General features: G+C 38.1%; 1 protein-coding gene and 1 pseudogene across 1 annotated transcript; both read right to left on the reverse strand.

Moving 5' to 3' along the window:
• Window positions 1–22,158: 22,158 nt before the first annotated feature.
• On the reverse strand, window positions 22,159–22,608 carry LOC116114367 (uncharacterized mitochondrial protein AtMg00860-like). The gene has a single exon (XM_031400505.1). It carries the CDS (start codon window positions 22,606–22,608, stop codon window positions 22,159–22,161), a length of 450 nt encoding a protein of 149 aa, XP_031256365.1.
• A 13,858-nt stretch (window positions 22,609–36,466) lies between these two features.
• Window positions 36,467–46,496, reverse strand: LOC116114368 (annotated as a pseudogene).
• Window positions 46,497–72,089: the final 25,593 nt, after the last annotated feature.

Below are 72,089 nucleotides of genomic sequence, written 5' to 3' on the forward strand. Positions count from 1 at the left end.
AGGCTACAACCTCAGCAAATTTAATTGCACTGTGAGACTACCAAAATACCCTTTCGCCTAAAAAGACGAAAACGCCATTCTTATAAACTGGTTCTTAAATTATCTACTATGTGTGTGTCCCATAGGCTCTTTATCATACCCGTAGTGTGTAGTATCGCGATTAACACCAATTAATCATCTCACTACACACAAACCAAGATTGGCCCCTAGCAAGGCATCATGGCCACCCAATAGATTCAGATTCAGTGAAGCAGCTACCTGTCAATGATATGATTACCGTACTATCCAATCATTTCATCATCCCTTATCTCAACGAGACTAAGGCATAGAAATAGTGTCAACCTCAGTTACTCTCGATATGTATGTATTCAGTTACTAGACCAATGACTTGAATTATAAACTGGATCGAGCAACAACTTAATCCCACTGTGGCCCTAGTTTTAGTGTCATTGCCATTTACTAAATTGCGCCGTGAGATAACTTCTCATGTACTCAAGAGTGATGAATCCTTTATCGATCCACCACAGTCTTGATACACTGCTTGATGTAGCCAATCACTACCGTATTAACAGCTCTAAATAGAATTGCGTTGGGCTAGTGTTAAACTACACCAATCGATGCACAAAGCGCTCTAGTGATCTCAAGTCTAAGGATCACATGCACCACTATTCGTTAGAGGATTTGTTCCATAGACAATGGGGTTACAGACTTTGCTAGGGCGAAGAATAAGCTTTGTCGCGGCTATGCACTCTCTGTAATTTTTCGCCGAGGTGAAGAGTTGGCTGATTTTCTTGTGAAGTTTCTAGAGAAATTTTCCATAGGGGTAAATTAACCATTCTACCCCTAATTAGCAGGAAAAGTGGGGAGTGAAATGTAAGAAAATTTCATAGAGAATGCTTTGGAGATAGGGGTGTGATTGTAAAGAACTAAAGGACAAAGATAGAATTTCCATGAAAGTGTAAGGGCAAAATGGGAAAGAATGCATATTTATATGAGATATTAAGGGTTAAGTTAAACAAACCCTCCCATTCTCTACACCCCACATGCCACTTCCACTCTCCATTTCTCTCATCTCTTCACCAATTTGCTAAAGGAAATTGAGGGCTTTTGGTTGGACTTTTATAGGGATTTGATCCTAAGCATCAAAAGGTAAGGATTCTTGCTCTAGCTATGAGATTAATGTGTACAAGCATTGAATTCTTATAGAGTTTATGCTTAGGGTTTGAGAGAAAGAACAAGTCCAACAAAGATAAAGAGCTTCTTGTGAAACTACTCAAGCATAAGTTAAGTAAATCCAACCTAAGCAAAGATTTAAGAAATCAAATGATTTGATATGCATGTATATGCTTATGAGTTTGAGATTGATTGTTGAAAATTATGCTATTGTTGAGTGTATGGCTTTTGATGAGTAGATTTGAGCCATGAGAAGGGGAGTTGATGTTGTGGTGACCAAGTGAAGTTTGGTTGAGTTTTAGAAAGAATTTTAGTAGAATATTTGAAGTGTTTTTCCTGGCCAGGTTTAACCTTGATATAGAGGAGTTTTGCTCCAAGAATGGATGGTTTAAGAAAGAAGTAGAAGTTTACCAAAAGTAGAATTTAAGTATGCATGCTTAATGTTTGATGAAATGCCTAAGAGAAGCATATGCATGAGTAGAGAAAACTTATTTTGTGCAACATTGCGTATTTGCATTACATGTTTGCACTTAAGAAAGAATTATAAGCATGAGCCATCCACATGCATATATTTGCATATGCATAAGAATTTAAAGCAAGAATAAAGAATTTTAAGAATAAAGAGAAAGAAAGAAAAGTGCTAAAGAAGAGAAAAGAACAGGTTGTTGCGATGGGGAACCCATGAGTGACAAGAAGAAGAATTCCCACATACACGCCACCTTAAGTGAGCAGCCTAAGAAGAAGAAGAATTTTTACGGCCCGTAAGAGTGTATGTGGATGAGGGCTGTACTAAGAAGAATTTCCTACATGCACGCCACCTTAATTGAGTGGCCTAAGAAGAAGAAAGAATTTGTGCAGTCCGCAAGAGTGCATGTAGATGAGGACTATACTCACTCACACAGCTAAGGTCCTGAATCCATGCATCAACTGAGTCTGATCGACAAAGAAAAAGAAAGAATAAGAATAAGAATAAGAATAAGAATAAGAATAAGAAAGAATAAGAAAGAATGAGAAAGCTTAAGCAAGCAAGAAAAGAAAAGAAAAGAAAAGAAAGAAAAAAAGGGAAGAAAATAAAAGAAAAAGAAAGAAAGTAAGAATAGAAAGATTAGAAAGAAAGAAAAGAGATAGAAAGAAAGAAATATAGAAAAAGAGAAAGAAACAGAATAAGAAATAGAAAGAATAAAAGAAAATGCATTTTCTATGCATTATTGCATATGTATTTCGTTCATGCATGTTACCATGACTTCCATCATGGTTAGTGAGAATAAGAAAGAAAGAAAGAACAGAGAGAATCAGAAAGAAAGAAAAAAACAGTGAGAAGTAGAAACAGTGAAAGAAAAGGGAAAGAACAAAGAAAGAATGAAGAAGAAAAGAATAAAGTAAAGAAAGAACTCAAGAATAAAGTAAGGAAAGAACCAAAGAGGAAGTTGCGGGGATAGAAGAGTAAAGGATTTACTTACTGAGCACTTTGTGCTCACCCCGTTGTTTTTCCATGTTTTACAGGAAATAGGTGAGAAGCGGTCGGATGGACATCGAGAAGCGGAGAGAAATGTCATTACTATCCACCATTATTGTGTTATAGTATATACTATTTTGTATTATGTAAAGAATTATATGTTAAGTAAAGAAAATTTTGGGCCATTACTTTTCATATTATATATATATATATGTATGCTTTTCATAGTATAATTTCCAAGTATACTAGTTAAGAAAGAAGCTATTACAATAGCCTTACCGTATTATCTATGCCCTTACTTCAGAATAATACTAGGGTTACGGACATTTCTAGAATGGCCACCATATGTGCTCATAAGGTTCTCACTATCAAGATTTGAAGCACTTGATACCCTCGTCACGGTTCTACCATTCTAAGGACATATATCAATACATACAATGATGATTTATGCAATATAGAATAAAATGTCTTTTTATTGATCAATGAACATTATTACAAAGAGTCAATTCTGCAATAATTGATTGGCTCTAGAGCACCCACTTTAACAACGATATGGGTATTTGTATTTAATGAAATACAAATATGAATCCTTTGAAAAATTCAAAGAATTCAAGAATGAAGTAGAAAATCAAACTGGAAAGAGTATTAAAATACTATGATCAGATCGTGGGGGTGAATACTTGAGTACAGAGTTTCAAGAGTTCTTAAAAGAAAATAGGATCATCTCACAATTGACTCCTCCCTATACACCCCAACTTAATGGAGTGTTTAAAAGGAGAAATCGTACCCTATTTGATATGGTACGATCGATGGTAAGTTTTACAAACTTGCCAATGTCTCTATGGGGTTATGCTCTCCAAACCATTGTGCACATCCTTAATAGGGTCTTGTCTAAAATTGTCCAGAAAACATTGTATGAGATACGGTATGGAAAACATCTAAGTCTGAATTATATGAATATTTGGGGCTGTCCAGCTTATATTAAATTAGTTAAATCTGATAAGTTGGATGTTAAATCCGAGAAGGGTCAGTTAATTGGATATCCTAAAGATAGTTTAGGATATTACTTTTACTTGCCAAGTGATCAAAGAGTTTGGATCAGTAGAAATGTGCGCTTCCTCGAAGACGAGTTCTTGGAGGAAGGTGGTGTTAGAAGAAATATTGAACTCAAGGAAGAGTTCAAAGAGCCAAGAACCGAGATTGCTGAAGCTGGAATGTCCATTCAGCGAAATCCAGTATCAGATACTATGGTTCTAGTGTGAAAGTATTCTAGAATATCAAAACCTCCAAAAAGATACAGGTTCCTACATAAGCAAGATTTTGAATCTTAGTGGGAGTAGATGATCATGGTGATGATCCTAAAAGCTATGAAGAAGCAATACTAGATAGAGATTTAGGAAAATGACTAGAAGCGATGGATTTTGAGATAGAATCAATGCATGTCAATCAAGTATGGTCACTTCTGGATCCACCTGAGGGAATAGTTCCTATAGGTTGCAAATGGGTCTACAAGAGAAAAGTTGGCAAGGATGGGGAGGTTGAGACCTTCAAAGCTCGACTAGTGGCAAAAGGTTATACTCAGAATCAAGGATTGGATTATGAGGAAACCTTCCCGCCTGTAGCTATGATTAAATCCATCCGTATAATGCTAGCCATCGCAGCATACCATGATTATGAAATTTGGCAGATGGATGTCAAAACAGCTTTCCTTAATGGGTTCATTGAGGAAAACATCCATATGGAACAACCAATAGGTTTTGTATCCTCTACTGAAAAACATAAGGTATGCAAATTGCATCGATTCATTTATGGATTGAAGCAAGCTTCAAGAAGCTGAACATTCGATTTGACAACATAATCAAATCATTTGTTTTTGTCAAGAATCCAGATGAGCCCTATGTATACAAATGGGTTAAAGATCATGCCATCACGTTTCTCATATTATATGTAGATGACATACTTTTGATGGGAAATGACATAGGCATGATGACAGAGGTTAAAGTTTGGTTATCCAAAACCTTCTCGATGAAAGACTTAGGAGAAGTGACCTATGTCTTTGGCATTCATGTCTATAGAGATAGAATGAAAAGGGTAATTGAATTATCCCAGAAATTGTACATAGAGAAAATGCTGAAAAGATTTAGCATGGAGAACTCTAAGAGATGTCTCTTGCCCTTCACTCACGGTCTTCATCTTTCCAAAGAGATGGGTTCAAAGACTAATGAAGAACAATAACGGATGCATAATGTGCCTTATGCATTTGTCGTAGGCAGCTTAATGTATGCAATACTATGTACAAGACTTGATATAGCTTATGCTTTAAGTGTTACGAGTAGATATTAGTCAAATCAAGGGGAGAAACATTGGTTGGTTGTAAAGTCAATCCTTAAGTACTTAAAAACTAAGGATCTAATTCTGAGTTATGGATGTTCAAAGTTAAACATTCAAGGATACTCAGATTCTGATTTCCAATCAGACATTGATGATAGAAAGTCTACGTCAGGGTACATTTTTATATGTAATGGACATGCAGTTAGTTGGAAAAGTTCCAAACAGATAACCACAGTAGACTCCACTACAGAAGCTAAATGCACTGCTGCTTCAAAAGCAGCAAAGGAGGCTGTTTGGATGCAAAAGTTTGTAATTGAACTTGGTGTGGTTCCAAACATGGCTTACCTGATAAGCATGTTCTGTGACAATACTAGAGTTATTGCACAGGCAAAGGAACCAAGGCACACCAAAAATCCAAACACATTCAGCACAAGTATCACATTTTGAAAGAATTCGTTGGAGTTGGGGAGATTATAATTCTGAAGACACCTTCAGTAGAAAATGTAGCTGATCCACTGACTAAGGCAATGACACTGAAGCAATTGGACCATCATCTTAAGAAGATGGGTATGAGATACAACATCAAATGGCTTTAATGCAAGTGGAAGTTTGTTAGTGTATGTTAATGTATGCCCTAGAAACCATTCGTGTTGTCGGTTTCAGAGCATTTTGTCTTGTATCAATATATCATAAATAATAGAGGAAAGAGTTCTTCAATTCATATATATAAATTGCTTCCTTTATTCAGTCATGCATTTAAAATAGAGTATGCATATGAATTATCCAGATGATTCATTTAATCGGTAAATGAATTTATCAAGAGGTTCCCTACGGAAGCAATATAATTTGGGTAACTATATTGCATAGTAAGCATACTAGATACTTCCAAAAGATATCATGAGTTGATATAAGTACGGATGACGATGATAGTCATGTCACTAGGGCATTAGTATAGATTAGCAGTTGGTGAACTGTTTTTCGAATGTGATCAAATAACGACAAATCACTTGGAAAAGCATGTAGTAAATGATTTATCGTTTGGTTATATCAGTGTACGATGTAGTCCTTAGACCTGAGACATTGTGGTCGGATCTGATAGAGATGCGTATGGTTCATACAGTGTATAAGTACGAGACTAGTCATATTTCATATGATAAAGCTTATTTAGTCATGCGTTGTTCATATGAGGAAATGAACGATGGTCAAGAAGGGATCCATTGACTCGGAAATATAGGATCAGAAGTACCGCTGACTCCATTCGGATTCAAGTTCCTGGACAAACATCGATAAATGTCAAAAATCAGAATCTCTGGCCAGAGTCTATTATTAGTCATACGAAAGCAAGTTCGTGATGACAAGTTTCGGACATATTGATCGACGATTCGGTAGAAGTCGGGTTTAGGATTTTGACATTCCATGAATCTGTACTCGATCAGGATATATCAATGGAGGAACTTTACTTGCATGGTACATGCGATTTGAAATAGGTTCGATGAAGTATTTCTTCATCGTGGTTTAGGGACTATGGCACATTACTAGATGTTTACCATAGTCGTTGGGCCTCCGAATTGGTTTTCAGATCCATCCAGAATTGGCTCACGACTAATCCATGGTGGACCTACATGGTCACACCAATAGCCTTGAGAAGTTAGAGAAGGATAAGAGAGAGAAATGATTATCCGAAGAGGGCTAGCACCATCTTTCTTAAGTGCAAACATGGAATGCAAACATGCGATGTTGCACAAAATAAGTTTTCTCTACTCATGCATAAAGGTGGAAAAATGGGCCGGGTTAGGCAGGTCAACCCTAACCCGGCCCGCAATGAAGTGGGTTGAACCTGGTAGCAACCCTCGGACGGGCCGAGTTGCAAAATGGTGACCCGCAGGTTGCTGTTTTGACCTTTCTAAAGAAATGACCGCCAACCCGCGGGTTGGCTATTGTCAACCCGGCGGGTTGGCTGAAAAAAAATAAAAAAATTGAAATTTTTTTTTCAAATTACCCCTTTGCCCTTGAAATATAGCCGTTTTATAGCCGTTGGTCTTTTTCGTCATTTTCTTTTCCCATTTTTTTCTATAAATTGGCCCTAAACTCTCACATTTTTCTCACAACACAAATTCTCTCATTCTCTCATATTCTCTAATCTCTAATCTCTCAATTATTCATTTACTCTCTTAATCTCTTTGTTATCAATTTACTCGTATTTTAATTTTTATTAGTTTTTGCAATTTTTAATTCATATTTCCAATTTTCCAAATTCCAATTTCCATATTCCAATTCTCTTTCTTTAATTTTTATTTCTTCTACATCAATTTTTTTTTTCAACTACAATGGATAGATATTTCTCTCCCATCAATTACAATGCTGAAGAAAACTACTATCCTAGTCCTAGTCTCGCTGATTTTACTAACATAAATGCAGGAGGAGATTCAAATAGTCCCGCTTTCCCATTCTCAGAATCTGATACACCTCAAAATATGCCCTTGATTCCAATAGCTCCCAGTGGTTCTAGAAGTCGTCCTCATAATCATCGTCCTCGTCCAACTTCATCTCAAGCTGAGGCAGGTTCATCAACTGTCGTCGAAACCGAAGACAGACACACATCAGACGTTTGGGCGTATTTCAACAAGTTTCACTAGACAGAAAATGGCACTCAAGTCAAGAAAGCGAGATGCAAATACTGTGGAAATATTTATAAAGCTGATTCAGGTAATGGTATTAGTATTTTGAAAAGGCATGCTAATAAACATATTAATCAACATGGAAATAGAGAAAGCAATCAAACTCAAATAACTAATATGGGTACTACTTGGTGTTATAATTTTGATATATATATGGAACAGTTAGCTTTATATATTATTGCAACTGATCAACCTATTAATATGGCTAAAGATAAATATTTTGAAAGATTTGTTCAAAATTCATTTTTTCCAGGATTTAAAAGTTATTCTAAAACTGAACTAGAAATGATTTAATAAAATTTTTTAGAAAAATGAAATTAGAATTAAAAAATAAAATACATAGTTGTCATGTTAGTGTGGCTCTAACTGCCGATATTTGGAGTGGTAGAGCTAAATAAGATTATATTTACGTGACTAGTCATTATTTTGATAATGAATTTAAATTAAATAAATCTTTATTAGGATTTAGATTAATGGAGGTGGATCATAGTGGTCAACAAATTTATAATAAAATTGTTGAAGTTTTAGAAGATTATGATGTTCTTGATAAAGTGATAAGTATAAGTTTAGATAATGCAAGTGCTAATACTACAGCTATAGATTTTTTTAAAAGTAATTATCATTTGTATAACAGTTTGAAGTTTTTTCATCAACGTTGTGCATGTCATATTATTAATTTAATTGTGAAAAGTGGTATGAAAACAATTAAAGAAAATATTGATAGAATTAGGGCTTTTTTAGCTTGGATTACTCGTAGTAATAAAAGAAATGCTGAATTTTAAGACGCTTGTATAAAATCAAATATGTCTCCTAAAACTTTTGCATTAGACATGCCTGTTAGATGGAATAGTACTTATTTAATGCTTGATTCATATTTACCTTATGCTAATATAATTAGTTATTTTGTAGCAAATAATAGAGATCCTCATTATTTGGTAGAAAATGATTGGCAAATAGCTAAAGTATTTCATTCTTTTCTTAAAATTTTTTACCAATCCACTTTACAACTTTCTGGTGTATATTATTCTATTAGTCCATTGGTAATGCATACAATTATAAAAATTTCCGAGTTATTTATAAAAAACAAAGACAATGAAATTTTAAAGGCACCAATAAAGGCAATGGAATTTTTTTTTTTTAAATATTGGGAACCCATTCCTTTTCTTTATTGTTTAGGTGCTATATTTGATCTTAGAATTAAATTAGTAGGTTTAGAAAATGGTTTTGACAATTTATGTGAAAATCTACAAACCGAAGTATATGCCAATCAAATAGGAGGGGTAAAAAATAGACTTTTCGAAGTATATTTCCAATATGAAAATAGGTATGGGAACCCGCAAAGAGGCGAAACATCCAGGGAAGCTGCATCAGAAGAAACAAATGAAGACTTCTATTCTTGGGGTGCATTGAATAGGCCGAAGAGGACTCGAATCCAAAGCAAAGCCTCCTCTTCAGAAGCTCCACCAACAACAACAACAACAACTAATGTACTATCTTCCATGAAGTTGGAGAGTAATGAGCTTCAACAATATTTAGTAACCCCTGAAATGTTACCAATAGATCCACAACAGAGAGCCAACATTGATCTCTTAGACTATTGGAGAGCCAGAAAATGTATTTTTTCGGTATTATCAAGACTTGCCTTGGATGTTTTCGCGATTCCTGTCTCAACCATCTCATTCGAACAAATATTTAGTGCAAGTGGAGGAATTTTAAATGAAAGGAGGACTAAACTTTCTCCAAAAATGATTGAAGTTCTCACATGTCTTCGTGATTGGGAACGGTCTTGCCATCAAGATCAATACGAGGTTGTCGACGATACTTTAATAGAATCATTTCAATTTTGTAATATAGATGATACGAATGAGGGAGGTCCTAGTGAACCACCCCCAAATTAGTTGTTTTGTAAAATGTAATTTGTAAATTAATTTTCAATTATTGCACTCTTTTTTCTTTACCAAGTTTTTCTCCCATTGGGTTTTCCTTGGTGAGGTTTTTAACGAGGCAATAATTATTGTAATTTCTTATTTTATTTTTTGATAAATGAATAAGTCTAATTTTTCTTATATTACAATTTTATTGTATTAAAATTGAATTAATATTTGAAATGTTAACCAAAAAAAAATTAATTGAATTGAATTATTGATATTTGAAAAGTTAACTAAAAACAATTACATTTATAATTGTTAATTATTAATTTGAAAAGCCAAATAAATAAAATAAAAGAAAATAAAAAATAAAAAAATAGGGCTAACCCGGCCCGACCTGCCGCCTTACCCGGTGGGTTAAGGTTGGCGAGCCGGGCTGGGCCAACCATTTTCTCCAAAATGGCGGGCCTAACCCAACCTGCCTTTGTTGGCGGGCGGGTTAGGACCGACCCGCCAAATTTTGTAACCCGCTGCGGGCCAAGCGGGTTACTTTTCCACCTCTACTCATGCATATGCTTTTCTTAGGCATTTCATCAAACATTAAGCATGCATACTTAAATTCTACTTTTGGTAAATTTCTACTTCTTTCTTAAACCATCCATTCTTGGAGCAAAACTCCTCTATATCAAGGTTAAACCTGGCCAAGAAAAACACTTCAAATATTCTACTCAAATTCTTTGTAAAACTCAACCAAACTCCACTTGGTCACCACAACATCAACTTCACTTCTCATGGCTTAGATCTACCCATCAAAAGCCATATACTCAACAATAGCATCATTCTCAACAACAAATCTCAAACTCATAAGCATATACATGCATCTCAAGTCATTTGATTACTTAAATCTTAACTTGGGTTGGATTTACTTACCTTTTGCTTGAGTAGTTCAACAAAAGCTCTCTATCTTTGTTGGACTTGTTCTTTCTCTCAAACCCTAAGCATAAACTCTATAAGAATTCAACACTTGCACACATTAATCTCATAGCTAGAGCAAGAATTCTTACCTTTTGATACTTAGGATCAAATCCCTATCAAAATCCAACCAAAAGCTCTCAATTTTCCTTAGCAAATTGAATGAAGAAATGAGAGAAATGGAGAGTGGAAGTGGCGTGTGGGTGTATTGAATGGGAGGGTTTGTAAGACTAAACCCTTATTAGCTCATATAACTAAACATCCTTTCCCATTTTGCCCTAACACTTTCTTGATAATTTCATCCTTGTCCTTTAATTCTTTACAAATACACCCCTATCACCAATGCATTCTCCATGAAATTTTCTTATATTTCACTCCCCACTTTCCTACTAATTAGGGATAGAATGATCACTTTACCCCTATGGAAAATTTCTCTAGAAATTTCTCAAGAAATTTAGCCGACTCTTCGCCTTAGCAAAAAATTACAAAGCGTACGTTGCCGCGGGGAGGCTTATTCTTCACCCCGACGAAGTCTGTAATGCTCTAATTCGCCAAGTCTTCACCAATTTCAGGGCAACCACACAACAATATCAATATACCAGTTTAACTTGAAGCCAACAAACAACATTTAAAGGCAAATAAACCTGAATAAACTATGTACCTCAAAGTGGGCGTTACAATTCCTCCCCCCCAAAAGAATTTCGTCCTCGAAATTCAGACAAACAACTCCGAGTAACGGTTTTGCATGTCTTGCTCCACCTCCCATGTTGCTTCTTCAACTTTGTGGTTTCTCCAAAGGACTTTCACTAAAAGGATACTCTTGTTTTGGAGCTCCTTAATCTTTTTGTCTAATATCTGAACTGGAGGCTCCTCATACATAAGATTTTCTTCTAAGTCCACGTCTTTTATGCTCAGTATATGGGAGGGATCACTTACATACTTCCGAAGCATCAAGATATGGAAAATATCGTGCACCTTGTCCATGTTTGGTGGTAGTGCCAACCTATAAGTTATCTTTCCCACTCACTATAATATTTCAAATAGACCAATGTATCTCGATGCTAACTTTCCTTTGCCACCGAATCGCATCACCCATTTGTAAGGGGAAACTCTCAGAAGTACTTTATCACCCACTTTGAGCTCAACATCTTTTCTCTTCAAGTCTGCATAACTTTTCTGCCTGTCTTGGGTTTGTTTCATTCTACTTATAATCAATTTGACATCTTCTATCATTTTCTAAGTCATTTTTGGCCCAAGAGCTGTATTCAACTTATCTTTTTTGCCTAGCTCATCCCAATATAGTGGAGATCTACATCGTCTACCATACAAGGCCTCGTAAGGGGCCATCTTAATTGTAGACTAATAGCTATTGTTATAAGCAAACTCCACCAAGGGTAACATCTCATGCCAAGATACTCTATAATCCATACAGCATGCCCTCAACATATCCTCAGGCACTTGATTTGTCTTCTATGTCTCGCCATCTGTCTAAGGATGATATGCTGTACTAAAAGCTAATCGGGTACCCAAGTTCCTGTATAAACTAGTCCAGAAAGCTGAAACATATCTACTATCTGATACTATCGTCTTAGGTACTCCATGCAATCTCACTATCTCTTTATGTATATCTGGGTCAATTAATCTAAAGTAATGCTCTCCTTTATTGGGAGAAAATTGGCTGACTTAGTCAATCTGTCTACTATCACCCATATAGCATTATACCCCTTCTGCACCCTTGGGAGACCTATAATAAAATCCATCGAAATACTCTCCCATTTTCATTCAAGAATACTAAGTGGCTGAAGCAACCCTGACGGCCTTTGGTGTTCCTCTTTCACTTGTTGACAAACTAGACATTTAGTTACAAAATCTCCAATATCTTTCTTCATACTTGGCCACCAATAACCTTTCTTTAAGTCATGATACATCTTGGTTGCTCCGGGATGAGCAATGTAGGGTGTGTCATGAGCCTCCATAAGAATTCTCTTCTTTAACTCATCATCTCGAGGAATGCACAACTGATTCCAAAAATGGAGAACATCATCCAATAGCTAGAACTCTGGTATCTTACCCTCAAGCACCTGCTGACTTATTTTCTAACAGCACTCATCAGCTACTTGTTTTTCTTTGATTTCTTCCAGTAAGGTAGACTGAACCTCTAATATGGCAATCCTTCCTGGTATGACCTCAATCTGTTCTTTGCACAACTCTTCTATTAATTCTTTCTGCTTTGTGAGTCGGGACAAATAAGCTTTTCTGCTCAAATCATCGGCTACTACATTAGCTTTCCCTGGCTAATACTTAATCTCACAATCATAATCTTTAACCAGCTCTAACTATCTTTTTTGTCTCATATTTAGCTCCCTCTGAGTAAAGAAATACTTCAAACTCTAATGGTCGGTATAGATGTTACTCTTTGCACCATAAAGGTAATGCCTCCAAATCTTCAATGCAAAGACCACAACTGCCAACTCTAAATCATGCGTAGGGTATCTTGTCTCGTACTCTTTTAACTGATGAGAAGCATAAGCTATTACCCTACCTAACTGCATCAATACAGCACCAAGTCCCTGCAATGAGGCATCTGTATAAATATTATAATCTACACCCTCTTGTGGTAACACCAAAATGGGAGCTATCGTTAACCTTTTCTTTAACTCTTGAAAACTCTCTTCATAAGCATCTGACCATATAAAAGGAGTTCTTTGTTTGGTAAGAACTGTCAATGGCTTAGCCAGCTGGGCAAACCCTTCTACAAAACACTGATAGTAACCTACTAGTCCCAAGAAACTTCTGACCTCTTTCACTGTCTTCAGCCTTTGCCATTCAAGAATTGCCTTTACTTTGCTAGGATCCACTGATATCCCTTCTTTAGAAACAGTATGGCCTAGAAATATCACTTGATCAACCCATAACTCACACTTAGAAAACTTAGCATATAGCTTCTTTTCTCTTAATCACTGCAGCACAAATCTTAAGTGTTCCTCATGCTCTTCTTTTGACTTAGAATAAACCAAGATGTCATCAATAAATACTACTATGAATTGTTCCAAACAATCATGAAACACCTGGTTCATTAAGTCCATAAAGACTGCTGGGGCATTGGTTAACCCAAAAGGCATCACCACAAATTCATAATGCTTATATCTTGTCCGGAGAGTAGTCTTAGCAATATCTTGTTCTGCTACTCTAACCTGATGATAACCCGACCTCAAATCAATCTTTGAGAACATTGCAACTCCTTTCAACTAATCAAATAAATCATCTATTCGAGGTAACGGGTACTTATTTTTCACTGTCACTTTATTAAGCTCTTTGTAGTCTATACACATCCATAATGATCCGTCTTTCTTCTTTACAAACAAAATTGGGGCACCCCAGGGAGAATGACTAGTTTGGATAAAACCTTTATCTAGGAGTTCTTGGAGTTACTTCTTCAATTCCTAAAGCTCGGTTGGGGCCATTCGGTAAGGGGCTTTAGAAATCGGTGCTGTCCTGGGTGCCAATTCAATACTGAACTCTACTTCTCTTTCCGGAGGTAAACCTGGTAAATCTTTCAAAAATACATCTAGAAATTCTCGGACTACTGGCACACTTTGCATCTCTGGTGGTGGGACATCACTATTTTCCACCACATGGGCTATATACCCAGGAGATGGTTCACTTGGTCCCGTTGGGGTGAGCTTGTTTACAAAAATTTTGTAGGAAGCGATCCATTTACGTAGCGAAAAACAAAAACTTTTAATAATACGGATCGTTCCATAGAACCAAGATCAGGGGACAAATCTACAGTTTATATCAAAATAAGAATCTGCAGAAAACTAATCTAGAGTTTAAGAAATCATACGCACGTTTGGAGGCTCCTCAAAGTTATCTCTAAATGTATTTTGCTACTGACCCAAGTGTAGGATCAAACCGATGTAGTCCACACGAAGATAATCGCAAGGGACTAAAAAAGGATTTGCTAGATCCTCTTTAGTCTTAAGAACAAAGAAGAAAAGAAATATATTTGATTTTTCAATCAAAAATAGAACTGGCGTGGGAGAGGGTTTTGGGGGCTGTGTGTTTTCTCTTTTAATGAATAGTGAATGAAATGAAAAACTCTTACCTTTTACAAATAACCTTTTTCTTTTATATAAAATTTGATTGCCCTATTCCCATATGGAATAGGCTTGGGCTCCAACCCAAATACCACTTGTTTCCAAACACTCCCAATTAGATATTTATTTTAATTCATCATTATCTCAATTAAAATCAATTAATATATATTTAATATATATATTAACATTTAACAATAATGATAATTTATTTAAATGTATGCTAACACATATTTAAATGTAATTTCACTTATTTAATTTTTCTAACAAATTAAATAAAATGCTACGACCTTAGCAAATTTAATTGCATTATGAAATTACCAAAATACCCTTTCACCTAAAAAGATGAAAATGCCCTTCTTACTTCCTGAGTCTTAAATTATCTTCTATGTGTGTGACCTATAGGCTCCTTATCATACCAGTAGCGTATAGTATCACGATTAACACCAATTAATTGTCTCACTAATACACAGACCAAGATTGGCCCCTAGCAAGGCATCATGGCCACCCGATAGATTCGGATTCAGCAAATTAGCTACATGTCAACGATATGGTTACCATACAATACGATCCTTTCATCATTCATTATCTCGACGAGACGAAGGCATAGAAATAGTGTCAACCTTCGGTTACTCTCGATATGTGTATTCAGTTACTAGACCAATGAGCTGTATTATAATCTGGATAGAGCAACAACTCAATCCCACTGTGGCCACAGTTTTAGTGTCATTGTCATATACTGAATTGCGCCGTGAGATAACTTCTCCTACACCCGAGAGTGATGAATCCTCTGTCTATCCACCATAGTCTTGATACACTCTTTGATGCAGCCAATCACCACTGCATTGATAGCTCTGAAAAGAACTGCGTTAGGCTAGTGTCAAACTACACCCATCGGTGCACAAGGCATTCTAGTGATCTCAAGTCTAAGGATCATATGTACCACCATTCGTTAGAGGATTTGTTCCATACACACTAGAGTTACCATCCATATGGAATCCTCTGGTGGGTCAGTCTAGTGAACTTGCTGCAGTGTATTCGCCTATAGCAAGCACCCATGTATTGCACCAGGTTGTCACCAAACAACCTTGACAAGCGAGATCAGTTGCTGCCTTTCGACAGGGTCATTCATCACTATGATAGCCTTACCATATTATCTGTACCCTTACTTCAGAATAATACTGGGGCTACGGACGTTTCTAAAATGGCCACCATATGTGCTCATAGGGTTCTCACTATCAAGATTTGAAACACTTGATACCCTCGTCACGGTTCTACCATTCTAAGGACATATATCAATACATATTGCAATAATAATGATTTACGCAATATAGAATAAAATTTCTTTTATTGATTAATGAACATTATTATAAAGAGTCAATTCTACAATAATTGATTGGCTCTAGGGCATCTACTCTAACAAATTTCTGCCCTTAAAGCCTGCTCTAAAGCTTCACTATAAGTTTGAGGGGGCTCTGCTCCTACCATTACATCTCGTGCTATCTCTAGCTTCAACCCATGACCAAACTTGTCTTTTCTCAACTTCAGGGTATTTACTATATTGGGGGAAACCGTGCAAGGGAATTAAATCTTACAGAATACTCTTTCACTAAGCTAAGTCCTTGCTTCAAACTGATAAACTCTTGGATCTTCTCATGAACCTGGTCCACAGTACTATACTCAGCGTCAAACAATCTTTGAACTCTCCCTAGGTCATTACAGATATATCATGGGTATCTTTCATCAATTCCCACCAGATTCAGGCATCACCCCGAAATAAGAAACTGGCATACCGAATCTTCTCCCCGTCTGCCATGGAAAACAATGTCGTCGTACGCTCTACGGACCTAAACCATTCTTTTGCCACTAAAGGGTCTGTTGTACCTTTAAACTCCAATGGCTGATACTGACTTCGGAGCCCATATATCAACTCAATCCGATTCTGTACTGTCAGAGGTACCAACCTTTCTCTTTCTTCTCTAGTGGTCGGTACTTGAACGGGGGTTTCAACTCTTTCTGGTTCAACTCTCCCCTGACTTTCTACTAAGACTTACTGTATAAGACCCCAAATTTTAGCTTCATCAAGGGTAGAGGGAGTAGGTTCTGGCGGGATAGAAGGTTCCCCCGCACTCATTATCTTCATACTACTTGCTCGAATTCTACGCCTCATCTACAAGACAACCACACTTAATCAACTCAAATAACACTTTAAGTACGGAAAGAATTAACTTACAATGGTTGGCTACGGAATGTGGTGGCGGCGAGAGTGGCACACTGTCAAATCCCAAAATCTTTGCTCTAATACAAAAAATGTAATAACTTCTTTCGACTAGTATACTTAGAAAATACACTATGAAAAACATACATATGTAAAATATAAAAAGTAGATGGGCCCAAAAATTTTCCCTTTACTTAACATATAATTCTTTGCAAATACAAAATAGCATATACAAAAACTTTAATAATGGTGGACAGTTATGCCATTTCTCTCCACTTCTCAATGTCCATCCAACCGTTTCTCATCTATTTCCTGTAAAACATGGGAAAACAACAGGGTGAGCACAAAATGCTCAGTAAGTAAATCCTCTACTTTTCTATCCCCGCAACTCCCTCTTTGGTTCTTTCCTTACTTTATTCTTGAGTTCTTTCTTTACTCTATTCTTTTCTTCTTCATTCTTTCTTTGTTCTTTCTCTTCTCTTTCACTGTTTCTACTTCTCACTACTCTTTTTTTTTCTTTCTAATTCTCTATGTTCTTTCTTTCTTTCTTATTCTCACTAACCATGATGGAAGTCATGGCAACATGCATGAATGAGATGCATATGCAGTAATGCACAAAAATGCATTTTCTTTTCTCTTCTTTTCTAGTTCTTATTCTGTTTCTTTTCTTTTATTTCTAATCTTTTCTTTCTTTTCTTTCTTTTCTTGCTTGCTCAAGCTTTCTCATTGTTTCTCATTCTTTCTTATTCTTATTCTTTCTTATTCTTTTCTTATACTTATTCTTATTCTTATTCTTGTTCTTTCTTATTCTTTGCTAATCAGACTCGGTTGATGCATGGATTCGGAATCCTGGCCATGTGAGTGAGTACAGTCCTCATCTACATGCACTCTTAAGGACTGTACAAATTCTTTCTTCTTCTTAGGCCACTCAATTAAGGTGGCGTGCATGTAGGAAATTCTTCTTGGTACAGCCCTCATCCACATACACTCTTATGGGCCGTACAAATTCTTATTCTTCTTAGGCCACTCAATTAAGGTGGCGTGTATGTGGGAATCCCTTCTTCTTGTCACCCATAGGTTCCTTATCACAACAACCTTTCTTTTCTCTTCTTTAGCATTTTTCTTCCTTTATTTCTTTAGTGCTTTCTTTCTTTCTTTGTATTCTTAAAATTCTTTATTCCTTCTTTAAAAAAATTCTTATGCATATGCAATTATATGCATATGGATGGCTCATGCTTATAATTCTTTCTTAAGTGCAAACATGGAATGCAAACATGCGATGTTGCACAAAATAAGTTTTCTCTACTCATGTATATGCTTCTCTTAGGCATTTCATCAAACATTAAGCATGCATACTTAAATTCTACTTTTGGTAAATTTCTACTTCTTTCTTAAACCATCCATTCTTGAAGCAAAACTCCTCTATATCAAGGTTAAACCTGGCCAATAAAAACACTTCAAATATTCGACTCAAATTCTTTGTAAAACTCAACCAAACTCCACTTGGTCACCACAATATCAACTTCACTTCTCATGGCTTAGATCTACCCATCAAAAGCCATATACTCAACAATAGCATCATTCTCAACAATAAATCTCAAACTTATAAGCACATACATGCATCTCAAATCATTTGATTACTTAAATCTTAACTTGGGTTGGATTTACTTACCCTTTGCTTAAGTAGTTCCACAAAAGCTCTCTATCTTTGTTGGACTTGTTCTTTCTCTCAAACCCTAAGCATAAACTCTATAAGAATTCAACAATTGCACTCATTAATCTCATAGCTAGAGCAAGAATTCTTACCTTTGATACTTAGGATCAAATCCCTATCAAAATCCAACTAAAAGCCCTCAATTTTCCTTAGCAAATTGAATGAAGAAATGAGAAAAATGGACAGCGGAAGTGGCGTGTGGGTGTATTGGATGGGAGGGTTTGTAAGACTAAAACCTTATTAGTTCATATAAATAAACATTCTTTCCATTTTGCCCTTACACTTTCTTGATAATTCCATCCTTATCCTTTAATTCTTTACAAATACACCCCCATCACCAATGCATTCTCCATGAAATTTTCTTACATTTCACTCCCCACTTTTCCTACCAATTAGGGGTAGAATGGTCACTTTACCCCTATGGAAAATTTCTCTAGAAACTTCTCAAGAAATTCAGCCAACTTTTCGCCTCCGCGAAGCTTTTTCTTCGCCTCAGTGAAAAATTACAGAGCGTACGTCGCCGTGGCAAGGCTTATTCTTCGCCCCAGTGAACTCTTTAATGCTCTAATTCGCCAAGTCTTCATCAATTTCAGGGCAACCACACAATAATATCAACATACCAGTTTAACTTAAAGCCAACAAACAACATTTAAAGGCAAATAAACATGAATAAGCTATGTACCTCAAAGTGGGCATTACACTCTCTCACTCTCTCAAGGTGATGTTAAAGTGTGGAGGATTCATACTTCTGAATCTTGGCTTCATCAAACCTAAGCACGAGGAGAAGGTATAATGTTTTTATGATTTATTTGCATTTTTTTAATCCTATTAATCCAACTCTTTATATGCATGTCTTGTTTACATGCTTCCAATCAATATTTTCTACCACCTCTTCATGGTTCTTTTCAACCTTGTGCTAGAATCTTACCTTTGGATGCTTTAGGATTAAAAATCTACAAAAATCCAAGCAAATCCTATGAATTCTCTTTGAGATTTGGTGAAGAAATTCGAGAGAAAAAGGGGTGAGGGTGGCGTGTACAAAGGCTGAAAATGGGTTAGGGTTTCTTCTAATGAAACCTTATATCTAATAATATACACATGTATCCCATTTTGCCCTTGCAGTTTCTATGAAATCCCATCTATATCCTTTAGTCAATTACCAAAATACCCTCATTTCTATTATCTTCTTCACATTATTTTGCCTCCTTTCAATCCACACTTTTTCATCTAGTTATGAGTGAAAAGACCATTTTACCCCTAGTGAAGTGTTAAGGAGTTTTCTTCACATTTGTCTAAGGTAACTTCAAAGAAATCCAACTAAGGGTATTAGGGCATAAATAAAATTACATACCTTGTGTTACAACTCCAAAAGCACACACAAACCTTATGTCAATCTTAGAGCAACACCTTTTATCCAATTCCAATCAACACACTCTCATCCCACTTGAAATACACAACACAAATTTGGAACATAACAAGACAAGCCAAACCCGAAAAATGAGATGAATGGTAACCAAATGTGAAACTTACAAGATAGATGGCCAAGGATTATCCAAGTTTAAAGGAACTCCACCAGCTTGAAAAATCATTCCACCACCAAGCTTGGTCGAACCTTGGGTAAAGGAATTCAAAGAGAAAAACAATTCTCTATGGAAAACACTATTCATGCAATATTCATTATCTAATTCATATTATGGAAGAGTGACCTTTATATAGGCTTTACAAGTCATGAGAATTGCCCTAACAAATATTATACAAAAATATTAAGGATTAATTCTCCACCATTCAATTACAAATTGCAAACCATGCCCATTTACTACAAAGGACAACCACTCCTTAAATTAAGGATCTATGTCCCTAATTATGTATTACTTAATTTTCCTTCACCAAATTGAATCAAATAACATCCATACATTGGGCTTGGGCCAATTAAGCTTCCCCCTACTTGATCTCCATGGTTTGGGCTACACAAAAGAGTTTGTGCCATGTCTTGGACCTTTAACACATCTTGGACAAGTTTGTGAGCTTTCTTGAGTGCTTGGGCCGAATGTTGTCCTCCTTTCAAGGCTTGGGCTTCTTGAATCTTCAATGAACAATCTTGCATGTGTAAAGAACACAAATGGTTTGGATTATCATCATCCTCATCAGGTTGAGAAGGATTTGTCCTCAAATCCGAAAGTTCCCCATCCTCCAAGTATGGAGACAAGTTCCAATTTTAAAAGTAGCCGAGACAGTACCAAATTCAGAGGGTAAATTGATCTTATATGCATTATCCCTAACTCTTCTAAGGACTTCAAAGAGACCATCGGCTCTAGGTGCTAACTTGCTTTTCTTCTTGGAAGGAAACCTCTCATTTCTCAAATGAACCCATACAAGGCACCCGGTTGGAAAATGGTGGGTTTTCCATGTTTGTTGACTCTTTTCCTGTAGGTTTCATTATTGGACTTGGCTATTTGGGCCCTAATTGATTCATGTAGTTTTTTCATGGACTTGGCCTTCTCTTTAGCATCAAGGTTCAATTGGATATCAAAGGGTAGGGCACTAAGTTCTATGGGAGTGATAGGATTAAGGCCATAAAGAACTTTAAATAGAGAATGGTTAGTGGTAGCACTAAGGGACCGATTATAGGCAAATTCGGCATGGGCTAATTTGTTGTCCCAATCTTTCAAACTCTTACTCACCAAGGTCCTAAGGATGGTTCCTAGGGTTCTATTGGTGACTTCGGTTTGACCATCAGTTTGGGGGTGATGGGAAGTACTAAACAAAAGTTTGGTACCCAATCTACTTCATAAAGATCTCCAAAAATGGCTAAGAATTTTAGTATCCCTATCTGACACTATACTACTTGGCACACCATGGAACCTCACAATTTCTTTGAAGAATAATTTAGCCATATGTGATGCATCATTGGTTTTATTACATGCAATAAAATGTGCCATCTTAGAGAATTTATCAACAATAATCATTATGGAATCTTCACCTCTTTTGGTTCTCAGCAATGTCACAATGCAGTCCATGCTCAAGTCTTCCCATGGTTGGCTAGGAATGGGCAATGGACTGTACATCCCCAACTTGAAATGACTTTTAGCTCTAAGATAAACCTCCCATCTTTCCACTATGGATTGGACATCCCCAATCATTTTTGGCCAAAAGAAATGATCCTTAAGAATCTCCAAGGTCTTGGTAACCAAAATGACCTGCAAGCCTTCCTCCATGCACCTCTCTCACAAGCAACTATCTAAAACTTCCTTGAGGCAACATAACTTGTTGCCCTTGAACAAAAATCCCTCTTGAACCACATAATCTTCAAAACTGCCCCTTGAACACTTAGCCATGATTTCGGCCATTTGTTCATCTTGTTTGTAATGCTCTTTCATCATGCTAAACCCAAGTACTCTTGCATCCAAAATGGAAAGGATGGAGTACCTTCTTGACAATGCATCCACCACTACATTAGTGCTCCCTTGTTTGTACTTGGACACAAATGAAAAGGATTGAAGGAATTCAACTCATTCGGCATGCCTTGAATTCAACTTATCTTGCCCATTAATAAACTTGAGAGCTTGGTGATCCGAATGTAGTACAAATTGCCTAGGCCTTAAATAATGACTCCAATGATCTAAGGGTCTAATAATTGCATAAAACTCCTTATCATATAGTGCTATATCTCTTCCTAGAATCATTGAGCTTCTCACTAAAATATGCTAACAGCCTTTTATCTTGAGTAAGGACCACCCCAATTCCAACTCTACTAGCATCACACTCCACTTCAAACACCTTAGAGAAATCGGGTATAGCTAGAATGGATGCTTCACAAAGCTTCTTTTTAATCACCTCAAAAGCATCTTTTGCCTCCTTTGTCCACTCAAGATTCCCTTTCTTTAAACATTCGGTGATGGGAGACATAAGCATACTAAAGTTGGATACAAATCTCCTATAAAATGAGGCTATACCATGAAAACTCCTTACTTCACTAATGGTTTTAGGTTCGGGCCAACTCCTAAGTGCATCTACCTTTGATTGATCAACCATTATACCCTCCCCCGAAACTACACAGCCTAGGAAGATTATCCTCTCCATGAAAAACTTACACTTCTCCATCTTAGTATACAATTTTTGTTTTCTTAACACTTCAAACACTTGCCTAAGATGGTTTCTATTTTATACTCACTATGGCTAGACACCAATATATCATCAAAATAAACAACAACAAATCTGTCCAAAAAAGGTTTAAGTACCTCGTTCATCAATCTCATGAAGGTACTTGGTGTGTTGGAAAGGCCAAAGGGCATAACCATCCACTCAAAAAGCCCTCATTTGTTTTTGGAGGTTGTCTTCCACTCATTCCCTTCTCTCATTCAGATTTGATGGTACCCACTCCGTAAATCAATCTTGGAGAAGATGCAAGAACCATGCAACTCATCAAGCATGTCATCAAGCCTAGGTATGGGGTACCTATACTTGATTGTGATGTTGTTGATGGCCTTACTATCCACACACATACGAAAACTCCCATCCTTTTTCGGCACCAATAAGGCTGGAACCGAACAAGGACTCATGCTCTCCCTCACATACTCTTGCCTAATTAGCTCATCCACTTGCCTTTGCAACTCCTTGGACTCCTTCGGATTACATCTATAGGCTAGTTTGTTTGGTAAGGGTGCCCCAGGTAGCAAATCAATGTGGTGCTCTATTCCCCTCAAAGGTGGTAGTTCGGGTGGTAACTCATTCAAAAAAACATCCTCAAACTCTTGGAGTAATGGTTGGACTAGGGATAGGGTGCACTCTCATCACTTTCTTTTGTCTCGGTAATAAGTAAGGCTAGGATGGGTTTGTGTTTAATGATGACCTTTTCTATTTGGTTGCCATTAAGGAATATGTTCTTTTGTGAGTTTTTAGTTTTGGGTGGTATAGATGTGGGAAGTGTTTGTTGGGGTGGTAAAGGGTTTAAGGTGATGGTTTTCTTGTTGAACCTAAAGGTGTAAGTGTTCTTCCTTCCATCATGGACAACCTCCCTATCATATTGCCAAGGCCTCCCTAGCAACAAATTACAAGCATCCATTGGTATCACATCACACACTACTTTATCCACATATCTCTTACCTATGGAAAAGGGCACTACAACTTGCTTGGTAACACTTACGGTGCTTCCATTGCTTAACCATTGTAGCTTGTATAAGTGGCAATGGTTTTGGGTGGGAAGCTTCAATTTCGCAACAAGGGTGGTGGAGGCTACATTGGTACAACTCCCACTAAACACAATAACCAAACATACCTTTCCTTTGATAGTGTAACGGGTTTGGAACAAGTTTCCCCTTTGTTCTTCGGTGGAATCAACTTGTGTATGCAAAACCCTTTTCAAAATTAATGCATCACCAACATCAGCTTCTTCAACAATCTCTTCACCACTCTCAAATTCTTCCCTTTCACTCTCTTTTTCTTAGATAGCCTCTTCAATCTCTTGTATCTCTTTGATTGACATTACTCTCTTGTTGGGACAATTGGCTTGGAACTGTCCATAGCCATGACATTTGAAGCATTTCTTTTCCTTCAAATCCCCTTAGGTGCCTCCTTGAGCCATAAACCATGGCTTCTCCTTGTCTACTTCATTCACTATATCTTTGCCTTTGTCTTTGTTAAAGTTGACATAGGGTTTGGAATAGGATGGAGACCCTTTGTAGGAATTGCTCCCCTTTAATTATGGCTTTGGGGCCAAAAGTTTCAAGCCTTGGAGTTGCTTCTCAACCTTGTTGGCTAGCTTGCACACATCTCCCAAGGAATGATAAAGTTGTAATTCCACCTTGCAAGCTATCTCTCTTTGTAAACCTCCTAAGAATCTAGTGATAGTTTGCTCCATTTCCTCCAGAATATCACTTCTCATCATAAAGCCCTCAAACTCCCTTATATACTCCTCTACTTTCCTATCTTCTTGCTTAAGATTGTACAAACTTAAGTAGAGATCTTACTTGTAATTATCGGGCAAGAATCTCTTTTTCAACATCCTTTTCAATTTATCCCATGACCTTACTCTAGTTTTCCCCTCTCTTTCTCTTTTCTTTCTAGTGTTTTCCCATTATAAGGAAGCATATCCCTTGAACTTAAGAATAGCTACCTTTCATTTCTTCTTATCTGAATACCCCTTGAACTCAAGTACTCTTTCAATATCATTCAACCAATCAAGAAAATCATTAGGGTCTAGACTACCTTCAAATTTGGGCATTCTATTTTGATACCCCTATCATTATCATCATCATCATCATCATCATCATCAAGTCTTCTCCTCTTGTTAGAGTAGATGCCCTAAAGCCAATCAATTATTGTAGAATTGACTCTTTGTAATAATGTTCATTGATCAATAAAAGGCATTTTATTCTATATCGCGTAAATCATCATTGTATGTATTTATATATGTGCTTAGAATGGTAGAACCATGACGAGGGTATCAAGTGTTTCAAATCTTGATAGTAAGAACCTATGAGCACATAAGGTGGCTATTCTAGAAACGTTCGTAGCCCTGGTATTATTCTGAAGTAAGGGCACAAACAATACGGTAAGGCTATCATAGTGTTAAACGACCTTGTCGAAAGGTAGTGACTGATCTTACTTGTCAAGGTTATTTGGTGACAACCTGGTGCAACACATGGGTGCTTGTTGTAGGCAAGTTCACTAGACTGACCCACCAGTCTCAAAAAATGAACATGAATGACTTGAAGAACCAAAAGAACCAGAACTGGACTGACTAAACAACTCATGTAGGTGTTCTAACTGCTCTTTGCTGAATGGTACAGGCCTTGGATGATCCTCAACTTTCAGAGATGTATTTCCTCCACACCAGCATGAAATCCTTTACCATTAGGTTTATTTGTCTTCCAATTTGATGGTTTGCCATGTAGTTTCCAGCAGGTAGCCTTAGTATGCTTTGGCCGATGAAAATATTCACACTAGATTTTCTCTCCTCTTCTCAGCAATTTTTTATCTCCATTAAGATTGGTATGTGTCTCCTAACCCTTGCAAACAAGTGCTGAGGATTCTGATTCTGGCTGTGTACCCAAACTGCTAGTTTATGCTGAATCTCCCATCATCACTTTCCTTATGCTTTCTTCTCTTCTTACTTCTACAAACACTTCACGAATAGAAAGTAAGGATTCTTTTCCCAAAACCCTACCTCTCACTTCATCTAGTTCCTTATTCAACCCTACAAGGAACTCAAACACTCTCTCCTTTTCCAACATCTTAGTATACTTTATATTGTCTTGAGAGCAACTCCAATTTGCCTCGTAGAATAAATCCAACTCTTGCCACAACTTAGCCAATACACTATAATATTGGGTTACAGACATGTTACCTTGTTTGGTCTCTCTCAACCTTGATTTGATTTCAAATATCTGTGTTGAATTCCTCATGTATGAATATGTTTCTTTTGCTATTTCCCAAATATCTTTTGTAGTGGGAAGAAACAAATAGAGCCGACCTATCTCCTCCTCCGTGGAATTGATCAACCAGACCATTATTGTACTGTTCTCAGCATCCCACTTCTCATATGCTGGATCATCTTCCTTTGGAGCTTTGACTGCTCCAGTCAAGTAACCCAATTTTCCTCTACCTCGAACCATCAACTTCATAGTTTGAGACCATGGGATATAATTTTTTCCATTCAATTTGTGAACACTAATTTGAATGAATTATTATCATTTAACTGAGGTTGGACTCTTGTTTGTCCAGATCTCAGATCTAAAGAAGGAATTTGTCGAACATGTGGTGGACTTAGGCTCCTACCCTCCCTGCCACCAGTCATGGCTGTTTTAACCATCAATTACTAAGGCCAGAGAACCTAGCTCTGATACCATGAAAATAGAGGAAAAACTTATTCACTTTTAAAAAAATACATATCATTCATCTCTAGTTATAGACTAACTCTAGATATCTTTATAACCCTAAGTTAGGATTATCCTAACTTTTAAATTTTTAAAACTAGATAATGCCTAGATAACTCCTAAGTTTTCACATTCTTATCTTAGGAATTCAACAAAAAGAAAATACATTTCTATTTATGAAGAATTCTGCTTTTGCTTTAGGCTTCTTTTTATGACAGAAATGAAATTTTAAAATAATTTCCCAGTGTAAATCTGATTTGATTTGGTCTGCGGCCACAAAGTTGGTTACAAATTCTGGCAAGAAATCATTCAGTTCAATCAAGCTTACAAAATAATTGGGTTGAGCAAAATTGAGGATGGTTCTTTGATCTGTAATATGCAAGTAAAGTTTATTTTGTCAACAGAAAAATGCTATTAAATAATTAATTTTTACAGATGTAAACAAGTTATATATACATTTGCTATTTTATACAAAATTTTGTCCATACTCTTTTCTTATAGGAAAAAATAGAAGAAGCTGAGAAGTTTTACCTTTTCAGGTACAAGTAGCAAAAAAATGATGCGGAGAGAGCATCATGATGTTGCTTCTGCATGCAAGAATCTGGTTGATCTACTATTCAGAGCATCATGGTTGTTTTCATATAAAATACAGTTTCCAAATGCTTCAGGTGTAAGTTGTTCTGTTATAGTCTTATTATTCTTATGCTTCGGGTGTAAATTGTTCCGAATGACAGGTGTAAATACCTTTTTATTCTTATTCTATTTCCTATCCCAATTCCCTTCTAGTTCCTCTTATTCCTATTATAGTTTATCCTATTCTCACCCCAGCCTATTCTATTCCTATCCCAATTATTGTTCCTATTCCAATTTCTGCTCCTATTCCTATCCCTATCCCTATCCCTATTCTAGTTTCTATTTCTATTCCTATTCCTGTTTTTGTTCTAGTTTCTATTTCTATTCCGGTTTGCATTCTCGTTCCAGTATCTATTCTCTTTCTGGGTTCCTATTCCTATTCCAATTATTGTTCTTATTCTAGTTCCTATGACTATTCCCATTCCCATTCCTATTATCATTGCCGCTGCCATTCCCGTTCCCATTCTCATCCCCTTGCCCATTCTTGTTCCCATTCCCTTTCCTTTCCCATTCCAACTCTTGTTCCCATTCCCCTTCCCATTCCCTTGCCCATTCCAACTCCGATTCCCGTTCCCATTCCCTTCCCTTTCCCTTGCCCACTCCCTTTGCTATTCACTTTCCCTTTCCTATTCGCACTCTTATTCCAACTCCCGTTCCTGTTCCTGTTCCTATTCCCTTTCCCCTTCCCTTTCCAAACTAAATTGTAGTTTAACAAGCGAGGTTGTATGAAGTATGGTCTATGATCGTAATTTCTGTTTTATCACTGTTTATAACAATAATAGAAGCAATTAAATAAATTAAATTATATTTATTTTTAACAGACTTATAACGTCTATTATGATAGTAAAACCGCATATGGGGCTAAGAGCCCATAAGCCCAATTTTAAATAACAAGAGAAGATTTAAATGAAGAAAGAAAGAGGTGCAGATAAACGTGTTCGTAGAGAAGAAAAGACAGAAGAAGAGAAACGAGAAAGTGAAAGTGCAACTACAAGTAAGGGTGGAAAAAACCGGTTAACCGAAAACTTGAACCGAACCAATTTTCGGTTCAAAAAAATAATTGAACCGAAACAAGTCCAGTTTTAGTTAAAAACCGGTTCGAACCGAAAATTCGGTTCGGTTAACCGGTTTTTTTAAACCGGTTAAATATTGGCCTGCATTTTTTAGCCCAATTATGAATTATGGGCTACTTTTTTCGGCCCAATTCGGTCACATGGCCCATTTTTTTTTCTAATTTTTTTTTTACTTGAATTAAAATTATGCTTTACCAAATGATGAAGAAGAAGAAGGCTAAAGTGGTGTTCTCTTCTCGCTTCTTATCCAAATCTAAACAAAAAAGTAGTGAAAGTGAAGAAATGGAGAAGACAAAAAAGAAAAAAAAACAGAAAAGTGAAAGGAGAAGAAGACGAAAAAGAAAAGGAAAAGTGGAGAAGGAGACGAAGAGAAGAAGACGAAAAAGAAAGAGAAATTGGTGAAGGAGAGGAAGAGAAGAAGACGAAAATGTGAAGAAAAACTGAAAAAAGAAAGAGAAAGCAGTGAAAGGAGAAAGAAGAAGAAGAAAGAAAAAAAAGTATTTGTGTAGAGAACCAAACCCAAGAAAATGCGTAGAGAAGCAGAGTAGCAGACTACAGGTCTACACAGCCAATACCAAGAAAAAAAGAGGGGGGGAGTTGTTGAATAAGGGATATTTTTTTTTTTTTTTCAAAACCGGTTTAATATTATCCTTAAACCATTAACCGAACCAGAAATTCGGTTTAATTATTTTTAAAAACCGATATTTGAAAAATCGATTTTTTAGTCTGATTTTTCTGTTCGGTTCGGTTTTCGATTTTCTTTTTCCAGCCCGAACTGTAAGTGAATTTAGAAAATTGATTTTAAATTTCTGCTTCTAGTACAACTCAGTGTTTTTCCTTTCAACAATTTTGTTGATTCCTGATTTTAAATCTCTACTTCCAGTAAAGCTTAGTGTTTTTTCATTCAACAATTTTGTTGATTCCATAAGCATTTTTACTATGATTATAATTATAGTTATATATCAGATTAATGTCTTCCAAGAAGAATAAGGCTTCTAATGTTGTGTAGGCATAAATCAATTGTTTAATGATTCCATGAAGAAGAAGGCTTCTAATGTTGCAATGTAAGCATGTGATTGTCTATCTCAGAAACAGTTGTTGATATGTATAAGTTTCTTCATAAAAAAAAAAAAAAAAAAAAAAAAAAAAAAAAAAAAAAAAAAAAAAAAAAAAGAGAAAGAAAGGGAAAAAATGGAGAAGAAGAAAAAAAGAAAAAAAGATGAAAGAAAAAAAAAATGTTCACAAAGTTGTCACATTAATGGGATGCGGAAGTATGTCTTTCAAAATCCAAGACTATCCGTGGTTATTCTGCTTCTGGATGGCACTCCACAAGTATTCATTTTCAGTCTTTGACTTTGTATTTGTGCTTCTGGTTTTTTACTGTTTATTTGATAGTTTTGATTGACATACTATAAGTAATCATTTTCTAGAGACATTTCTTTAATAATCCACCACTGGTTATTTTTGTAAACTTATGTGTTCAATCAGAGACTACTAAAGGTTTCTTCATTATCTTTTTGCGTTTCATATCATTATTCTTGGGACAGTCGTCGTATTTAAGCTATGAGAAACAAAGGAAATAATGCAATACCTAACAACTGCACATTATACAAGGTTCCTCATATCAGTAATTTTCAATTTTCTGTTTGTTGGTCAGACGTGTGTAGAGGTGGAACAAATAGGCCTGGTCAAGGGGGTCAACCCTAACTCAGCCCACATCAAGCTAGGTTCAACCTAGACTGCTTAAAAGAGGGCTGGGTTCAACCCGGCCCGCGTATGTTGTATATTTTTTTTTTTTAAAAACCCATCCAACCCGCTAGGTTGACCCAAGGGTTGGCAATCGCCAACCTAGCAGGTTGGACGAAAAAAATTAAAAAATAAATAAAGAAATTTTTTTTGACAAATACCCTTTTTACCCTTGAAATATAGTTGTTTTATAGCAATTGGAGAGATCTTTTTTGTTATTTTCTTTTCCCATTTTTTTTTATAAATGGGGCTTAAACTTTCATATTTTCTCACATCTTAAATTCTCTCATTTTCTCTATTGAAATCTCTCAATTATTCTCTTTATTGTCAATTTGCTCTCATTTTAATTTTTTTTAGTTTTTGTAATTTTCAATTCATATTTCCAAATTCCAATTCTCCTTCTTTAATTTTTTTATTTCTTCTATATCCAATTTTTTTTTAACTACAATGGATAGATATTTTCATCCCATCAATTTTGATGATAAAGGAAATTATCCTAGACCTCCTGAATTTACTAATATAAATGCAGTAGATTCAAATAGTCCTGCTTTCCCATTCTCAGAATCCGATAACCTTATAATATTTCCTCCCTTTCGCCATATGCTGCTACAGCTCCTGGCGGTTCTAATCGTCGTCCTCGTCCAACTCAATCTCAAGTAGAAGTGGGTTCATCAACTGCAGTGGAAACCGACGATAGACCTACATTAGACGTTTAGGTGCATTTCGATAAGTTTTACGGGATAGAAAATGGAGTTCACATGAAGAAAGCAAGATTCAAGTATTATGGAAATATTTATAAAGCTGATGCAAGTAATGGTACTAGTACTTTAAAAAGACATGCTAATAAACATATTACTCAACATGGAAATACAAAAACCAATCAAACTCAAATAACTAATATGAGTACTACTGGACGTTATAATTCTGATGTATATAGGGAACAATTAGCTTTATATATTGCTATAACTGATCAACCTATTAATATGGCTGAAGATAAATATTTTAAAAGATTTATTAAAAATTCATCTTTTCTGAAATTTAAAAGTTATTCTAAAACTGCAACTAGAAATGATTTAATAAAATTGTTTGAAAAAATGAAATTAGAATTAAAAAATAAAATACATAGTTGTCATGTTAGTGTGGCTCTAACCGTCGATATTTGGAGTGATAGAGCTAAACAATATTATATTTGTGTGACTAGTCATTATTTTGATAACGAATGTAAATTAAATAAATCTTTATTAGGATTTAGATTAATGGATGTGGATCATAGTGGTCAACAAATTTATAATAAAATTGTTGAACTTTTAAAAGATTATGATGTTGTTCATAATCAATGCAAGTGCTAATAGTAAAACTATAGATTTTTTTAAAATAAATTTTCCTTTTTATGACAATTTGAAGTTTTTTCACCAACGTTGTGCATGTCACATTATTAATTTAATTGTGAGAAGCGGTATGAAAAAATTAGAAATAATATTGATAGAATTAGAGATTCTTTAGCTTAGATTACTAGTAGTAATAGAAGAAATGCTGAATTTCAAGATGTTTGTATAAAATCAAATATGTTTCACATAACTTTTGCATTAGACATGCATGTTAGATGGAATAGTACTTATTTAATGCTTGATTCATGTTTACGTTATGTAAATTTAATTAGTTATTTTGTAGCAAATAATAGAGGTCCTCATTATTTGGTAGACAGTGATTGACATATAGCTAAAAAATTTCATTATTTTCTTAAATTTTTTTTATCAATCCACTTTACAACTTTCTGGTGTGTATTATCCTACTAGTCCATTGGTAAAACATATAATTATAAAAAATTTAGATTTATTTAAAAAAAAAATAGAAACAATGAAATTTTAGCGAGATCAATAGAGGTGATGGAATTAAAATTTAAAAAATATTGAAAACTCATTCCTTTTTTTTATTGTTTAGATGTCATATTTGATCCTAAAATTAAATTAGCGCATTTAGAAAATGGTTTAGACGCATTAAGTAAAAATTTACAAAATGAAACATATGTCAATCCACTAGGAGAGATAAGAGAGTGTCTTGCAGAGTTATATTTGCAATATAAAAACAAGTATTGGAACCAACAAAGAGGTGAAATGCTCGAGGAAGTAGCATCAGAAGAAACAAATGAAGACTTCGACTCCTGGAGTGCACTTAATAGGCCGAAGAGGACCCGAACCCGAAGAACAGCCTCCTCTTCAGAAGCATCAACAACGAATGTATTGCCCTCCATGCAGCTACAGAGTACTGAGCTTCACTAATATTTGGGAACCCTCGACGTGCTACCAACAGATCCACAACAAAAAGTCAACTTTGATGTCTTAGAATATTGGAAAACCAGAAAAAGTATTTTTCCAGTATTATCAAGACTTGCCTTGGATGTTTTCTCTTATCACGTCTCAATCATCTCATCCGAACAAACATTTAGTGCAAGTGGAAGAATTTTAAATGAAAGGAGGACTAAAGTTTCACAAAAAATGATTAAAATCCTCACATGTCTTCGAGATTGGGAACGGGGCACCATTATGATCAATACGAGGTTGTCGACGATACTTTAATAAAATATTTCAATTTTGTAATTAGATGATACGGATGAGGGAGGTCCTAGTCAACCCCCAAATTAATTCTTTTGTAAATTAAACTTTGTAGCTGTAAATTAATTGTCAATTATTGCACATTTTTTCCTTACAAGTTTTGTCCTAATGGGTTTTCTTGTAAGGTTTTTAACGAGGCAAATTATGTATTTTCTTATTCTTATTTTATTTTTTGATAAATGAATAATTAATTTTTCTTATATACAATTTAATTGTATTAAAATTGAATTAATATTTGAATGTTAACAAAAAAAATTAATTTAATTAAATATTGAATTTGAAAAGTTAGCTAAAAACAATTACATAAAACAAAAAAAATTAAAAAAAAACATGGGCCAGCTTGGCCGCTTCAAAACCGATCGGGTTAGGGTGGCAGGCGAGCTGGGCCAACCCTTCTAAATAAGAGGGGGCCGTCGGGTTAGGCCCGGCCTGCCTTTTTGCATAACCTGGCATGGGTCGGGCCGAACGGATTATTTTCCACTTTAGGATTGTGCCTAGAATTGGAGCGACAACTGCCAATACCCATATCGGAGTTGTGATGATGAGAAATTGAAAAGTAACTATATTAATTACATTATGCTTTTTATTATTGTTGCTAATGTTTAGTGTACATGCATTTAAATGGCCTAATAAGTGTCTCCGCGATGGTGATTCACCTCATTTCATGCTAATAATTTCAGTTCATAAGAAACTATTTATGATAATTAATGACCTAAACAAAATATAAACTGAAAATGACCTAAACATCTCCGTCTTCTTGAAACTTATATTTGAGGGTGTTATTCTTCATTATGTATGGTTGACCGTTTACTATCTATATATATAATTTGAATATCTAGATAAAAATTATTCAAGGGGTTTAAGTAAATGAAGATAAGACGAAAGGGCAGAAGGCAGAAGGGTATATTAATTTTAGCTAAATTCCAAATGCTGTTAATGGAATCTTGTGAAGGGAAAATCTGTCTTGTGATAAAAAAAATTTTGTCTCCATTGTTACATATCACATTATTAACCACTTCCAAATTCCAACTTAACATTTTAAGCTTGTTCGATATTGAGTCAAAGGGAAATGTTATGGTATCAATCCGTTTTAAGATCAACTAATCTTAATATCATAATTATCAATATCAATATCAATATTTGATTCAGAATAATATGTCAAGAACGTTATTCTAGTTTATATATATATGAAGGAATGACGGTATTGTAGCTGGATTAAGAAAACGAAATTGACATTGTAATGAATTATGAATATTAGAAGATTGGTGCTTGACTTTTTGTTCAAAGATTTGTCTTTAGAGGAAGAAACATCTTCTGCAAAGAAGAAAACAGAAAACCAAATCGGATGAAGTTGATGAAATTAAGAAAAATATCAATCTACCTCACCTCACTGGAGGATAGATGGGAAGGAAAAAACTCCAAAATAACCACAATTCTTCCAAAATTGAGATCTATTACTGCTCAAAAAACCCAAAAAAAAAAAAAAAAAAAAAAAAAAGGAATAAGGTACTATAGTTTTTCAGCTCTTTTTGGCCACAAATTTCCGATATACTTGAGCATATTATCTACCTCACCTTAGTAAAGGATAGATGGTGAAGAATACACAACGAAAATAATCTCACATTCTCTACAATTGAGATCCATTACAGGCCAAGAAAAGAAAAAGGGGTAACAAGGGATAGTGGCTTTTTGGCTCATTTTGACCTCAAATTTTCGAGATGCTTAGGCAAAATAACTAGCTACATCAGCCAAGGAGCTGGTGAAGAAAATGCTTGGAAAAAAATTCATTATACTCCCCTAATAAATATCTATTACGGGCTGGAACACCAAAAAAGTGGGGGAATAGAGAGCTATGAGTGGCTTTTTGTCTTGTTTTGGCCACAAATTTTAAAGATGCTAGGCATGTTATCTACCTAATCTTTGCGGGGATAGATGGTGAAGAAAATGCAACAAAAGAAAATTCACGATTCCTTCATAATCAAGATCCATTATAGGCTGAAAACATGAAAAAATATGGGGAACAAGGGCTGTTGCTTTTTGGCTGGTTTTGGCGGTAGATTTTCAAGACACTCTGGCACGTTATCTACCTAACCTCAAAATGGGGATTGATTTGACCCTAAAACTCTTGAAAAAATTCCACAATTCTCCCATATAGTATCATTACAAAGCCCAAAAATGGGAGGAAGAGGAGGCTATGTCTATTTTAGCTGTTGTTTTGGCCACAAATTTTCCAAACGCTCAAGGACGTTATTTACCTAACCTCAGCAAAGAGAGATTTTGAAGAAAAAACCAATGATTCTTTCTCACCATCTATTCTTTGCTAACATGAGCAAGATAACGTACTTGAATATCTAAAAAATATGTGACCAAAATGAGCTGAAAAGCCACATAGCCGAAAATATGTGACCAATAGAGGATTTTTTTTTGGAGCATTTTCCTCACCATTTATCCTCTGTTGAGGGTAAATAACGTGCACAGACGTCTCAAAAAATGTTATGGTCAAAACCAGCCAAAGTCCAAATGCCCTATTCATCCTTTTTTTTTATGTTTCCACTTGTAAAGGATCTCATTATGTTAGAATCACTGAATTTTTTCAAAGGTTTTCTTAGCAAATATCTTTGCTAAAAAAACTTGTTTTCAAAAAAAAAAAAAAAAAAAATTGGTTTGAAAATTCTATTTTTGTATAAAAATTAGGGTTTCAACAATGTACTTTTTAAAAATAATTTAGGGTTTTGAGATGGATTGTTTAAAAAAGATAGGATTTCGAGAATATATTTTTAAAAAAAATTAGGGTTTCAAGAGTGGATTTTTTAAAAAATTCGGGTTTGGAATGAATTATTTTATTTAGGGTTTCCAAATGGATTATGTTTTTTGTTAAATTAGGGTAGAATGGATTTTTAAAAAAAGTTAGTGTTTCAATGGATTTTTAAAAAAAAAAAAAAAATAGGTTTTCAAAAGTGGATTTTTTTTTAAATTAGGGTTTCAAGAATGGATTTTTTTTTTTTTTAAATTTAGGATTTCGAGATGGATTTTTTTTTTTTAAATTAGCGTTCGGGAATGGATTTTTTTTTTTTTTAATTTTAAGGTTTCGGGATTGGATTTTTTTAATAAGATTTAGGGTTTTGAGAATGATTTTTTTTTTCATTTTAAGGAAAAAAAATTCATCTTGAACCCAAATTTAAAAAAAAAAAAAAAAAGAACTTATCCTCTAAACCCTAATTTAAAAAAAAAAAAAAAAAAAAATCCATTCTTGAAACCTAATTTTTTTAAAAAAAATCTATTCTCGAAATCCTAAATATTTTTAAAAGTACATTTTCAAAACCTAAACTTTTATACAAAAATAGCAATTTTCAAGATTTCAGGTTACACCAAATTTAAACAAAAAAAAAAATTCATCCTCTAAACCGTAATTTTTTTTTAAAAAAAAATCCATCTCAAAACCCTAATTCACAAAAAGAGTATATTCTTGAAATCCTAAATTATTTTTAAAAAGTACATTTTCAAAACCTAAACTTTTAACAAAAATAGCAATTTTCAAAACCTGAATCTTTTTAAAAAATAAGCCCTTTTTTTGCAAGTTCTAATATTTTATGCAAGAGATCCTAAGTAGATCGTCATCCAGCACTTCTCAAAAATGTTTGAGAGAAAAGATGTTGGTGAAACTTAACTCATCATTTTACAAATTATTCAAAAAAGGGTAACACAGCAAGTTTTGGACATGATAGATCCATGAGATTGGATCCACTTTTCCCTCAATAGACTGACTGATACCACTACATATTTACCATACAAACCTGATAAAGAAAAGAAAGAATTGCTGATGACTAAACATTGATTAGGTATGTGCAACATATAACAGGGCAGGTTGGGCATAAGCATCAAGAATTGCCCAGTAATCACAGAGCTTTATGCAGCTGCATTTCATGCTTTCCTTGAGAGCTTAATAAATAAGGCCATGAGTACTAAATCACACCAAGTATCACTCTACATTGTGGCAGCAGCAGAAAGATCCTCAGTAATGTTAAATCATCCACTCTTTAGCACTCATTTCAGAGCATATAATCTGGTCCTCTTCCAACCCCATCCGTTAAGACCACTGGTAAGTTCATTGCATATACCAAAGCTGGGGAGGAAACCATTCTCAAGCATCTCTCAGTACCAAATGTATGCTCCACCAAAATCCTTAAGTTCACACATATCCCTTGATCAGTATGTTGTAGTGTGCAGCTTTAGGGATCAATCCTCTGGCCTTCATGTAATTGACAGATCTTGGCCTTCAGTAATTGACAAATTTTTACTTCGGATACTTTTCCCTCTTTTAAGACCCAAAAATCAAAGCTATTATAAGTCACATTGTCTGGACGATTCCTTGGCACCATTTCACTATGCAATGCCAATGCCTTTTGAAGATCTCGATGCTGGCATAACAGTGAATGATTGCATTATACACAGTAGATCAGGAGCCAAATTAGTCTGTAACATTTCACTAATAGTTTCTAACTACAATTCCCCTTTGCGACATCCACTAATAAGAGGATGATAAGTCTTAGAGAGGTTCAATGAACTTCTTCATAATTTCGTATAGCTCAAGATATTCTGAGCATTTCCTGTATCAGAATAACCTGAGATCAGCGAGTATATGTAATCACATCCGGACTAAGAGTCTAAGCACTTTTAGTCATTTGGTGAAGCAGTCTTCAGCTTCCATTAACCTTTCCTTTGCAAAGGCCATATTGGGATTATTAAGTTACAAGTGTTGGACCCATTTTACTTTTCACCATCTCATCAAGAAATCTGAAAGCATCTTTAATCCTCTCCACTTTGCAGCTACCATCAATAAGCATATTATATACTTGAGCAGTAGGAAAAATTCCTATGCCTTCCATATCCCTGAGGACTATTACAGCTTCGAGAAGCTTCCCATCCTTGCACATGCAATTTATGATAGAACCGTAGCTCACAACATTTGGCTTTAACCCATGATTTTCCATTTATTCAAGAATCTGGAAGCACCTATCAAAAAGGCCCATCTGTCCATAGAGATCAATGGTCAAAATAGCTCTATTCACGTGGCCCCTTTTGACAATACCCATTCACAATTGTGTTAAACATAACCTTATCTGGAACAAGCCCATTTTCCATATCCTTCTCCAAAATTTCCTCCGCCTTTTCAACCTTCCCTTCTTTATATAATGCATTCAACAAAATGCCACAGGTATAACTATTAATCCTAACGCCTCTCCCACACGCTTCTTCATGCAAAGCCATCATACCTTACCCATCACAACACCTTAACAACCCATCAAAAAGGATACTACAACTATACCCATCAGGCACAAAGCCATGATCTTTCATTTCCTTCGAAAACCCGTTTAGCCTCTTCCATCTTCTTCGCCCTGCAAAGGCTACTAAGTAAAGAATTCTAAGTAACCAAATTCGCCTCCACATTCTCAATCTTCATTCTCTCTCAATTCAAAAGCCTTCTCCAACTCCCCAACTTTACTATACCCATCAACCAACGTATTATAGGTAACGCTCGTCGCCACAAATTTTCTCCTACACATTTTATCAAACACTTTCTCCGCATCCCGCATTTTCTTCTCTTTACACAACCCACTGATCAAAACATTATAAACAAATACATTAGGACTCGCTCCTCTCCTCATCATAGGCTTAACAATCTCAAAACCCCTATCCAAATCACCCAATTTCACCACGGCTTGAACAGCTTTACCATAAGTAAACCTATCGGTTAGAAAACCCGACCCAACAATCTTCTCAAACAATTCAAGAGTCCTATCAACAAATAGATTACAATTCATCAAACATTCAAGCAAAACACTTAGAGAAGCCAAAGAAGGAAAAATACCGTCTTTTCGAATAGAATAGTAAAGTTGTGTCGCTTCAACGGGCATTTTGGCGGAGGATAAAACCGATAATAACATATCGGAGAAAATGGGTTTTAGATAGTTGCCTTCGCTTAAAACCCTTTAGAGTTTGTTCCAGAGTTTTATGATAGTGGTTACGAGGGTAAATCATTATAGAGATTTTGAAGGGTTTTTAGTAATAGTTTTTAAAACACTCATCCTGTGCTTGATAGTTTATTTTTTAGTGATTCTGACATTTTTTTAAAATAATAAATTTATATATATACCCATAAAAATACCTCAACTTCAATCAATATTTGGGAGTTTTTTTTTCAATTACCAATACTTAATATCAAAGTTCCTTCCAAGTTTAATTTATTTATAAGTTCTAGTTTAATTTATTTTTAAGTTCTTTCATTGTATATTATTTAATTCATCACACAATCATTCGAAATCTGTCATTTTAAGAGAATAAATATGTTACCACAATGTTGGACTTCGCAAATTATCAATATAACAGCCGCAATGGTATTTCTAAAAAACAGTTTTTTTGTTCTTTTCTTCCATCAGTGAAGTAAAGCAATTTTATTTAACAAACTGATAAGGATTCAACCAATCACCTAAACGCAAATAGAAAGAATCAAATAGAGGAAAAACCACCTAATTTTGTAAAACAACTAGTAAAGAAATGCAATTAAATTGTATACAGCGTGCAAAGGAGTTTACCAGATTAAAAGAACAAAAAATTGAAGGGAAAATGAAGAAGAAAGAAAGAAAACCTTCATATCTCTAATGAAGGATTAGAAAGCCTAAGATGAAAGATTCAAAAGCATTATAACAGTCATCTAAAAGTTGAAGATTGAACGGGGTTTTAGGGGGTTTTTAAACCAGTCAAAACCAGTCTATAAAAAATCTGGCAAGCAATGGTTTTTAAACACCTCAAAACCAGTCTAATTAAAAATCTCCCAAAATCAGTGGAAAAAAAAAACTCTCAAGCAGACTCTTAGTAAAACCCTGGTTTAATATTTTAATCTCAAGAGTTACAATGACCCTGAGTGGGGAAAGGCTGGTTGATCCAATCTTACGCACTTTGGCTCGATCTATCGCTTGTAGAGGCATGCCTATTTCCAACCTTTTCTAATCTACCTGTACCCAGGACATGAGGAGAATCAACCAATTCCAGTAAGAACTTCAATGAGTTCCAAAAGTAGCTTTCGATGATGAACCGAACAATTATGAACTTTACTTTAAAAAACTGCAATAATATTCAGTAAGATTTATAAACTAAAACAAACAAACTTACAACAATTGCAACTAATCAATCATTTTCACCACAAACACTTTGCAATCGCTCAAACTAACAATAATATTTCGAAAGAAAATTTAACAAGCTGCTAATGACTCAAATTCAAAAAGCTATGAACGAAACCCTTAAAAAACTGTAATGAATCACACGCCAGAAATCAGATCAAAGAACCAAGGAAACAAAATTGAACCAATCTGTACTCCAATTTTAACTTCGAACACATCAGTCAAACACTATCAAATCAATGACTATAAACCAACCAATCAAAAACTCAATCAAAATAAAATTTGAGTTTAAAAACAACAATCGAATCGTGGTTGATTTGGAGAAAATCTGATTTTTTGTTGTTCCCTAAGTATGATGTCATATAAATGATAAACATAATCACGTCCAATTATCTGCATTGAACAAAAAATTAGTTGGATCATTTCATTACTGTTTATCCAAATCTAATCTCCAATAACAATGTGATGACACATTGCTACCTAAAAAGTTAAATTTATTTATTGCATTTTAGTACCCATTAGTTTGTCTCAAGATGAACAAAACAAAACAAAACAAAAAAGAACTCATGTGTATGTACAATAACACTATGTCCCAATAGATGTACATGAAGGACTTTTAGTTATAAATAAGATATTTAAAGCTGGATATCCTGCTTAATAAGCTAACTTCACTTTCATCTCAATTAGTTTCCCCTATGTGCCATCAGTGCTTTCAGAGCAATAGCTTGCAGATAAAAAACAACCAAGCAGTGAACAGACTTGCAGTTTTAAGGGAGAGCAGAGAGACCTAAAGGGATTAATAGACTCCCGTCCAGAGCAATAAGTCCAGTGCAGTGCATTCCAGTATTCGTTTCTTTTTTCTTTTTCTAAAAATTTTGGAGTTCAACCTTTTACTTCCTTTATACTTTGGTAAAGTATCCAATCCAAATTTTTCCTTTTCATTCGCTTTATGTCAAATAGTTTGGAAAGATTTATTACAATGCAAATTAAGGATTTAAATTCTCACAGGTGAAAAATTTTCAATGAAAACCTTGTGGTGATTTTGAGCCTTTTAGATGACCTGATGTTGCTAATAATAATCTTCTGATGCACTTTATAATGAGTAAAACATAAAACTTAACTATCAACCTGCTACTTTAAACATGTACATGTAAAGGACAACAGTGCAAAATTTGTTTCACTAATTGAACATTTGAGCAAGTAGACACAATTTCATCGCTATAATGTCATAAGGTATCATCTCAGTCAATCAAATCAACATTCATGGGAACTAGATGGTCTAGAAAGATAGGAATTATAGGTAAAAAAAAATGCATTTGGATGAATTTCTTATTGGAGAAAACTATTATATGGTGTTATGAAATTAAAGAAGCACTTTGATCCAATATTATCAACTGCAATATAAGTTGCTTACCCCAACTTTGAAAGGAAAGCGATAAGTTCGTACTTCTACCCTAGAGAAAACTCCGACATCCAATTAAATTTGCTCCCTAAAGAAGCAAATTGACTTATCAAAGCTTCATAATGGTCAAATGAACTAAGAACGTTAAACAACACAAAAACTTTAGCTAACATATTATCTAAGGCCTAGGGATGTACACGAACCGAGCCGAGCATCTCGATACTTGAGCTTGGTTCGTGATGAACAGTAACAAACCGAGTTCGAGGCGAGCTCGAACGAGTCTGAATATCAGTGTTCGAGCTCGAACTCGCAAGTCTTGAGGTGTACTTGAGCTCGAGCTTGCTTAAACAAGCTCGAGCCTGCTCGAGCTCAATAGCAGCTTGTGAACCACAAAGAAGTTGCAACTCTAAAGGCCAAACTCACCCATAATTCAACACAATCTTCCATTTCCAACACCAACAATCTTCCAAAACAACATAATTTAACACAATCTTCCATTTCCAACACTAACAATCTTCTAAAACAATAATGAAATGACAAGTTTAAAGTTCTTAGATGAAATATGCATTACAAGTTTAAAGTTCTTAGATGAAATATGCATTACAATTGTTTGAGACATTTGTTGGATGTGATATGCATTTCTTGCACAAACACAACTACAAAAGGGTAGACAGTAGACAGTGCACTCCATGAAGCTATGTATAAACACATGAAGCTATATACAAACACAAAAGGGTTGTTGTTTGTCATTTGAAAACTAGAAAATAAAATGAAGTTTCAAAACTTGCAAATTGGCCCTCTGAGCTCGCTGAAGCTCGTGAGCCTATCGAGCCGAGCTTAGGCCAAATCGAACTCAGCTCGATCCCTTTGACGATCCACTTGAGCTCACACTCAACTCGACTGGCTGCAAGTTGAGTGCGAGCTTTTGATGAGCCGAGCTCGAGTAGCTCGTGAGCTACTCGACTCGTCTCTTATTCCTACTAAGGCCAGATAGAAGTTACAAGAGGTGGAAGATACCAAGACAAAACCTCACTTTTGTTGCAAGTTAATACAAACAATTCTGTGACAAAATAAGAATAGCATCCATAAAAACATCAAACTAAACAGTAAACTGAATTCAGATATCACAAAAGCAAGTGTTAAACATTGATAGAACCCCCTGCTAATTCAATCAACTTCACCAGCAAATAATTCCCCGAACATAGATTGACAAAAAACCAATTCCACAACAGACTAATATTATATTGAAATTAAAGGAAAACAAATATAGAAATGCAATAACAAGAACAGATAGATCCCAGCAATTCGAGGAGCTAGGGAACTTCGGCCGCAGGAACCAACTTAAAGTTCACTCGACGTACCACCCTTAAATCGATAGGCAAACAAAATGACACCTTTCAAGACATTATATGGCAGAGATCCTCCTACCATTCTCAAGTTTACGGACTGCCCCTCTGTAGTAGAAGAGGTTAATTAGCAAATGCGGGAGTGTAATTCACTTTTGGATGAACTCAAACATAATTTTGCCGTGGCACAGGGACAAATGAAAGCATATGCCAACTTGCACCGACCTTTAAAGGCTCCCCATGAGTAAAAAGGTGTCCATGAGTCCACCCACTAATACCAATTCAGTGCTCTGCCCTCTACGCATACAGTGGTAACCTCCACCATCTCTACCTCTTCGTACCAATTGATGTTAAAATATTGGTATACCCTAAAAGTCCACCCATAAGGATCATTTCCATTGAATATTAACAGTTCCAATTCTTAATCTTCCTATCCTCTTTTCCCAACTCAGAACTGTTTTTGTTTGGATCGTGGCCACTATTCTCGCTGTTGTTCTGACTCTCCGACGATGATGTATTTTATGTCTTGCAATTTCACGCTTCATCGCGTTCCTCTCTCAATGCATCAGCTCACGCATCTCAAGTAAGTATTCTTTCACACTTCCTAAATCCTACTTCATTGATCCCACTTCCTTCTCTAAACTGTCAACTCTACTTTCCATTCTAGTGTGTGCCATCAGCCAACCGAGCTCTGATACCAAATTGATAGAACCTCCTGCTAATTCAATCAATTTCAGTAGCAAATAATTCCCAGAACACAGATTGACAAAAAACCAATTCCACAAGAGACTAATATTATATTGAAATTAAAGGAAAACAAGGATAGAAATGCAATAACAAGAATGGATAGATCCCAGCAATTCGAGGAGCTGGGGACCTCCCAAAAGACTCTTAAAAAATATATCCTGCCTCAAGAATAACCCTCTTCTAATATACTGTTTACTCCCAAAAATTATTCCCCTCTAACCAACTGTATTCCCTCAACACGTGGACAATTATAACAATTATAACAACCCTCACTACATCACACTTCCAGCACCCTTTTTACCCTTGTGCCCCCCTAGTTGGTAAGCCTTGCTAACCGGAGGTCTATCAAACATACAAATTGCTAATGGAAACAAGTGTTATAAAAAGCATAGCTAATCAATCATGAAGATTTCAAGCATACATAAGCAAACTTGAGTGCTTGTACAAGAATGTTTTTGTGTAGTGCATAATGTGATACGATAAATATAAAGATGGAAAAGAGATGAGTTGCCAAGGTTACGCGGATGACTTATACAATATGTCAAAACACTAAAGATGAAAAAAATAGATAAGCAAAGTATAATTATCGTAAAATTATAACTACAAATGAATAAGAATAGACAAGTGTAAACAACAATTATCGAGGTGTAGGTGTCTATCTCAAGTAAAAATTCTAAATATATGGAACTGACAAGTAAATAAAAGGAAACAAAGAGAGAACAGAATTTAAAATGTTTTTTATACTAAATGACTTTTATCTGGTTAGAGTTGCTTTCACTTTTTGCAGTAAGACAAATACAATTGAATCCATTCGGCAAGTATAATCTTAAGCTCATGGACCTCCGTGAACGAAATAGAGAAGCAACAGGAACAAAAATAATAATAGTAAAACAAAACAAACAGTAAACAAAGAAATTATACGCGCAATTTACCCTGGTTCACCCAATGTGGGCTACGTCCAGCTGAGTCAATATTATTGAAATATGCCTCACCTCTCTCGTTTATAATGAATGAATTGCTCTCTCCCCATAACAAGAGAAAAGTATGTTTATATACTAGGTTTAAGAGATTAAACCTAGTTTTACAAGAATTCTTATTCCTAAGCCCAACCCAAAAAGGAATTAATAACTTAAAAGGAATCCTACAGCGGTTATACATGGAAAAGCCCAAAACCGCCTACGGGCTCGGGGGCGCTGCCCCTGCGACCCCCGCCCGCTCACCGAGTGCGTCTCCGTTACCCATTAATGCTGAAGTAGTCGACAACTCCAACATTCTCCCACTTGGCGAATACTTCACACAATGAAGGCCTACCTCATCAACACACCATGTAAACTTTGCTAAGGTCACAGCCTTGGTAAGAAAATCTGCAACATTAACAAGTGTATCAACCTTCTCTAACAACACCAATTTTTCCTCCACCTTTTGCCTGATGAAATGGTATTGTATGTCAATGTGTTTTGATCGCGAATGAAAGGCAGGATTCTTGGCTAAGTAAATAGCCCCTTGATTGTCACATCCAATCTTCACAGCATCAAGCTTGAAGCCAAGCTCTAAACTCAATCTTTGAAGCCACATAGCTTCCTTGCCAGCATGTGTCAATGCCATGTATTCTGCCTCAGTCGATGACAAAGCCACAGTACTTTGGCCTTTTCTCATCCAACAACAGCAGCACCAAATAAAGAGATACATACCCACTTGTGGAACGCCTACTATCGAGATCACCTCCCAATCAGCATCCACAAAACCTATCACATCATAGCTCATCCCCAGTCGCCATGCCTCCATAACATATGTTAAATCCGAGGTGCCACAAGATATCTAAGAACCCTCTTTACAGCACTCCAATGCTCCTTACCAGGATTTGACTAAAGCGACTCAAAACTCCCACTGCTTGTGCATATCGGTCGTGTGCACACCATGGCATACATCAAACTACCTACAGCACTCGCATATGGTACATGTGTCATTTCTTCAGCATCTTCCTCAGACTTGGGACACTGATCAGTAGACAATTTCACTCCAAAGTCATAGGAGTCTTCACAGGTTTGTAGTCTACCATGTTAAATTTCTTCAACACCTCCTCGATGTACTTTCTCTGCCCTAACCACAATTTACAACTCTGCACGATCTCTAGTAATTTGCATACCAAAAATAAAATTTGCAGCCCCAGATCCTTCATGTCAAATTGTGCAGCCAACAAACCCTTCACAAATTTATCAACTCTTTGCTATTCCCTATCAGCAACATATCATCTACTATAAGGTTAAATAACAAAGACATTTTCTAACCTTTTACATAAACACAGTGATCCACGTTGCTGCGGCTAAAACCATGCTGAAGAACATAGGAGTCGAACTTTTGGTTCCACATCCTTGGTGATTGTTTAAGCCCATACAAAGACTTCCTCAACCTCCACACCAAGTCTTCCTTCCTCTTTACATACAAACCCCTTAGGTTGCCTCATGTAAATTTCCTCCTCTAAATCTCCATGTAAGAATGCCGTCTTTACATCAAGTTGTTTAATTTCAAGATCAAACGCAGCAGCATAGATAAACATACCTGATTGATGTTAACTTGGCCACAGGAGAGAAATCTCCCACCATATCAACACCCTCAATCTGCGAGAATCCCTTTGCAACAAGTCTCGCCTTATACTTTGCAATTGTCCCATCTGCCTCAACTTTCTTTTGAACACCCACTTGCAACCATTGCCTTTATATCCTTAGCAATTTACATAGGATCCATGTACTATTCTTGTCCAGTGACTGCATCTCATCATTCATTGCAACCTCCCACGATTTGCATCTTCCATGCTCTTGCTTCATTACATTCCTAGGTTCATCACCCAATCATATTCAGAGCATGTAATCCACTCAATGCACTTAGAGAGAAACGAACTGGTGCCTTTCTAACTCTTGTAGATCTCCTCAAAGTTGATGGCACCACAACTTCATCATCAAAATCATCCTCAAATCATCCACAGAACCTCATCAGCCACACTATACAGTTTCTTCATGGTCAGATTCTATAGACTCTAAATTTTCATCTCTGCAGCAACATTTGGAGTCATCTCCTCCTCTTGCTCTACTGTAGTCACATCAAACTGAATTTTCTTTGACTGCTCAAGATCTTCAAGAGTTCCCACTCGTTGTTTTACCTCTCAAAGATTACATCTCTGCTGTTATAATGCTTCTACTCACAGGATTCCCACACTTGTATCCCTTGATGCATCCTTGAACCCCACAAACTTGCACTTCTCAAATTTACTGTCAAGCTTGCTTCTCTTCTCCTTGGTACATGCCCATACGCATCACAACCAAAAACTCGATAAAAAGACAGATTAGGTTTCTTACCATACAAAGCTTTATATGGCGTCATGTCTTTAACAGAAGAATGTAGACCGATTCTTCAAATACAAGCCATCGCTGTAGCTTCTGCCCAAATTCAGACCCCAAATCTGTCGTATTCACATGCTCTAGCCTTCTCTAACAGTGACCGATTGAGACGTTCAGCCACTCCATTTTGTTGAGGTGTGTAAGTGTAGTTTTTTTCTGCATTCCATGTGTCCCACAAAATTGCTCAAACTTACTAGAGCAAAACTCACCGCCATTATCATTTCGCAAAGCTCTAATCTTCCTGTCAAACTGATTCTCAACTAAGCTTTAAATTCCCGAAATTTCTCAAAAGCCTCAGACTTGCTGCGCATGAAATAAACCCAACAGTATCTAAAAATCATCAATAAAGAACATAATACCTGGATTTACCAACAGATTCCACTGGATGGGCCCAAAAACTCACTATGAATTAACTCCAGTTTTTTTGTTGCTCTCGTGCCTGTCGATTGAAAACTAACTCGATTCTGCTTGCCCTGTAAACATTCCTCACAAAACCCAAAACTCATGGAACAGTTAGGAATACGTCAGCATATTCTAAGTCACCAAATAGACAAAGCCGACTCTCCAATGTGCCCCATTCGCTGATGCCCAAATGTTGCAGAATCAAGTTCTTTTTCAGCCTCCTTTTCCGAAACATAACCACCCAAAGAGGAATTTCTTACAATTGATGCTTGCAGCCTGTATAATGTCACAGTCACTCCTCGTGCAATAACCTAGATCCCCGAGTCATCTTACAGGATGTTTCGTCACAATTGAATACATACCTCGTTAGCCATTGTTCCAACAGAGAGCAGATTCTACTCATACCAGGGATGTGCATCACTTCAGGGAGCGTCCCACTAACCATCATGCAACCTCAACCTGATTTTCCCGTGGCCAATAATCTTCACAGCAGTATCATCTCCTAACAGAACGTTCCTCCATTGTTTGTCTCATACTCACAAAACCATTCCTTGTGAGGTGTCATATGGAACGACGCACCAGTATCACATACCAAACCGATTGGTCTGATCCAGCCATACATGCAGCAGCCACATACATATCACCATTTGATTCCCGTTTGTACGAGGTTTCAGCTTCTTCCCCTTCACTGGTTTTTTCTGCAGTCTTTCTTAAAATGCCCAAATTCCTGACATCTCCAGCATTTAATCTTACTTTTATCCTTGCTCTTAGATCTACCTCGCGACTTTCCCCTGTCGCCAGACTTTTAGAATTCCTATCAAGGTTTCGTCCCCTAGCAGTTAAAGCATCCCTAGACGAACCCTCTGAACCTCTTCGCCGCATATCCTCTGCCAACATATAGAACATACAGATTCCCACACGTCTGTGTCAATCCTCCACCACCATCGCAACAATCAATTGTCCCACTATCAGGCAGCGAGCATAACAATGTTACCACTTCTCAGATTCGGTGAGTTACATCCACAGCCACAGTTGATTCACCAGAGTATTAAACTCATCCAGATGTGCAGCAAGAGAATCCCCATCATGCATACGGAGATTGTAGAGTTTCTTGCGACGAACAGCACGTTCACCAAAGACTTACTCAGATACACATTTTCCAGCTTCTGCCATAAACCTTTAGCCGTATCCTGATCCATCACATTCGTTAGAATAGAGTCCTCAAGACAGATGCGAATCAAACCTCTGGCTTTCCGATCCATCTTGTCCCATTCAGCAAGTGCGGCACGATCATCGCTGATAATTCTCCTTCAGCAGGTTTAGACCCAAGTGTACTTGACAATCCAGTTCCAGACGTTTCACTCGTTGTACACGCGCAGTCCCGACTGTTGGCCTATCATTCACAATTGCACCCCCACAGGTCCCTATCAACAGGTAATCCTCCATCCGCAGTTTCCAGAGCTCGAACGTTTGCGTCGACTTCTCAATCTCAACCTTTGATCCCGCCATCTCTAAATCACATCTAACAGAACCTTGCTCTGATACCAATTGAACGAAATAGAGAACAGAAGACAAAAATATAATAGTAAAACAAAACAAACAGTAAACAAGAAATTATACGTGCGATTTACCCTGTTTCACCCAATGTGGGCTACGTCCAGCTGAGTCAATTTATTGAAATATGTCTCACCTCTCTCGTTTACAGAATGAATTGCTCTCTCCCCATAACAGAGAAAAGTATGTTTATATACTAGTTTTAGAGATTAACCTAGTTTTACAAGAATTCCTATTCCTAAGCCCAATCCAAAAGGAATTAATAACTTAAAGGAATCCTACAGCGGTTATACATGAAAGCCCAAAACCGCCTACGGGCTCGGGGGCGCTGCCCCCGCGACCCCCGCCCCTCACCGAGTGCGTCTCCGTTACCCATTAATGCTGAAGTAGTCGACAACTCCAACATCTCCACTTGGCGAATACTTCACACAATGAAGGCCTAGTGCGTCTCCGAGTGCGTCTCCGTTACCCATTAATGCTGAAGTAGTCGACAACTCCAACCTCTGACATCTTCATGTTCGTTCAATCCATGGTGGTACAGACATATTCGTGTACATAAAATTTATACAAATCTAATAACAGAAAAATCATCAATCTCTCAAAATAAATACGGACGACACGTAGATCTGAAGCACCTTAACATCCATTTTCAACATAGATCATGACCAAACCCCAATCTCTACTACAAACAATATAATTCATGACAAAGGCTTCATCTGCCAGGTGGCACATACATGAATTACGGATAAGACTAAACCTCAATTGCATAATCTATACTTCTATACATACAAGAGAGGAATAGAAAACGTCTAAAATCCCTCGATGAGGAACTATGATTTGACTCTCCTTCCACTCGAAATATTTCCCATTTATTTAAAACGTAACCACAAGATCATAAGCAACAAAAATATGAATTAGAAGCAAATTGAGATTATTGAAGAGAGATTCAGTTGAAAAAAAATAAAAAAAAATAATAATATATCATGGAAAAAGCAAACCTGTTTCAGATCTAGTTTCATGTTCTTAAAAGACATCTAAAGTGTTTTGCATCAGATTCACCTCTCATCTAACGTAAGTTGATAATCGAGCCACTTGCTGGAAAGAAGAGCTCAACTTTTCTCTTTCGCCATTTCAACTCCCGCTTTTTTCTGGAAATTTGGATCCTAATTTGTTTTTAAACATAATTAATTTTAGTTGTGTTTTACAACTTTAAAATTTAATTTTAAATTATTCGTTAACATACACTATACATTACACCACACACAAAAATAAAATAAATAAAAATAATAAATAAAACGTGGTATAAAAATTCTCAAGAGTTCGGTAAGAAAAAAAATGTTTTTAATTATAAATAATGTATTTATTGCTAATATATTTATTAGTTTTTAATTATAAACTTTATAGATATAGTAAAAAATAATCATTTGTTAACAAGTGAGGAAGTTTTTGGCAGGATGGGAACAATTTTAAATTTTATTTTGCATTTTTATTTTATCGAAAAATAAAGGTTATTATCTTCAAATTTAACCATTTTCGGAAGACCCATTACCCACAGTACAGAACACTTATTGTCCTGAAATTTTATGAGGAAAAGAAGGCCCTTAAAACTAAAAGTGGGATAATAACTTCAAATTCTGACGACAGTTAAAAATACCAAATTTTTTTATGCCGAAAAACAAACGCTATTATCTGAAAATTTAGCCATTTCCAGGAGGCCGGTTTCCAACCATATATAACTTTTGTTGTCTTCAAATTTTGCAAGCAAGCTAAGGAAAAAGGCTACTTCAATGTGTGATAGGGACTTCAAATTCCGAAGACGGCCCAAAATATCAATTTTTTATGTCGTAAAAGGTTATTGTCTTCAAATTTAGTGATTTTCGGAAGTGTCATTTTGCAAAAATACAAACTCTTATTGTCTTCAAATTTTGTGAGGAAACTAAAGTAAGAGGCTCCTTCAAGGTGGGATAATGACTTCGAAATTCGACGATGCTTGATAATACCTGTAGACGTAAAAATCTACATGTACAGAAGGAGGGATTGATCCCATGAAGTTGAGGCCACTAGCGATCTGCTGTACCTGCACACGTAAGGAAACAAACGTGAAGCGACGGAAAACATCGGGGTGGTGTTTGCCATAAGTACTCCGACGCTCAAGTCAGCAAGGCTGAAAGAGGCTAATTTAGTGAGGGCTAAGGAGAAGAGAGCTTACCAGAAGTCTAGTTGGGGACTGTGACTACGGTTGTAATGCGAAGTTCTCAAGCGGGAACTCCTGGGTCTGAAGGTGTAATGTAATCTCCCTTTGTGAGAGGGTTGGCCTCTGTTTAAATAATGATTGTCTGGTCTCCCAATCCTGGTGGGATTGGAAGTTCTCATAGTAATCGTTCCTCCCATGGATGTATCTTTTAGCCCCCTTATCATGGCGTGAAAGGGAGTCCGAGTGTGATTCAGATACGGACCTTGGAGGAATTGGGATAATAGTGGACTGTCTTATCAGAGTTCAAGTAGGAGTGTGATCCGTAGATGACCGTGGGCTCCGAATTGGACCATAGGCCTAGATGGTGTGCTGGGATCAGGAGGCCTGGGTCTAAATGGTGTGGACCGACTGTACTTTATACCGCATGGGCCTCATCTAGGGAATTCTGGCTCGAGCCGCATCGGGACTGGGCTTAGGCTTTCATCTTTGTCAAAAGGGCCGAGGACATTTTTTGGCCCTAACAATTTGCCCCCCACTCTCTGAGTTAAGGAGTGCTTAACTTAGAGAGTAGGCATTGTCCGAGGTGTCTCCGGTCGCCCTTCGCAGTCGACTAATTGCTAACGAGATCGCGCTAGGAGTTAGTGACGACCTCGGTGTAGCTAATCGGTCGGATGGGGGCGACATGTGGTCAAGAGTCACTCGGTCCCTTTCGCCGAGTTGGGAAGTTCACCCAGCTCAAGGGGATGTAGTCAATCGGTGTGTCCGACCGAGTGTAGAGATGAACAGGTTACCTATTGCAAGTACCTTCAATCGGTATGTCCGGTCGATGAATGAGTAAACTGGTTACCAACTGAAGGTGTGTTCGCTCAATGTATTAAGCTGAATGAGAGGATGAAATCAACTCGTCCGACTAGCCTGACCACATTGAGGATAAGCGAGTGATCCCACAAAGATGTCCTTACTAGGTGCCATTGGGTCGAACGGGTTATATTGGGCCCAACATTGCTGTTAAGGCTCTGGCTAAACGGTCAGATCCAAACCAAGGTTGTGCGAATGCTAACACATGCTTCATTACCCACTCATCCATTAGAGGAGACCGAATAGCCAGGAATATTTTTTGCCTCGCTCATTTTGAGGCAAACATAGGGTAAACTATTCCAGGCTAGTCACCTCGACTGGGAGAATCTCTTAGACAGGTGAAGCATCGAGGAGTGTCTGCTTCGTTGCGAGGGTTGGCGTGTTGAAACGTGTTGGTTTGGTTGGGTAGGACGGGCAATTCAGCGTGGCTTTCGTATGGTGTTACAGTTTCCTAAGTGGCGTGGATCTCTTCCACGTGCACGGTGGTGATCCGATCTTCGTTTTTGGCAGGAAATTGAAGAGTCACTTTGTCCCTTGGCCAATTGCGGGCTGCCACGTGTCTTGCTTTGTCAGACTTCTTCCATAAAACCGAGGGAGTGGACTATTCATCTTCATTCACGTTTTCGTCCATTTTTCTTCAGTTTCTCCAGTTTTTCTTCTTTCGTTTCAACTCTCTTCAGTGGCGGTGGTTTTCTCTAGTGGATTCTGACTTACTCACGGTAATCTCTCTATTTTACGCTGTTTTCTTTTGTGTGTTTTGTTCCTCTTTGCGTGAGTTTTTGGTAGAGCTGGGGGTGTTTTGCTTGGTTTTGAGAGATTTTCGAAAAGATTTCCAGGGAAGATTCGAATTTTGGGTTAAACGGAGAATAGGAAGGGTTTTTCCAGTGACTGAGTTTTTGCGTTTTGGAAGATAAGCTTGACTTTTGGAGTTTTCTGTTCGACTCATCCCAGCCTATTTGATCGAGTCGAGCACGGTGTTTAGCTAGGTTTTTGAAATTTGGTTGTCATTCTGAGTCGGTCGGTCTCTAGGATCGGGTGATTGGTGCTTGTCCGAGCCGAGTTAAGGACCAGGTACGAAATTGGGAGGATTTGGTTTTGTTGGTCGATCGGTGGTATAGGACGATGGAATCTTTAGGCTTAGGCTGAATTTGTGAGTCTATCAATGGCGTGGGGCGAGCGGGACAAAACAGTTGCTGATTCTAGAGGTTAAGTCAGTCGGTTGTGTGGGACGATTAGCGAACTTGCGGGTGTTGGAAAGATAGTTCGGTCAGTGGTGAGGGTCGATTAGTGACCTCGGGTTTTGAGAAGTTAAGGTTATGGGCTCGAATAGGCTGGTCGGTGGTGCAGGGCGAACAGTGTTCCGATACTTAGGTTTCACGGAATGAAGATTGTGGAATTGAATCGGTCGGTCGGTTAGGCAGAGTGGACAAGTTGAAAATGTCTGGTTCGGGGTCGAGTGGATCTAGTGGGGCTGGGGCAAATGTCGGGAACCTAGTTAGTAAATTCACGTTTTATACGCGAATTATATGGCTGGCCATATAATTCCCATATAAAACGCGAATTCACGTATTTTATTAAGGCTGCCGTATAATTTGTGAATTATATACCCTATCCGTATAATTCACGAATTATAGGTGAATTTTTGCTGAATTTTTGCAGGCAAAAAAATAATTAAATGATAAGGCAAAACGACGTCGTTTTGGTGGGGTTTGACTAAAATTAAAGGAAATCTCCTTCTCCTTTTCCTCGATTCTCTCTTCAACAGTCTTCATCTCTTCTTCAAATCTTCAACAATTCAACTCTCTTTTCTTCATCTCTTGACTCTTTGAGTCTTGATCTCTTTTTCTCTCCTCTTTTTAACTCTTTTCTCCAAGCTTTAAGTCCAAGACTTCAACTCTTCAAGACTCAAGCTACACACTTCTTCTCTTCTCTTTTTAACTCTCTTTGAATCTTGTATGTTGGTGATTTGCTTGTGTTTGTGCTGGTGTGTGAGTAGTAGTAATAGGGGCTGGTGGATTGATAAATTTGTTATGTTAATGGATTGATAGATTTGTTTGAAACATGTTTGATGAAACGCTTGTGAGAGTTATATTTGGTATCTGTTTTAACATAATATTTTATTTAGTTTTGTTGTTTTGTGTTGTATGGGTCAAAATGAAAAGACTAAAGATCATCTGTGAAAGCAAAAGGTAAAGGCAAAACTGCAAAAGAAAAGCATGAATTCATAAAAATAATATTGTCGGGCTTGGATTTGGAATTGGCAGATACTTAAAGAAGAAGAAAAACGCATCAAATCATCAGCTTGCAACCAACGCCAACTGCAAATTGTAAACCCATGTGCACTCTGTCATGTTTTCAAATTTCATAACACTATTATTATTTGACTTTGAATGCATTTTCCAATTAAATTCAGAACATAAAATTAAGAAAATAAAACAACTATACTAATTGGAATCCAAATTTTTTATGTGTAGCTATAAAATTACGGCTAAAAATACTAATCTTAGTTATTGTTCAAAGTATACTTTAAATAAAAAGGAAAATAAATTGTAGGGTCGACCACAATGGATTACTTAAATCGGGATATTTTGAAAAGTGCTAAATCCAAGATTGTTATTGCCGTATTTTTCAAAACGTATTATTGATAATGTGTCATATTAAACCCATATATATTCGTATCATATTTTTTCTGTATCCGAATTTTATGACTGAATTTTTACAAACGTATTTTTCACCATTTGCCATATCATACCCGTAAAATTCCCGTACCCTTTTTTTGTCGTACCCGTATTTACTAACTAGGATCGAGAATGAGTACGAAGTGCCACGACCACGGTGATGATGCTTGAAGGGGGCGTTCCGATAGTTATATCGACTAGTGTGAATGTAGTCGCCCAAGGGATGAGTGCTGCTATTTTGAGTTATCCGGATAGGCAAGGGGGGAGTAGGGAAGACTCCAAATGAGTTGATAGTCCATCCTCATCCGGAAGTGGCTCTGAGGACGAGCTGAGTCGGCAAGGCAGTGGGATTCTAAATAGGGATTATTCACCTGTGTTTAAAGATAATGACATGTGGTAGATCCGGACAATATATCACATTTTGGATTCGATCAAGATCAGGGTGCTGCGGTCATACGAACGGGTCGACTAGGAGGCAAAAGGCTGGGTGAGTGTCTATGAGAAATTTTTTCGTGACGGGCTGAGGTTTCCCATCCCTCGCCTCGTCTGGGAGGTGCTGAACCATTTCATGATTGCCCCCACTCAGATCATGCCGAATTGTTGGAGGTTATTGATAGTACTTGAGGACCTTCACATGTGGAACTAGGTGATGTCTGGGCTACATGAGCTGTTGTATTCGTATTTCCTGAAGGAAAACGACAAGGAGAAGGGTTGATATCTTATCAACCTCAGGCATGATCGGTCTCACTTGGTGACCGACCTTCAGTCAAGCGATAAGAACTGGAAGGATCGGTACTCCTTTGTGAGGGGTAAGGCGGTCTTCGGGGAGAGAGGACAGGGCGATATTCTAAGCACTTGGCAAGCCACTGGTGAGAAACCTTGTCTTTGTTTTGTATTTTAATTACAAATCTTATTGTGTTTCTTCTTTGTAGAGCTTGAATTCAATCAAGCTAGGCAGAGTGGTCACGGCTTAGACTTGCAGACCCAGAAGCTTCTAGTTATCCCCAAAGCACAGAGGGACTGGCGAGTGGTGTTGGAGGAAGCTAACCTAAGGACAAGCCATCTCTAGGCCGAGGTAGGAGCGATTCAGCAAGGTATCCCCTTCCCTTCGTTGAAGCAGACTTGGAATGTGCTTCTTACTCGTTACTGCAATCATACAACTTATGGTAAGTCGAGGCTGAACCCACTAACCGTTGAGAGTTTGCGCTTGCAGAAAGATTAATGAAGAAGCTGACTGTCCCCAGTGCGAGCAAGTTTACTGTGAGGCGTCGACAAAAGAGGAAGAGGGAATCCTCGGCCAGAAATGAGAGAAGAGCAGAAGATGTGGTGGTGACCCCACCAAGTCGTCAGCCTACCGTCGGAGCCAGGTCATCCCAGACTGCGGCCTTGGATGAAGAGACTAAGATGATTACCTCCAAGATTTTGGCTTTTGCGTCAACCTATTCTGACACGTCTTCCATTAGCCAATTGGCTAACTTGTTCTTGTTCCCGATGGACGAGACCCATTTGAACCAAATAGGCGCAGTCGCGACCGCTGACTGGGGGGTATCCCATGCTTTCCAAGTAGGGTGGAAGTTCTATTTTACTATGTTTATCGAGGTTGTATATTGATCTATTTGTTTTGTTGTGCAGACATTCATGAGCAGTCTGCATTTGAGGAAGTCCATCGTGGTGTAGGAGAAGAGGATATAGGATGTGTCCAAGACAAATACTAGTTTGTGCCAAAGAGAGGCAGCAGCCTAGAAGGCCGAGCAGGAGACCCAGCGGCGTCTAAAAGAAGCCAAGGGTGAGTTGGAGAGGCTCAGGAGAGAGTTAGCCGAAAAGATTACGGAGGTTGAGTCCCTCAAGGAGCAGTACCTGAGCATTGCTGATGATGCCATTATTAGGGCCTAGGGAGAGCTCATGCTTGAGTACAAGGCCGGGAATACCTCTCACTGGAACCCAAACAAGGACATCCAGCTGATGCAGGAGATGATGGAGGAGGTCGATGGGCATACGGAGGAACAGATTAATAAGAAGGTGCTTGACTTTTCTAGCCAGCCGAGGCCATCGATTACTGAGGATGTGAGCGACCAGGCTGTAAGGGCGAGTGCCGAGGCTGGTGATAGGATGATCGAGTCGGATTTGGGTGAGACGACTCGCACCGATGATACTTAGTTTTTTTTTGTTTTGTTCATGTATTTTGGGGCCTGCGATGCCCTTTCCTAGCTTGTGTGCCTTTCATTATACTCTGAACTTAGCCGCTTGAGGCTTCTTCTATATGATAAACTTGTGATTCTATTTTTTATGCTTTCCTTATGGGTGAATGATTTGTTGACTGCTTCTTTGTTCGTAGATGCATTAGGGGTTGAACCGTATGCTAATGTTATGATTTTGGTGCAACCCAGTGGCTGAGTCGTGTAGACTCTCTATTGGGTTGGGTCAATAACTTGCCGATTTTGAGGTGTAAAAACCCTTAAATCGGTATGGCTGACTGAATGTGTAGCTTCATGAATCAGGCAGGGCCAATCGAAGGTGTGAATCAGTGAATCAGGCAAGGCTGATTCGAAAGTGTAAATACATGGATCGGGCAAGGCTAATCAGGCAGGGCTGATCCAAAGGTGTAGATCCGTGAATCGGGCAAGGTCGATCCGAAGCTGTAATCCATGAATCAGGCAGCGCCGATCCAAAGGTGTAAATTTGTGAATCGGGTAGGGCCAATTCGAAGGTATAAATCCATGGATAGGGCAAGGCCAATCCGAGATGTAAAATCATGAATAGGGTAGGGTCGATCCGAAAGTGTAATCCATGAATCAGGCAAGGCCGATCCAAAGGTATTATCCTTAAATCGGGCAGAGCCAATCCGAAGGTGTAAATCTGTGAATCGAGTAAGGCCAATTCAAAGGTGTAAATCCATAGATCAGGCAAGGCCAATCCGAAGGTGTAATCCGTGAATCCAGCAGGGCCAATTTGAAGGTGTAAATCCTGTTGGAGTAGGTGTCCTAGAGCGAATCAATTATTGTGGAATTGACTCTTTGTAATAATGTCCATTAATCAATAAAAGGCATTTTATTCTATATCGCGTAAATCATTATTATTGCAATATGTATTGATATATGTCCTTAGAATGGTAGAACCATGACGAGGGTATCAAGTGTTTCAAATCTTGACAGTGAGAACCCTATGAGCACATATGGTGGCCATTCTAGAAATGTCCATAGCCCCAGTATTATTCTGAAGTAAGGGCACAAATAATACGGTAAGGCTATCATAGTGTTGAACGACCCTGTCGAAAGGCAGTGACTGATCTCACTTGTCAAGGTTGTTTGGTGACAACCTGGTGCAACACATGGGTGCTTGCTATAGGCGATTATACCGCAGCAAGTTCACTGGACTGACCCACCAAATGATTCCATATAGATGGTAACCCCAGTTTCTATGGATCAAATCCTCTAATGAATGGTGGTGCATGTGATCCTTAGACTTGAGATCACCGGAGTGCCTCATGCATCGATTGGTGTAGTTTGACACTAGCCTAATGCAGTTCTATTCAGAGCTATCAATACGGTAGTGATTGGCTGTATCGAGGAGTGTATCAAGACTATGGTGGATTAACAGAGGATTCATCACTCCTAGGTACGGGAGAAGTTATCTCACGGCACAATTCAGTATATAATAATGACACTAAAACTGTGGCCACAGTGGGATTGAGTTATTGCTCTATCCAGTTTATAATACGAGTCATTGGTCTAGAAACTGAATACATAATATCGAGAGTAACCGAAAGTTGACACTATTTCTATGCCTTTGTCTCGTCGAGATAACGAATGATGAAGGATCGAATTGTACGGTAACTATTGAAGTGTAAAATAGGTGATGAAGTGTAAAATAGGAAATAAGATTATTCTCTATATTAGGTTAGGAATCAGATCAATTATATTAGGAATGTAATTATCTTCTTCCTAGATTAGTTTTTTGTTTTTGCTATAAATTCATTATACATCTCATTATGAATATACAAGAAAATATTTCTTCACATGGTATCAGAGCTTGATGTCTGAAATTTCAAAAAAAATTCTCTCTTTCTCGGATTTTTTTTTTTCTGGTGATTGTTCTCCAGCAACGATCAGAATTTGGTCCAATCACACTGGACTGATTGTCTTCTCCTCGTCGTCCTAACCCGAGTGGTTTCGTCATCGACCGTCGCTGCACGCGCCCTCATGCACTGATCGTTTTTCTAGCAGCCCCTCCTCTAATATGTTTTTTCGACGAGCGTGAGCTCTCACCACCACCGGCATCTTGTTCCTCTCCACCTCGTCGGCAAACCCCTTCAAGGCGTTTCCATCAGCTTCTACTCCGATCTATTTTCTGACGAGTGTACTGTTTTTCTAGCGAGTGTTCAGTTTTTTTGGCAAGCGTAAGTTTCTGTGTTTCTGTCAATTTCAAGACTTCATGGATTGTTTAAAAACAGCCTCTCCTTTGCATCCAAGTGGTTTTTCTTTTGTATCTCTCCCTCCCATCACCACTAAGCGATTAATTAGGACTGCTAATTATTCATCATGGGCTGCATCTGTCAAATTATGGTGTATGGGTCAAGGTTTGGAGGATCACTTGACTACCAAAGCTGCCAATATTACGTCAGATAAGTCTTCCTCGACTAAACTTGATGCTATGCTGTGTAGTATGTTATGGCAAACTATTGATCCCCCCCTTCACCCTATTTACAAATCTTACCGCTCTTGTGTTGATATTTGGAGTCAGGCTAAACTTCTCTATACAAATGACATTCAACGTTTATATTCTGTTGTGCACAACCTAGTTCATCTCAAGCAACAGGATATAAATATGTTGGACTTCCTTAGTAAGATGGCTTCCCTTAAGACAGAATTCAATCTGCTATTACCGGCTGGTAAATCTGCGGCAGAAGATTTGGCTCAACGGGACAAGTTCTTTATGGTCCTGACACTTGCAGCTCTAGATCTAGATCTTACACCTGTTCGAGATCAAATTCTTTCTGGATCCACCATGCCTTCCCTTGATGAAGTGTTTGCCAGATTACTTCAGGTTTCCTTTCCTACTACTGTGCATTCCCCGTGTGACTCTTCGGTCCTTGTTTCTCAGTCCCACACTTTTCGAGAATAGGGCGATCGAAGTGGCAGAGGAAATTGGCCCAACTGTAGTTACTGTCATCAGTGGGGGCATACCAGAGAGAAATGTTTTAAGTTACATGGTCGACCTACCCGAGCTACTAATATTGCTCAGGCTGATCACTTTGATCTTCATTCTGAGTCCTCTATAGTGCCAGCTTAGCCCTCCTTAACTCTCACAGGTACTGATTATGATGAATACTTACAGTATCAGGCCAGTAAGCAGTCTTCTTCATCCATTGCCTCCGTCGCTCAAACGGGTAATTCAGTTGCTTGCCTTTCTTAGTCTTCCGCTTTAGGACCTTGGGTCCTAGATTCAAGTGCCTCGGATCATATTTCTGGTAACCCTCATTTACTTACTCAGATTACAAATACTGTATCTTTACCTCCTGTTACTTTAGCCAATGGGTCTAAAGCCGATGTTCAAGCTATTGGATGTGCAAAACCCCTCCCCTCCCCTCCTTACCATTAGACTCTGTGCTATATATTCCCAAATGTCCATTTAATCTCGTGTCTGTCAGTAAACTTACCCGCTCCTTAAATTGCTCTATTCGTTTTGATACTAACTCTGTCGTTATATAGGATCACGACACGGGATGGATGATTGGCACAAGACGTGAGTCACAGGGTCTCTATCATCTCCATATCCCATCTATAGCATGCATTGTCTCCGAGTCTCCAGATCTCCTTCATAATCGTTTGGGCCATCCTAGTCTTTCCAAACTTCAGAAAATGATCCCAGTTCTATCTAAATTATCGTCCTTGAGTTGTGAGTCGTGTCAGCTTGGAAAGCATACTTGTAGTTCTTTTCCAAACCGTGTCAATAAACGGGCTACGTCCCCCTTTGAGTTAGTGCATTCAGATGTGTGGGGTCCTTGTCGTGTTAACTCTACTTTGGGATTTAAATATTTTGTTACATTTATTGATACTATTCCCGTTGCACTTGGTTATTTCTTATGCACTCTCGTTTTGAATTATTTTCCATATTTTCATCATTTTGTGCTGAAATTAAGACTCAACATAATACTACGTACCATTCGTATATTACGAAGTGATAATGCTCATGAATATTTCTCTGATTCCTTTACTAAATTCATGACATCTCAGGGAATTCTTCATCAGTCTTCTTGTGCTTATAGTCCCCAACAAAATGGCATTGCTGAGCGTAAAAATAGACACCTCATTGAAACTACTCACACTCTTCTTTTACATAGCCATGTCCTTTTCTGGTTTTGGGCTGACGCGGTTCTAACCGCCTGTTACTTAATAAATTGCATGCCTTCTTCTATCTTACAAGACCAGGTTCCACACTCCATATTATTCCCTGATACTCCATTATTTTCTCTTCCCCTGCGTGTCTTTGGGAGCACTTGTTTTGTTCACATTTTCTCTCTTAGTCAGGATAAATTGTCAGCCAAGTCTACGAAATGTATTTTCTTAGGGTATTCACATCTTCAGAAGGGCTACAAGTGTTATTCTCCCACCACACATCGCTACTTCATCTCTGCTAATGTTACGTTCTTTGAGTCTTCTCCATTTTTTCCTCATCCTCTAGTGGAGTCTGATCCGATAGTAGATGTTCTACATATTCCATATGTTACTTTCCCACCTTCGTCTGTTTCGATACCTCAGTCTACTACTAATACCACTCTTCCTGTCGACAATAGTCTTGTTCCTTTTACAGGTGATCCTAATGTTCCTGCTGCCGTTCTTAAGATCCCTGTCACTGCAGGTCCTGTGCCCGATTCCTCCAATGCCACAGTCCTGTCTCCAGCTGATCAGTTTCCCATTGCTATTCGTAAAGGTATGCGATCTACACGCAACCCTCATCCCATCTACAATTTTTTGAGTTATCATCGTTTATATCCTTCATATTATGCCTTTGTATCCACCCTATCTTCTGTTCAGTTCCTTGCACTGCTCATAAGGCACTTTCTCGCCCTGGGTGGCGTTAGGCAATGGTTGATGAAATATCAGCTTTGCATCATAATCATACTTGGGAGTTAGTTTCCTTACCTGCTGGCCATTCGACTGTTGGTTGTCGGTGGATTTATACTATCAAGGTTGGTCCAGATGGTAAGGTTGTTCAGCTGAAAGCTCGTTTAGTGGCCAAAGGATACACTCCCATCTATGAGACAGATTATTTTGACACATTTTCCCCTGTTGCTAAGATGTCTTCCGTCCGGTTGTTCTTTGCTATGGCTGCCATTCAACACTAGCCTATGCATCAATTGGATATTAAGAATGCTTTTCTTCATGGTGAACTTCAGGAAGATATTTATATGGAGCAACCTCCTGATTTTGTTGCTCAGGGTGAGTCTGGTTTGGTATGTAAACTTCGTCGTTCTCTATATGGCCTCAAACAATCTCCTTGTGCTTGGTTTGGATGATTTAGTACAGTTATTCAAGAGTTTGGTATGATTTGATGTGAGTTTGATCACTCTGTTTTCTATAGACATACATCACCAGGGCAATGTATCTATCTGGTTATCTATGTCGATGATATTGTCATTACAAGGAGTGATCAAGATGGCATTGGACAGTTGAAGCAACACTTGTTCAAACACTTTCAGACGAAAGACTTAGGGCTACTTAAATACTTTCTTGGCATAGAAGTCGCTCAGTCCAAATCTAGTATTGTTATATCTCAGAAGAAGTATGCACTGGATATTCTAGAGGAAACAGGGATGTCAGATTACAGACCAATAGATTCTCCTATAGATCCTAATTTGAAACTCTCACCTGGACAGGGGGAGCCTCTTACTGATCCTAGAAGGTACCGAAGACTTGTTGGAAAATTTAACTATCTTACTATCACCCAACCTGATATTTCCTTTTCTGTCAGTGTTGTAAGTCAGTTCCTTCAAACTCCATGTGATAGTCATTAGGATGCAGTTGTCCGGAATTTAAGGTATATCAAGGAAGCACCAGGTAGAGGCTTACTGTATGAAAATAAGGGCCATTCACATATTATCGGATACTCAGATGCTGATTGGGCAAGATCTCCATCTGATAGACGTTCTACCTCAGGTTTTTATGTCCTTGTTGGAGGAAACCTAGTTTCATGGAAAAGTAAGAAACAAGCGATTGTTGCAAGGTCAAGTGCTGAAGCAGAGTATCGTGCAATGGCCGTGGCCACTTGTGAGCTTGTTTGGTTAAAACAACTAATTCAAGAGTTGAGATTTGTCGAAGTATCACAAATGAAGTTACTTTGTGATAACTAGGTTGCCCTTCATATTGCTTCAAATCCAGTGTGTCATGAGAGGACTAAACACATAGAGATAGATTGTCACTTTGTTCGAGAGAAAGTTCTATCAGGGGATATTGCAACTAGTTATGTCAGTTCCACCGATCAGTTAGCAAACATCCTTATTAAGTCTCTCAAGGGTTCTCATGTTGATTTTATTTGTAACAAGCTTGGTGCATATGACTTATATGCTCCAGCTTGAGGGGGAATGTTGAAGTGTAAAATATGTGATGAAGTGTAAAATAGGAAATAAGATTATTCTCTATATTAGGTTAGGAATCAGATCAATTATATTAGGAATGTAATTATCTTCTTCCTAGATTAGTTTTTTGTTTTTGCTATAAATTCATTGTACATCTCATTATGAATATACAAGAAAATATTTCTTCACAGTAACCATATCCTTGATAGCTAGCTACTTTGCTGAATTCGAATCTATCGGGTGGCCATGATGCCTTGCTAGGGGCCAATCTTGGTCTATGTATCAGTGAGACGATTAATTAGTGTTAATCGCAATACTATACACTGCCCGTATGATGAGGAGCCTATGGGTCACACACATAGAAGATAATTTAAGATCCAAGAAGAAGGAAGGGCGTTTTCGTCTTTTTAAGGTGAAAGGATATTTTGGTAATTTCATAGTGCAATTAAATTCGCTGAGGTTGTAGCCTTTATTTAATTTATTAGAAAAATTAAATAAGTGAAATTACGTTCCCATATATTTAATTAAATCATCATTATTGTTAAATGTTAATATATAGATTAAATATATATTAATTGAGTTTAATTGAGATAATGATGAAATAAATAAAATATCTAATTTGGGAGTGTTTGGTAACATGGAGTGTTTGGGTTAGAGCCCAAGTCTATTCCATATGGGAATAGGGTAACTAAAGTTTTAATATAAAAGAAAAACTTTAATTGTAAAAGTAGGTGATTTTTCATTATTGACTTTTTCCTTTGTAAAAGAGAAACACAGCAGCCCCATATTCCCTCTCCCACGGCGGACTTGGTTTTTGCTTGAAATCAATTCTTCCTTTTCTTCTTTAATCTTAAAGCTAAGGAGGATCTAGCAAATCCCTCCTTAGTTCTTTGTGATTGTCTTCGTGTGGACTTCATAAGTTCGATCCTATGCTTGGATCGGTAGCAAATACATACAAAGACTATTTTGGAGGAGCTTCCAAATGTGCGTATGTTATTCTAAAGCCAGATTTATTTTCTACATATTCTTGTATTTTATAAACTGTAAAATTTATAACTTTGATCTTGGCTCAATGGTAACGATCCTATAAATTATTGTTTTGTTTTCCGCTGCGTTAACAGGTCATTTCCTAACAAATCCGTGGATAGGGCAGGGCTGATCCGAAGGTGTAAATCCGTGAATCGGACAGGGCCGATCCGAAGGTGTAATCCGTGAATCAGGCAGGACCGATCCGAAGGTGTAAATCCATGAATCGGGCAAGGTCGATCCGAAAGTGTAAATCCACAAATCAGGCAGGGCCGATCCGAAGGTGTAAATCCGTGAATCGGGCAGCGCTGATTCATAGGTGTAAATCCGCGAATCAGGCAGCACCGATTCGAAGGTGTGAATCCGTGAATCGGGCAGGGCTGATCCGAAGGTGTAAAACTCTTTTGATCACGCAGGACAACCGAAGATGTAAATTTTTTAATAATACTTCATTAAATTTGGGCCATGAGGCCAACTGTCTATGAGGGAGGTGGATAGGCCCACTCATCCCTTTTAAATAAAAACAAAAAGAAAAACAAACATGTAGATGAATGAGTTCACCTAAAAGTAGTAGCGTTTGAGGTGGACTGCATTCCGACTGTTGTTGATATCTTTGCTTTCGAGAGTCTGGAGTTGGTAAATGCCCTTCCCCACTTCTTTGGTGATCTTGTAAGGACCTTCCCAAGTAGGGTCGAGTTTGCCAAAGTTGATCTCCTTAGTGTTTTGAAAGACCTTGCGGAGGACTTAGTCACCTGTTTTGAAAGTTCTAATCCTGATGTTGCGGTTGTAGTGTCAGGCAACCTTTTGCTGATAGACTGTCTTACAGATGTTCGCCCACTCGCGTAGCTCATCGATAGTGTCTAGGGCCTGGCAGAGTTTCTAGCTGTTGGTTTCCTCGTTTGTCCATTAGAGTCTGGGGGACAGAACTAATACTTTGGCCGGGATGACTGCTTTAGATTCGTATGTGAGGGAGAAAGAAGTCTCGCCCATGGATGAGCGAGCTGTAGTTTGGTAGGACCAAAGGACTCCGGGTAATTCATTTGCCTATGCACCCTTCGCTTGCTACAGTCACTTTTTTAAGGTCTGAATGACGGTTTTATTTGATGACTCAGCCTGGCCGTTGAACTAGGGGTTACAGGGGGTAGAGAAGCTCAACTTGATTCCCCACATGTCACAGAAATCCTTGAAGTCTGAACTAATGAATTGGGATCCATTGTCGGTGGCAATTTCCTTCGGTATCCCGAACCTGCAGATAACATGTTTCCAGATAAAAGCTTTAACCTCTCGGTCCCTGACTTGTGCGAAAGCTTCAGCTTCAATCCACTTAGTGAAGTAAACAGTCACCGCCAATAAGAAGACTCGTTGCTCGGGTGCGGTCGGTAGTTTTCTAACTATATTTATTCCTCACTTCATGAACGGCCAACGTGTGAGAATGGAATGGAGTCATTCGGGTGGGAGGTGTGAGACATGGGTGAACCTCTAACAACTGTCGCACTTCTTAACATAAGCAGCTGAATCAGTGCCTATGGTTGGCCAATAATATCCAGCAGTGATCACCCGGTATGCGAGGTTGCGTCCCCCTGCATGGTTTCCACACTCACCTTCATAGAGTTCGGCGAGAACACATTTGGCCTCTTCTGGGCTTGTGCATTTAAGGTAGGGACCGGAGAATGATTTCCTAAGGAGTTGGCCCTCATATATGGTGAATGTGGCGGCTCTTGTTCTTAGGCGGCGCACATCGTTTTTGTCAGTCGGGAGCTCGTTATGTTCCAAGTACTTCACTATCAGGGTCATCCAACAGTCAGCCAGTTTGATGTCCATTACTTCTTCGAACAATTTGTTTGCTGGTTGTTCCTTCCAGTTGGCTAGCCATTGTAGGAATAACAGAGGGATGGATGACTGGGAAGAACATTGAAGGGCTAAGCCGAGGTTAGCAAGGGCATCAGCATGAGAATTCTCTACTCTTGGGACTCGGGCGATGGAGAATTCTTCGAATTGTGTCTGCAATTCTTTGACCAGGTTCAAGTAGATCGTCATCTTCGAGTCGCATGCTTGGTAAGTGCCTTGCAGTTGGTTGACCACGAGTTGGAAGTCGAACTTCACCTCCAGCCTCCTTACTCCGATTTCTTTGGCTAGGGAGAGTCCAGCGATGGAAGCCTCATATTCAGCTTTGTTGTTTGTGCACTTGAAACCACATCGGATGGTCGGCTAGATGATATCTCCCTCTAGTGTAGTTAGTACTAGCCCAAGCCTGCTTCCATTCACATTGCTTGAGCCATCCACTAAGAGAGTCCACTTAGAAGGTGACCCGCTGTTCATATATAGCAACTCTCTTTCTGCTTAGACAGTGGTGCTCGGGGTGAAATTAGTGATGAAGTCTGCCAGTGCTTAGGACTTGACGACAATACGTGGTTGGAAAGATATGTCAAACTCACTAAGATCTATCATCCATTACGTGAGTCGGCCTGATAGCTCTGGTGTGTGTAGTATCTTCTTGAGTGGAAAATAGGTGAGTACGACTATGGAGTGGCACTGAAAGTATAGTCTGAGCTTTCTGGATGCATGGATGAGGGCAAGGGCCAGTTTCTCCAACTAACTATATCGTGTTTTCGCGTCGAGGACTGACTTGCTTATATATTAAACTAGTAGCTATTTTGTATCATCTTCCCGAACTAACACTGCTAAGAATGTTGTCTTTGAGACCGCCAAATAGGTGTAAAGCTTCTCCCCATCCACAGGTTTAGAAAGGAGCAGAGAAGAGGTGAGGTATCTCTTCAATTGTTGCAAGGCTTCCTCGTAGGAACTAGTCCACTCGAACTTCTTGGATTTCTTGAGTGCGTGGAAGAAAAGGTTGCACTTGTCAGCGGATCTAGAGATGAAGCGACTCAAGGCTGCTACTCGTCCTACAAGGAGTTGGATGTCTTTGATGCAAGTAGGAGATGGTATATTGAGGATCGCTCTGATCTAGTTAGGGTTGGCTTCTATCCCTCGCTGAGTTACCATGTATCCCAAGAATTTACTTGACGGGACACCGAATGAGCATTTGGCTGGATTCAGCTTCATGTTATACTTCCTTATGACGGCGAACGTCAGGCTAAGGTGATCAAGGTGCTGCTTGGCTCTCAGGGACTTGACAAGCATGTCGTCGATGTAAACCTCCATAGTACCCCTGAGGTGTTCGGCAAACATTCTGTTGACTAGCCGTTGATAGTTAGCCCTGGCGTTCTTAAGACCGAATGGCATCACCTTGTGACAGTAGGTTCCCTTTTCTGTGATGAAGGTTGTCTTCTCTTGGTCGTCAGGGTGCATCAAGATTTGGTTGTACCCTAAGAAAGCATCCATGAAGCTTAGGAGCTCGAGGCCTGCGATCACATCAACCATCATGTCGATATGTGGGAGCAGGAAGGAGTCCTTATGGCATGCTTTGTTTAAGTCTGTGAAGTCAATGTAGACCCTCCACTTGCCGTTCTTTTTCTTTATGACCACGATGTTTGCCAGCCATTTGGAGTAGTGGACTTCTCTGATCATACCATTACTCAGTAACTTTTCAACCTCTTCATTGACGATCCGATTGCGATCTGGTGCGATTTCCTTCTCCTCTACTTTACTGGCGGGTGACTCATATCTACTTTGAGGTGGTGGACCATTGCCTTTGGGCTGATTCCTGTCATGTCGACGTGGGACCAAGCAAAGCAGTCCTGGTTTTGTTTAAAGAATTCTATCAGTTTCTCTCTTGTCTCAGGCCTGAGGCGAGAACTTATATGGGTCTTTCTTTCAGGGTCTTCTAGGTGTATCTGTACATCATCCAACTCTTCCATAGATGGTTGATCTAGCTCGGTTAGAGGGGTTGGATGAGACTGTAATTGCTATGAAGCATTACCTTTGCTCTTGAAGGTGTTCTTGTAGCAAATTCTGGAAGCCTTAGGGTCGCCCTTGATTTCTCGTGCTCCCCATTTGGTAGGAAACATGATCGTTTGGTGGAAGGTGGATGGAACCGCTCGCATGTCGTGGATCCAAGGTTGGCCCAAGATGATGTTGTATGGAGATGGACAGTTGATCACTAGAAAAGTGGTCTACTTGTTTACTCCGCTGGCGTAAATAGGAAAGACGATCTCTCCGATGCTGTATTTCTGCTCAGAACTGAACCCAACCAGTAGGGTCAATCATCTGTTGATGTTTGCTTCTTCTAGACCAATCTATGAATACCCTCTTGACCAGGATGTTGGCGATCTAGAGGGAGATGACTAGAGCATCGTGATGAAAGGCGGCCAGGGTGACCGGCTCGTCGTCTTCCAACTGAATTACCTAGTAGGAGTGTGACCGAGAAGGTGGATGGATGGATTGGATTTCATGGTAGTTGTTGGCTCTGGCATAGCATTTGGCTGAGGAGTAACTGACCCTATTGATCTCTTACCCTCCGGAGATGAGTAAGTAGAATCCTTTCGGCGTAGGTTCCCATGGAGGTGGAGATGTTTCTTTAGTGCTCTTCTGGCTGATGGTGTTCTTCCCTTTATCTGTCAATAGGTCTCGGAGATGTCCCATCTTCAATAGTGCGACGACCTATAACAGCAGGGCAATGCAGTCCCCAGTGTTATGTCCATAGTCGTCGTGGAACTTGCACCACTTGGTCGTGTCTCTCCTGCTTCGGCATTGAGCTTGCCTGGCCACTTAAGGCTAGATCTCATTCCATTCATGATCGCCACGACCTAGGCTAGTTCGACGTTGAGGTTGTATTCTGGGATTTTGTATCAGATCGGTCTAGTTAGTCTATTGTCGGTTGTAGGTGGTTCACGGTCATATGGTTTCCTGACTTCGTTCTGGTTATGTGGACGGGGTTGGTAACGAGGTTCAATTGATCTAAGCTTTGGCTTCATATCATTCCACCTTGGGTCATACCTGGCGTGTATTGCCCGTATCATCTCATCTTCTTCCCACCTTATCTGAATCACTGCTCTAGCCAAGGCGTCCTCTATCGTGGTGCAGCCGAGCTTCGTCAGTTCTTTGTATAATTCACCATCCGAGAGGAGACCCTTCCTGAAAGCATCTACGATTGTCTCGAGGTTGCAGGAAGGAATGGAAATTTTTTCTTTGTTGAATCTGCTGATGCACTCTCTCAGCGGCTCCCCTATTCTCTGGTATACTCTGTATAGGTCGACCGATAGTTTCTCAAGTTTCTTGCTGCTAGCGAATTGCTCCATGAAGGTGTCGGTGAGCTGTGCGAATGAGTCGATGGAACCATTCAAGAGGTTGGTGTACCACTGAAGAGCTAGGCCAAATAAGCTTGAACCAAAACTCTTACACATGTAGGCTTTCCTTAGCGCTTGGGGTATCGAGACAGTGAACATTCACTGCTTGTACGAGGCTATGTGATCATCTGGGTCGGTTGTGCTGTATAGGGCTTCATGCCAGGGATAGTGAATTTGTGGGGCATGGGCTAACGTGATCGCATCCACGAAGGGCAAATCAGCGTAGCAATAAGGCTTGCTCTTTTTGGTAGGGATCGACATTCCTAGTATACACCCCATCACTGCCTCTAAGTCGGTCAGTCTCTTGGCCAATATCTGTTCCATGGGAGAGGGGGATACCACTAGGTCATCTCGCTTGACTTGGTTAACCATAGGATCCACACTTGGCATATTTTGTTGGGTCAATCCACGTGTTGTGGCCTGGTGGATCATTCCTTCATGTATCGCTTGGTAGCTTGGATCACCATTAATTCCCTCCGGTTGGGTAACTCCCATTGTAACTGATCGGGTGTTTTGCCCTACATAAATGGTCCAAGGGATTGTTTGGTACTCGCTCGGTCTATTGGGATGGATAGACTCGAGTGAGATGGTTTGGTATGGGTGACCATTCCACCCGCGAGGGTGAACCGAGCCAAATGGAGTTTGTGTAGGGATGGTTAACTGAAGGTGAGGTGGGATGGCAAGGATGGGTTGTTCTTGTTATAGTGGCTTTCTGTCACTTAGACGTCTTGATCTTGTGCTTGAGGCGGATCGACCGAAAGGGGTTCCGTTGGTAGATTCATTTCTCCATGAATCAGGATTGAGTCATTGACCAATGACGAACATAATGGACGCGGCCTTTTATTTGAGGCCGCATGTCTGTGCTCTGGAGTTTGGAGAGATTGCATAGATAGAATCGAGGCGCAAAACCGATTGGGTTGTACCTAACATGGCAAAAGCTCAAGATCATAAAACTGACTTAGCTTCTCTTTCAGATACTGGTTTTCGGCCCTAATGGAGGCATTTTCGGTCCAGATGGCAGTGTTTTTAGCTTCCAGTGTAGCCACCTTGTCTGAGTTCTATTGCATGAGGGCGGTCAAAGCCTCTAATTTGGCCTCGAGGTCGGGATTAGCGTTGTCAAAATTGTCAACCATGGAAAGTTTCTACACGTAGCAGGGTTCATTGAGCCGAATGATTGTTAGAGGCCCCACGGTGGGCGCCAAACTGTAGACGTAAAAATCTACCTGTACAGAAGGAGGGACTGATCCCGTGAGGTTAAGGCCACTAGCGATCTGCTGTACCTGCACACGTAAGGAAACAAACGTGAAGCGACAAAAAACACTGGGGTGGTGTTTGCCATAGGAACTCCGACGCTCAAGTCAGCAAGGCTGAAAGAGGCTAATTTAGTGAGGGCTAGGGAGAAGAGAGGTTACCAAAAGTCTAGTCGAGGACTGTGACTATGGTTGTAATGCGAAATTCTCAAGCAAGAACTCTAAGGTCTGAAGGTGTAATGTAATCTCCCTTTGTGAGAGGGCTAGCCTTTGTTTAAATAGTGATTGCCTGGTTTCCCAATTCTTATGGGATTGGGGGTTCTCATAGTAATCATTCCTCCCAGGGATGTATTGGGCCCCTTATCCTGGCGTGAAAAAGAGTTCGAGTGTGATTCGGATACGGACGTTGGAGGAATTGGGAAAATAGTGGACTGCCTTATCATAGTTCAAGTAGGAGTGTGATCCGTAAGTGACCGTGGGCTTCGAATTGGACCATAGGCCCACATGGTGTGCTGGGATCAAGAGGCCTGGGATCAAGAGGCCTGGGACCAGATGGTGTGGACCGACTGTACTTCATACCACATGGGCCTCATCTGGGAAATTCTGGCTTGGGCCGCATCGAGACTAGGCCTAGGCTTTCCTCTTTGTCAGAAGGGCCGAGGACATTTTTTGGCCTAACAATACCAAGTTTTTTTGGCCCCAAAAGAAAAGGCTATTGTCTTCAAATTTAGCAATTTTCAGGCGGCCCTTTTCCATCCATGAATAACTCTTATTATCTTCAAAATTTGTGAGAAAGGTAAAGAAAAGTGGAATAATATAGTCGAATTCCAGGATGGCCAAAAATAACTTTTTTTTTTTTTTTTTTTTTTACCAAAAAGGGTGCGTTTATTTCCCTATGCTATTCATATTCCAAATCAAAATTTTGTCTTCAAAGTGAGCAATTTTTGGGAGGTCCATTTTCAATCATACGTAACTCTTATTATCGTCAAATGTGGGATAATATCTTCCAATACTAGTGACAGCAAAAATACAGATTTTCTTTTTTTTTTCTTTCTTTTTTTGCTGAAAAGCAAAGGTATTATCTTCAAATTTAACGATTATAAAAAGGCCGGTTTCCAATCATAGATAACTCTTATTGTCTTTAATTTTTACGATGAACCTAAAGAAAAAGGTTACTTAAAGGTGGGATAATAGCTTCTAATTATGACAAGCGCAAAAATATCATTTTTTTGTTGTTGTGCCAAAAAACGAAGGCTCTGTTGTCTTCAAATTCAACAATTTTTCGGAGGCCCGTTTTCAACTATATATTTTTAAATTTTGCGAACAAGCAAAAGAAAGAGGTTACTTTAATGTGGGATAATATCTTCGAATTTCGAGGACACCCAAAAATACCAATTTTTCTGTGTTGCAAAACAAAGGCTATTGTCTTCAAATTCAGTTATTTTCGAGAGGCCATTTCCAAATATTCATAACTTTTCTTGTCTTCAGATTTTACGAGAAAGCTAAAGAAAGAGGCTATTTCAATATGGGATAATATCTTCGAATTCTGAGGACAACCGAAAATGCCTATTTTTGTTTTATGTCGCAAGACATCTTGATACTTCGTGAATTTCAAGAGGTTGTGTTTCAACCCTGCACAAATCTTATTGATTTCAAATTTTGTAAGCAAGCTAAGAAAAAAAAAAAAGGTACTTCATTGTGGATAGTATAATTGAATTTTGACGATGGTCGAAAATACTGATTTCTTAGTGTCGGAAAACAAAAGTTGTTGTCTTCAATATTTATGAATATTT

The sequence above is a fragment of the Pistacia vera genome, unplaced genomic scaffold (genome assembly GCF_008641045.1).
Source record: "Pistacia vera cultivar Batoury unplaced genomic scaffold, PisVer_v2 Contig71, whole genome shotgun sequence".
Taxonomy (NCBI): domain Eukaryota; kingdom Viridiplantae; phylum Streptophyta; class Magnoliopsida; order Sapindales; family Anacardiaceae; genus Pistacia; species Pistacia vera.

Excerpts from the sequence above, each read along its gene's own strand:
- LOC116114367 (XM_031400505.1), bottom strand. The coding sequence starts at position 22,608 with ATGGAGAAGTGTAAGTTTTTCATGGAGAGGATAATCTTCCTAGGCTGT.